This window comes from Sebastes umbrosus, chromosome 11, assembly GCF_015220745.1.
Source record: "Sebastes umbrosus isolate fSebUmb1 chromosome 11, fSebUmb1.pri, whole genome shotgun sequence".
Classification (NCBI taxonomy): Eukaryota; Metazoa; Chordata; class Actinopteri; order Perciformes; family Sebastidae; genus Sebastes; species Sebastes umbrosus.
This window is the reverse complement of record NC_051279.1, coordinates 25,748,244-25,820,332: the sequence shown is the minus strand read 5'-3', so window position 1 is coordinate 25,820,332 and position 72,089 is coordinate 25,748,244. Positions and strand designations below refer to the sequence as shown.

Below are 72,089 nucleotides of genomic sequence, written 5' to 3'. Positions count from 1 at the left end.
GATTAAAAATTTCATAAAAACAAATACATAAATAAATAAAAGTGGACATTAAACAGAAGAGTAAATAAATAAGGGAATTAATACAATGATAGATAATTAATAAAGCTAATTAAACAGAAATAGAAATTTATTTTGATTTATTTATCGAGTCATTTATTAATTTATTTTTTAATTTTGTCAGGTTCTATCCTCCATAATCCCCTGCAGTTGGCTTGTCAAAAGCGCAGTATAGCAATATTGCGGTTATTGTGACAGCCCTAGCTGTAATAGGTTTTGTGAATTGGACCTTGACATGGGGCAGATAGCGGTTGCATGGGTAAGTGAGGATGAGGAAGAGGAAGCAGTTGAGATGCTGCAGGATGAAGCACTTCTGTGTGTGTGTGTGTGTGTGTGTGTGTGTGTGTGTGTGTGTACCTCTGTGTAAAGTGTAGTTGGTCTCTTCTCGCAGCGTGGCGTTACAGTTTCCTGTCTGCGGGTCACATGGACACTGGTTGTCACACTGACACTCGTGAACACAAGATGGACCGAAGAAACCCAGAGGACACACTAACACAGAGACACATATTTAACATTTGAAAAGGAAGTGAAGCAACGTTTTTTTTATAATTAAATATAAACAAAAAAACCTTCCCTATTCAGAGGATGAATTATTAAATTTTTCAACGGGCTAATTTAAATTTAAACTCATTTGACTAAAGAGACGAGGTGTAACTGGTCATGCTATAGTAAAACGTAGATCTACCCAGTTCACAAATGTTGCCGTAGAAACCAGAGAGACAGGCACAGCGTCCGTGAACGGTGTCGCAGGAACCGCCGTTAACACAGACGCAGGTTTGATTGCAGCCGTCACCATAGAAACCCGGGAGGCACTCTGTAAATAAGAGGAGAAATCAACGGTGGCAGGCGCACTATTATCCTGGTTATGATCAGGTCTTTGGAGTATATTATGTGTTCCATGTAAACATCACATCCCAAATAAAAACCAGGATACAAATGTAAACAAACTCACAATGACAGTGACAATGCTAACATGTTGCTGTTTAGCAGGCATAATGTTTACCGTGTTATCATTCAGTATGTTAGCATGTGTGGACAAATACATCTTCTAGCAAAAGAGGCAACACAAAATAAAACAAAAGAACAAAAATATGGTATTTTGACACCACTGATGAAAATCCAGCTTTTCAAACATGCCTAATTTTTAATATGAATAATGATACGTTCATTCTAGGGCTGTCCAAGTTAACGCGATAATAACGCGTTAACGCAAATTCGTTTTCTTTTTTTACTAATTTCTTTAATGCATTAACGCAACTTCTGATTTTTAGGTTGTAGCGGGCTCAGTTTTAAAGCTAGAGTGAAGATACTGGTGTCATATGAACCTAGAATATCATATATCACATGTCTTCAGGTCAGAGATCAAGGGACCCTTTTGAAAATGGCCAAGACATTTTCCTCACCAAAATGTAGCGTAAGTTTGGAGCGTTATTTAACCTCGTTCTTGACGCGCTACGATGGCATGGTTCTAGAGTATCTCCACTCTAGCTTTAAAACTGAGCCCGCTACAACTTAAAAATCACTAGTTGCGTTAATGCGTTAGAGAAATGATTGTCGTTAAAACAAATTTACGTTAATGCGCTATTATCGCGCTAACTTGACAGCCCTAAAATAAAAAAAAACATATTACAACGATGTAATCCACCAAATCACACTTCAGGATATTCTCTATTCTCTAAAAAATTATTTAATAAATGCAAAAAATGCAGAAGTAGCCGACTAGGCTGCTGCAAATGTAAAGAAGATATCGACCGATTTCCTGCTCCATACTACCGTTATTATATCAGCCTTAAAAAAATGCTAACGGTCAACCTCTACTCCGTTCCCTCGGGTTTAAAACAACTAGCTACTAGTCGGCGGTGCAAATTTGTGCGCCAAAGTTGAACTTGTGTTAAATTTCTGCAGATTTCAGTGATTCTATATAAATTAATTGATTTTGCAGCAAAATGTTGCTGTTTTAAATGCTTGTGTGACCCTTTAGGTTTAGGGGCTAGTGTGTGTGTGTGTGTGTGTGTGTGTGTGTGCGCGTGTGTGTTATTACCTTGGCTGCAGTTCTTTCCTCTCCACCCAGCATCACAGACACAACCATCTGCAACAGAGAGGACACGGCGATGACATGAAACAGTGCAGATTCACATTGAGACAACAACAAGCGGGTGAAGTACTCAGATCTTTTACTTAAGTAAAATAAAATAAAAATGAATCCTGGTTCTCCTCCACCTGCTGCAGCTGTGCTCCACCTTCACACTTACTGGCGGTGCAGACACCATGAGGGCCGCAGGCTGGCGGCTGACACACCAGTGAGTCACAGGCGGCGCCCTGCCAGCCCTGCTGACACCGACAGCGTCCGTCCACACAGTCTCCGTGTCCGCTGCAGTCTGCTGGCTGGCAGCGCCGCTGGTGAACGCACAAGACGGTGGAGATGGCCCGAGCACAGCGCCACCTGCTGTCTGGAATGCTGTGAGGGGAGGATGAATGTTGGAGAGCATCAGATGAAAGATCCAGATTAGGTATATATGGTAGAGAATAAGTTGTTCCTCATGTATGAAGGGTTAATTAGCTCACCAGTGATCAGAAGGGTAGCTGGCCAATGAGCCATCAGCCACATAGGTGGAAGACCCGCCTCCATCCAAGTTGATGGCGTTGATGACTCCGTAGCTCTTCAGAGACTCAGCCAGCTCCCACAGATTCATACTGTACAGAGACACAATATAACAAGAGTTGTTTACTGTTGTACAGATGTTTGGTACAGTTTGCCAGCAACATGTAAAACATTGAAATAATAAAATCTGGAGATTAGACCAGACTGTATGGAGTCAAAGGAGTGCCATATATACATAAAGAATTAAATGAAAAATAAGTGGGAAAATAAATGAAAATATTTTTCTTTATATTTCCACATTTTTAATTTAATTATTTATTCATCTATTTACTTCTCTTCATATTTCCATTTTTTTTTATTTACGTAGTTATTCATTTATTTATTTCTCTTTATATTTCCAGATTTATTTTCGTATTCTTAATGTTTCATTACAGAAACATGTTTAGCATTTTTAGGACAGTAGTCTGTTATTCATTGGATATAGAGAGTCAGTCTGTGAGCGGGAGTTCGTTGTTTGGCCCGAGCTGACTTCTACATGCTTTATTGAGCGGGTGGAGGCCTGATATTGAGTGGAGATGTACAGAGCGCAGTGGACATGTTTGAGACAGCTTGTTGTGCTTTTCAAGGCCAGATCATTAACAGCAACACATTGATCTCCAGGGTTGAGAGAGAGTCAGATCAATACAATCGATCGGTGGGGAGATCTTAGTGGGTTGAGGCAACTTGAGCCTGTTAGTTCATCTCACAAATGAACCCCGTCAGACGTTAAAACGCCTTTTACTGCACCCCCATTTATCACTTTTACCATCCGGTTGTTTTTTATTCTCTACCCTCCATCTTTGGCTTTTTCTCCTTCACCTCCACCAGCATCTCTGTCCCACACTTGTTATGTATTAAAGATATTTACAACACCGTTACTATCGCTGGCTGTTTCTTGGAAGCTGTTGTGTTTTGTACGTAGGAAGATATTTTGTCTGTGGTAATTAAACTCTTTTACCCGACGGACCCAGTACCGGGTTCGGCTGAGCTGTGTGTTAAAACACTGCCTTTAAAAACCTCATAAAATGCTGTGGTGGTCTTTTTTTCTGAATTGTTTCTAAAAGACGAGGCCTTAACGTGACTAAAACAACACTCCAAGTGTATTTTTCAAAACAATGTTTGTTTGGCAATGATTTCAATATTTTAGTTACAAAATCAACACATGTGAAATTGTATTTTTACTTTATAATATTTTTGACCATTTTTATATTGAATGTACATACATGACTTTGGATTCTTTTTTGATATTTTATTTACATTGTTATTGATCTTATTTGTTATTATCTAAGTTTGACTTGATCATATTTCATCATTATAATAAAACTACTCCATTTGGAGTCAAAATTACACAATTGAGTTGCTTTTTATTGATTTCATACTGTGCACAATGGTAGAATGTGATGATGCACAGGGTAAATGTCATGGCCAAAGGATCCATCGTGTGCACATAGTCTCCTGTAGTGGATATCAGTAGTATTTTATAGCCAGATTCCCTTTCAAGAGGTAGAAAACCAAAGTGGCCAAATGGAGAGTCAGCCTGGTCCTATCCTGACTTAAACCTTTGTAGAATCTATGTGCTTTGTGTTATTTATATCTGTTTTTGCACATTTGTAGTCAAGGAGTTGCTGAATGAATTCAGTGGCATCTCTGTGCATGTCATCATTGCTATAAAGGTGTTATCCAATGTCTAATCTAGAAAACATTTTAGGCATGGATAAAAATGTAAATTTTTCCTTTGGTTCATCACAGTTAACTCAGGCATAGTAACAGTCTCAATGTTACAATGTTACTGACACTGTGGATGAATTGTCTGAGGTCTTACCTATCCATAGAGACCAAGATCATGCATATAGACCTGGTAGTTGTGGAGCTATTCTTGATTTATTTTGGGTATGTCTGTCTAGGAGAACCACACCTTCCAGGGCTAAAGAGGTTAAATGTCTTTGTGGACACATTTCACTCATCTCACAGACAGTTTTACTGTTATTACTGCTGCTGCGATAAAAGAAAATCTAAAGTGCATACAGCTTGTTCTTTGCCGCTACGTTTGGCTCGGAAACCCTGTTTATTTAATTCCCACTTCGGGGCACTTTATATTGACTCAAAGGCCTTGAGTCACTTTATGTTAATGGTATATATCATCGTATGTTTTCTCTCATCTACATTCATGTCTGCTCTCTTACCTCCACATACTGGGGGCGTAGATGTTTAGAAGAGAACTTTTCTTACCCCCTTACTTCGGTCTGCCCATCGATCTGAAACAGAATCAGTTTGCCCTCGGCGTCGTGGCCCACCGCCGTCCTGGCTGACACCACGTCGACAAAAGTGCGGATATTCCCTGAAAGTACAAGAAACAAGCTGGAATTAACAGCTGCAACGTGCGGCTTTAGTAAAGCTCTTTCTTCATACTTCACAATAGAAACAGAAGGTTAGTCTAGGGTTAGCACTACTGGAATATCAACTGAACATAATCCCAGTTTAAACCTCTAGTCTAGGGTTAGCACAGAAAATAAAGGTAAACATTGTAATCTCCATTTAGACTTGGATACAATGTTGTTTGTTGACTGACTGTCAGAAGTGGGTGGATGTCTCTACACAGTTTTATAATGCGGCCATGACCTGAAAAAAAAGAGGTCAAGTTTCATCATTATGTAAAAATGGCAGATCAGATCTGGCAAAACTCATCCTTGTTTATTTGACAACATGATTTGTGTAACAATAAAGGGCGTGTGCAGTTAAGTAACTTAATGTGAACTTTGGTTTCACTCTGGTTCCTGTAATTGTTGTGTTTTGGTGGCGTGATGGAGTCACGCCAGGTCACAGACGAGTTTCTGTGTTATGCAAACACGGAAAGGTGGCGCTCTGAGATAAAGTTACACTTAACCACTGCTGAAGTGAAGCTGATCTGGTTGCTGGACTGAGGTCAGGTGAATTGATCCTGGACGAAGGGGAGGGGGGTCTAGATTGAGTTATTGTATGTCAGTCTGTTGAACTGAAACTCAGGTGAAACCGTCATCATCTCTGGAAAGCTGCTGTTCCATAAACCAGGTTTATGGGATGGCAGCTTATGCCCTGAAACGAACCTCTTAAACAGTAGGTCAACTTGATTTGAAAAGGGATAGTTTGGATGTTTTGAAGTGTGGTTGTATAAGGTATTTATCCATAGTGAGTGTATTATCCACAGTAGATGGCTGTCGGCACGCCTCCAGTTTGGAGAAACATCAAAGCCACCAGACTCCTTTGACAAAGACAGGAATTTTACCTCGCAGAACACAAGAGTTGCTGGTCTACTGCTGCCTCGATCGGTTAGTTATTTAGTGTTATTGTGTGACTTTGGTGAATCTGAACTAACCCTTTAAAATACCAAAGCCACACAATAACACAAACAAACTAACCGATCGAAGCAGCGGTACACCAGCAACTCCCGTGTTCCGAGAGGTAAAATTACTGTTTTTGTCAAAGGAGTCTGGTGGCTGAGGTTGTCAAAATTAGATTTGCTCACTAAAATCACAATAACACACTTACTGGATAATTTATACAAAAGTGTGTATCTAAAACTATTTAAAAATATATATATATTTTGTTACTAATGTAATATTCTGCTTCAAAACATATTTGTTGCTGTTTAGCCATTCAAAAACAACATTTTCACTGCGGTCAAAAAATTGTTTGCCTGCTTTAACCCCATCTTTAATTTTTCTGATTAATTCTTCCCTCTCTTTGTTAAAGATGATCGGCTCTTGTAGCGTTTAATTGGCCAGAAAACTTGTCAACTCTTCCAGACTAAAAACCCTGCAGGCTGACAGAAAGCTGTTTTATTGTTTACCCTGTAAATGTGAAAGTACAGTACGTACCCGTCTCCTGTGTCTTGTCACACTCAGCCTTCAGGCTCTGGTTGATGTAGATCTCGCCGTTCCTTACCAGCCACACCACACCGCTGACCAGCTGGACGAACGGGTTGGACTGGTCCTTGACGTCTTCCTGTGACAGATACCTGGAGGGATGGAGGGGGGGAAATCAGGTCGTCACAGTTTCTGATTGCTTATCAGCATTTTATGTTTCTACAACTACTAACGGTGCAATTCAGTAATGAGCTAGCACTGTGGCTCTAAGGACAGAAATATTAGTCCACAACTTAAAGAGAGCAGCTAACTGAATGAACAGTAATACCCGTTACTCAGCAGACAATCACTTTCAAATTCTAATAAAAAAACACAGTAATAAAAACTGTATTCCTTCAGTCAGTTTGAATACAACTTTGTGTTTATCATTCTGACAACTTTAACCTAAATCCAGCTGTTTAAAATGACAGCTGGCGTGATGCCACAGGTGCAGTTTCACAACGCTGACCTCTGTAACCTCTCTGGTTATTCTTACTACTATAATGTTACCTCAACTCAGGGTGACTCAACTCAGCTCACCTTACCTTATATTACCTAACCTTAAATTACCAGCTGGATCACACAGCCAAACATGTTTCTATTTCAAAACAACTACAGTATATATCTGGTGAAATAGTGAAACTAGCTGGTAAACTGGTATTGATGGTATTTTATGTATATGTTTTATCAGTGACGTGTTTACAACCTGAAGTGAGTTAAAATGAGTGTCCTGGTCTGACATATAGACCTTTGCCCAACAACTTTGGGTTGTTCCAGGAAGCTCCGTTTTTATCTCGTTATCAACCGAACTGACACTAAACTTAAGGTAACCAGCTTTCTCACAGCAGCCATTATGAATCATCGTACCAGGAAGAGCACAGGTGGAGCCAATAACACTAACGGCGCTTTTTGCTCCACTGTAGTGTCCATGTAAGTCGTGTCAGCGAGCCAACATGGAGAGTTTCAGCAAAGAACGTATATTGCTAAGAAGTGAAAGTCAATTGTTCGTTCCATTGCAACATCAGCGCCCAGCAGCAGAGCTATTGTCATACTTAATGTCTCTACTGAAATGTCCCGTGTTGAACAATAACAATATTATAAATATGCATACTATTATAACTATTTACTTACTTACTTATTTATTTATTCAACTTTTTGCCCGGCTGCTTCCCAGAGGAACATAAAGTGAGCGATGGACAAAAAATGGAAGTTTAAAGAATCCAGCACACAGAATTTGAGAGAAATCGCAAACTATTTCATGTCAAGGATCCAAAATGTAGTCCAATAGACCACAGACCATGGATGTAGAGGAGGGTCCAATAGACCACAGACCATGGATGTAGAGGAGGGTCCAGTAGACCACAGACCATGGATGTAGAGGAGGGTCCAACAGACCAAAGACCATGGATGTAGAAGAGGTTGTGTCCTGTGCTTTTGCTCTGCGTGTTAGTAAATAGCCTACAACTCTATTAAATTCTGTTGATGTCATGCTACTAGCACCACTAGCTACTGGCCGATAGCCGGTTGTTTGGGAACAGAGACGTTAATACATCCACCACGGTACAGGCTTGCAGCATACAGCCCATGGGTGTATTATAAGATAATAAAAGTGATGAATTAAAGCCAATAGATCCATTATTACAGCCGCATACAGCTAGCAGGAAGCTGGCAGAACCGGATATGTCATATGAGCGTGCAGGGCGGTGCAGTCCCGTGGGTCTGATGCACGTTCATTATGGCGAGGAAAATAACTCTGGATTCAGATGTTAGTTCATTTTAGAACTTTTAGGACATAATGATTTAAATGAGGGATATGTAAGTGTTCCTTCTGGGAAGTTGCTTTACCTAAAAAAAAATTATCCTCTGGTTTAGACGTCTCCTTATCATCCATGGCCACAGACTCATTGGTCGTTTTCAATACAAAATGGTGGCAGCACTACCGCAGCGCCATCTAGGGGCTAAAAAAGCACCAGAGTTTTGTGTCTTTGCTTCTATACTCTTTAGTTTCAGGGTCCTGACACACCTAAATGGAGCGCAGCTATTAATCATGTTATTATATTATAATATTATTTATTACACTTGTGTTTTTCTATCAAATTCAATGTCAATTAGAGTCTCTTCAATTTGTAACAAACGCATGTCAGTAGCTAAAATTTACTCAGAGATGTTTGCTCGTCTGAAGAAGTCTGTCACCAAATTCATTCTTATTTTTGTCTTATTTTCTATTTTTATTATCATGTATTTTTTTCTTTCTTTATTAAATTGAAATGATATGACTGTTTATACATTCTCATAACTACTTAATAATAAAAAACAAAAAAAAAACATCACCTTATTTATGTTTTGCAGCGGACTGTGCTCTTTGATAAAGCCCATAAAAACACACTCAGATATTGATGCAGTAGCTAACTGCTAACTGTTTGTATGGTGAAAAACTCAACTGATTGTTTGCCTGCTGAGTAGATTTTCTGACTCTGGACAGGATTCATCTCAGCAGATCAAAGCTGCAGCGGGTTGTGCCGTTTATTTGTGACGAGCTCTACGTAAAAGGACATTAACGAACACATTTTTTCCACAAAGAGACACTGCTGCTGAGTTAAAGTCAAGCTGTGGGTTTAGATAACAATATCATATCTGACCTGCGCCACATGTGAATGGCTCACTGTTACCAGGAGGTGTAAATAAGCTGTTGCGTTACACGTTGGCATTATGTGGATGAAGCAATATTATCTATTTTAAATGAGAGGTTTAGGTTTGTTATTAGCCTGACTGACGGGTTCAGGACAACAAATGACTGGTTGTGTCAAGTTTTTGGTTTGCTGTGTGTGTGTGAGGTGTATAAATGTTTATTTTATCTTATTTGAGCTTCAGACTGTTGCATCATGCAAGAAATCTGGAGATTACTGACCTCAGGTTAAATTTACTTTTTCATGGTTTATAGATAAATGTGAGTGCATGTGTGTTTGTTTGCGTGGTGGGTAAGTGTTGACCTTGCAGTGGCATTATAAACATCCAGTTCTATCCTTGGGAAGGATTCAAGGAATTACTTGTGTTTCATCAGTCAATATGCAAGCAGGTAAATATCTTTGGACTGGTGCAAAAGTCATGTTGCCACGAAAACACATATCGTTATCTGTGGATTGTTTTTCATTGTACTGAACCACACGTTATAAGTCAAAGGGCCATGACAAACAGGAAGTCACTAAATTGCAAATTTGGTTGAACGAGAGGAGAGATGATATTTGAGAAACTTGAGATCAGGTGCAGAGAAGCAGAGAGACAGGAAGGAAAATAGTTTGAGTTTATGCAAAACGTAGTTTCTGACTGTTTAACAGACGCGTTCCAACACTCTCATGAAGAATGGCGGCCTGTGCCTTATCAAAATAAAAGCTATTGGTATGCCGAATGTTGTTATCTGGCAGTTTCTGTGCAAAACTCCTTGCATTCCTGGGAATTATTTGTGCCTAATATGTGTAAACTAACTTTGTGAAATGATCTTTTAGAAAAAATTATCTGTCAGCATCTTAGACCAAACTGTATCTGTCTACTGAATATTACTGATCTAATGAATTAAAGCTGCAGTGGGTTTAATTGGAGCAAATATGATTAAAAAATATATATTTGTATAAAACGGTCACTATATCCTGACAGTAGTGAATGAGACAGGTAATCGGGGAAAAAATCATGTTCCTCTGTGTCCTCCGGTGCTTCTAACGGCATCTGCAGGATTTTACAGAACGGAGGAAAACAACCAATCAGAGCCGAGCTGGAGCCTTGCCGTCTCTGAGCAGCTGTCAATCACTCACGAACTCCGATCAAACGGTCAAACTAGGCAGCGCTCAAATGTTTCTCAGAAACATCTTGTAGTGTACTGTTTAGCTGTAAAATGAGAAAGTTTGTGACCCTGCAGCCATGTTGAGATCACTTGAGGAAATACCAAGCACCGCCCACCAGCCGGAGCACAGCCAATAGGAACGCTCTCTCTGAAATGACCTGTGATTGGTCAAAGTCTAGATTTTTTAAAGCCTAAAAACAGAGCCATGAGGAGGTGGAGAAGTTTAGTTATCTCTCAGAACGCTTGAATTACAATATGCTGAAAGGTTATCGATGCCAAAAATATTCTGCCTACTGAAGCTTTAACATATTTTCTTACTTACCTCTAGTGGTATTGAATCATGCAGATAGTTTTTGGTAATTTAGGGGCTGTGTCTGCCAAAGCATTTTTATCCTGAGGCCAGCATATATTTTTTTTAATTCTTTGCAATGGGAGTGCTGTGTATTTACGTTATGCTACAAACAGCAGCAGCGTGACGAGGTGCTGAGCGTCTATTCTGCGCTGAGCGCTACACGTTTGGCGTTTTTCTTCTGGTCGCCGAGTTATAAAATGTTCAACTTTGGGTAAAACGCTGCGCTCATCAGTTTCACTTGTTACCCAGCCGTCCAATCACAGTGGAGGAGGGGCGGGACAAATACCACAAAGACCAACGGTCACATCCTACATGTAGCTACAAGTGCTGAAGAACAATGGAGGGTAAATTGAAAATGTAATTTAATCTCATGAACCCACAGACTGGCAGGTCCGTCCTCTCTCCTCTCCTTCAGCCGACAGTTTTACTTCTGCGGATATTCCGTATCATAGCAACTAGACGCAACCAAGAGATCTCAGCTGAAAAAACGCTGAACCTCCAAAGTGCTCTCAAGCTGGTCGTTTACAGAAGGGAGTCTGGCGTTTTCAGCTGGGAAAAAAACGCTATGGTGCATACGGCCCCTAAGACAACATGTTTTCTATAATCTGGGTGAACTGACCCTTTGGGACTAACTTTGGGACCATGGCTGGAGTTGGAGCTGGGGTCCAATTATTTGAGCTTCAAAAATCCCTGTCAGAGATTTGTCAGTGTCATAGCTGGATCTCTTACCCGAACACCAGGGTGCCGTCCCTCCTGATGCCAAACTGTGCGTTCTGCAACCCGCCGCTGTCCTGCACCGCCCTGCCGTCGCTCACCACGTTGCCCAGACACTGGCCTGATTTCGTGTTGAAGAAGCCGGCGTTCTGGGCGTACAGACACCCGGCGGCCTTGGCTGTTTCCTCCACCAAGGCCCTCTGATTCATCTCGCAGCCGCCCGGCCCACCCGGCTCCAGTACCGACACCGTCCTCAGCGGGTCGTGGACCACCGTCATGTGACCTGGAGACAACGAGATGAGATGAAATAGATTCTACTACTGTATCAGCATCTTCTGAGTTACTGTTGTGCATTGTCACTTAACGACATGACTTCTCCTCCGCTACTTTCAACCCAGACGATGCACCATCGTTTCTTGTAAACACTTTTTCTGTCAGTTTGGTTAAATGGATAAAAGGTCAGGGAGTAAATAAATAAATAGAGAGATCAATAAACCAGAGGTTCATCAAACAAAGATCCAGATTCAGCACAGAGATCAAATCAGTTTAAACTCCATGCACTTGGCCAATAAAGTTATTTTATGTCCCTGTAACTTGTGACTCCATCACTGACCGTAAACCCATCTGGAGCCTCCCGGCACGTTCGAAACAAACAGCGTGGACTCTGCCACCGGCAGCCCGCTGTGGTTGCTGGCAGGCCGGCTCTCGTAGGTGATGTTGCCATGAATGACGGGCTGACAGTCTCTGACATGCCGGTGAGAGTGGGAGGGGCCGTGGCCGTGGGCGTACGGCAGCAGGAGGTCATCGTCCATAGAGACTCTACGAGGAGAGAAAATTAAGTAAAACATGTTCAAGAGATAAACTAAAACTGAAAATGCATGTCGGTTGGTTTGTCCTCAGTTCTGAGTTGCACCCGGTAACTTGTGACACCAGTATACTTGTGAAAGTCTACTCCACTTATTGCTTTGACAGTCTGGGATAAGACGACAGAGAGAGTCTGGCTACAATTAAAAGACCAGTGTGTAACATTTAGGGGGGTCTATTGGCAGAAATAGAATATAATATCATAACTGTGTTTTCATTAGTGTATAATCATTTGAAAATAAGAATCGTTGTGTTTTTGTTAGCTTAGAATGAGCCCTTCATATCTTCATAAGGAGCGGGTCCTCTTCATGGAGTCCTCCATGTTGCTCCTCCATGTTTCTACAGTAGCCCAGAACAGATAAACTAAACACTGGCACTACATAGGAACATTCACGTTTTTTACATTACCTGAATGCCACCATAGTTCACCTACACCCTTGGCACACAAGAGAAGTTTGAGGTGGTCGTAATCGGCAACCTCACCACTAGATGCCACCACATTCTACACACTGCATCTTTAAAGGGACTGTTTGTAACTTTTTAAGCGTATAAAAATGTACCGGGTCGGGATCCCATACGCGCTCGCATATGCGCGCTCGCGTGTGGCCGGAGTCACTGCTCCGCTGCCTGCTTGCCTTTACTCACACAGCGCGCGTTCTCACTGTCTCGCTCCACCTCTAGACGAGCATGCGCGCTCACTCCACAATGCAAGAGTTAGTTTAGCTCTGAGAATATCTAGTAAATATACAGTGAACGTTTGTACAGAAATAAATGGTGCAGCTCCTCCAGACCAACAGAGGTTTTCCATGTCTTATGAAGTGACGGGGCAGAAACGTTATCGTGTCCGACCAGGTGCCGGTGTCTCCCTGCGGGCGCAGTCGGGAGACGATAACGTTTCTCTTCCTGCTTCAGCCCCGGCACCGACCCGCTTTTGCTGAAGCAGGAAAAGCCAACACTAGGATCAGCAGTGATTCATGGAGAGACCTTCGTCTGGTCAGCTAACATTACTGCCAAGCAGGTGAAATATAGAGTGATATTGTGGTTTTAGCTGACATGTGTCGCCTCACTGTTTTGAGTGATGCTCGTTCAGGTATATTTAGAGCGAGCAAGCGCGAGCCCGATGCTGACTTTCGTTGACTTAACGGCCACAGGTGTTGCTGTTAACAAGCATTTCTGAAAGTTACAAATAGTCCCTTTAAGGCTGATCAGTCTTTGAAAATCAGGGCTGTCAAATTTAACATGATAATAACGGGTTAAAGCAAATTTGTTTTAACACAACTAATTTATGTTACACATTAACGCAATTTACGATGTTTAGGTTGTCGTGGGCTCAGTGTTAAAGCTAGAGTGAAGATACTGGCATCATATGATATTAGAAAAAAAACTAATTAATTCATCGGTACCAACCATGTCATACTAGCTTGTAGAGAATGAAGCTAAATAACGCTCCAAATTTACACTAAATTTTGGCGAGGAAAAACTGTCATGGCCATTTTCAAAGGGGTCCCTTGACCTCCAGATATGTGAATGAAAATGGGTTCTCTGGATACCCACGAGTCTCCCCTTTACAGACATGCACATTTTGTGATAATCACATGCAGTTTGAGGCAAGTCATAGTCAAGTCAGCACACTGACAGCTGTTGTTGCCTGTTGAGCTGCAGTTTGCCATGTTATGATTTGAGGATATTTTTTATGCTAAATGCAGTACCTGTGAAAATTTTATCTCATCTTAGAATAAAATTTCCCATCTTTGATTTTTTTTTCTGTTTTTAATGAATTGTTGTCTATTGATTGGTTACTCTTTCTGCTTAATTTGTGTGCTTCTATTGTCTTTTTTGTATTTGCTTTTAATTAGGTTATTAAGCTTAATTTTCTTTTCTTTTTTGTTTTTCTCCTTATGCTGAAGGGAGGTGTGTTGTATTGTATTTACCTCTCCTGTTACATTTCTTATTTTTATCTGGATTTTATGAAGTTTTATGTGTGTGCAAATAAATATACATAAACATTATTTGGGCTTTCAGGCTTTGTTAGAGTAACTCTGATCCAACAGCGTCATATTGTGGCCAAAGTGTCCAACTGCAGCCACATTTTCACAGTTTCCTTTTTTTAAACTGTCAGTTTCCTTGAGAAATGAAACTAAAAGGTGATGACAGGTCTTGTGACTAAAAGCTGTTATCTGCTGTGGCGATAAAATCATCACGGCACAGATCAAATTTTACTGAAAGCTAGAATAGAATAGAAACCTTTATTGTCATTGTATTAAATACAACCAGATTTACAATTGCCACTTCTGGTCAGTGCTTTAAAACAAATACTTGACAAGACTGAACGAGGCAGATAAAACTTATAACAGGTAAAACACACACACAGTTATAAAGCAAATAAAACAGGTAAAGTAGATGTAATAAATAAATATAAACAGAAGTGTTACACTAAAATATAAAAATAGATGTAATGTAAACAGAGGAAATTGCACTTGTAAAATAGGTATAGATGTAATAAATAAAATGTAAACAAAGGTAGTTGCACTTGAGGTGTATATTGCTCAAGGATATATTGCACAGATCAATGTGACAGATGTAATAAAACCAGCCACAGTTGTTATATTTATATAATTTAAATACATTTCAATTAGGCCTACTTCTCTGTGTGTTTAGTGAAAAGAGGGGACTAAAGGCCTCGTCATGTTTGAAGTCAGTCTGACAATTGTGTGAACTTTGTACTCAACAACTGATAAGAACTTAAAAGTGAAATACTAAATACTGGCTGCTGTTGCACAACAGTTGGGTTAGCATGAATGTGTCTACTTGGTGTGTTAGCGTATAAGTTCATTAATGTTACCAAAATATATCCTTTTAATCCAGCTGACTCCACTGTCACTTAAAAGGAAATGAACCAAGTTGTGACAGGCTGTATCAGTCTGTAGGCTAGGCTAACAGCTAGCAGGCTAACAGCTAGCAGGCTAACATTAGCGGCTAGCTAGAAGAGGAACCGGCGGTTCTTACCGGGTGTTGTTGGTCTCGGACAGCCGGACGCAGAGCCACAACAGCAGCCACACAGAGGGATATTTGAGCCACGCTGCTGCCATATGAGGTGGGAGACTATCCTGCTGAACTCTCCTCTCCTCCTCCTGCTGGTCCCACCATCCTCCAGCTAGCACTCAGCACCAACGTAAACAAATAACACACAGCTTCCACTTCCTCTACAAAATAAAAGCCCACCAGTCTGAGCCAAATCAACAATTTTATTTAGAGATTTGTTTTAATTTCTTTTCTTTTTTTTTATACTTTATTTTTTATGTTTTTCCATTACATTTCCAAAAACAACATACACATAGAACAATAAAACAAAACAAAAAACATGAAAGGATATGTAGATTGCCCTGTCTCTACAAAGTTTTCTTATTGATATGACATATTCACTGGTTCATTTCCTCATCTTGTCGTTGACATGTAAACATTGTCCATTTCTCCCACTTCTCTCGACATTGCTCCTCTTGTGTTCTTATCCTGTGGGTTAACAGTTCCATCTCATATATTTCATTCACAATTTTCAGCCATCCATCTTGTGTAGGTGGTTCTGCCTTACACCATCTCTTCGTAATGGCCTTCTGACAGGCCGCCAACAACACTTTCAGCAGGTATCTGTCTTCTCTTAACACAGTATTTCCAGTCATATTACCGAAATATAGTACTATACATGACTTGGGTATATCATAGCCCAGAATTTTGCAAATAACCTTATGAACATTTCCCCAAAACGGTGCAACATCAGGGCAAAGCCAAAATATATGTGAATGGTCTACATTTATGGCCCCACATCTTCTCCGGCATGGTTGTGCTACAGACAAGTATTTGTTTGTAATTTGGGGTGTTATAAAAAATCTAATTACATTCTTCCAACAGTCTTCTCTCCATGTACGTGAAGATGTTGTAGACTGTTGTGTTCTCCAGATATGCAACCATTCATCTTCTGTAATAGTGACACCTAGTTCTTTTTCCCATTTCAGCTTTACATACGATGTTGTATTTCCCCTTCTCTCCATTATGCACTGATATAATGTAGATATTATCCTATATTTTTTTGAATTATAAACTCTAATTTCTTTTTCAAAGCCTTTAAATGAGCCCATTTCGGCCAGGTAATGAAAAGATATTGGTTAGTCATTATGAAAATACAAATACTGGTAACACTTTACAATAACCATCTTAATAACTTAATAGTTATTTTACTGTTAACAAACAATGCAATGATAATTTCATATTTTTTTCCATCATTTTTTAAAGGGGTGAAATGCAATGGGGAAAATCGTGCATGAATAAATAAATGAATACACAAATTTAAAAAATAAATATAAAATATTTAAATAAATAAATAAATAAAAGAAAATTAAACAGAAGGTAAATAAATAAGACAAATACAAACAAATATACACATTTAAAAATAAATATAAAATACATTTAAATAGATGAATAAATATAAAAATAAATAAATACATTTTAAAATTCATAAAAATAAATAGATAAATAAAAAGAAGGTAAATAAATAAGGGAATAAATAGAAAGATAAATAAATAAAGAAGAAAATTAAAACAGAAATATCAATCTACGTCACATTTTATCAATTAATTAATGGCTACATTTATTTTTAACATTATTTTTGCTACATTTAATGACATATTTATTTATTTATCAATTTATTTATTTATTTATTCATTTATTTTTAATTTTGGCACTTTCCTTCCTGTTCAGCTCTGTTTAAGGTTAAAAGAAATACATGTGGATTCATTCAATATATAACAAGTGAAAGGGCATTCTACAGTGAAATCAGAGATGAAACATATATATATTTAGATTTTTTTTCAATCACAGATTTTTCTTTCAACGTTTTACTTTTATTTTGAAAGAAATATAAGCATTTTCCGGTATTTTTGTCCTAATATAGTAACTTGACACAGTGAGGTCACATGACTGTCATCAACTCCTGACTGTTGTGTGGCTGTGTTTTGTAACCTCTGTATATACTGTAAGTCTATCTGACATTTGAATAAACAGTATCAGGAAAGAACACATTTCCACTAAACTTTGGTTTTACTGTTTTATTTTATACAAAGTATAAATGCAAAATAATACATACAGTTATAATCAAACACATGTACTAATACCACACCATAAAAATACTCCATTACAAGTCATGCATTTCAAATCTCACTAAAAGAAAAGTATTGCAGTAAAATATCCCCTATTACTCATGCTTTAATGTAAAAGCAGGACTTTACCGTTGTGGTTGGTTGAGCTCATTTTGAACTATTAACTAATGATTATTTTTGGATTAATCTGCTAATTATTTTTTCCATTTATCGATTGATTGTTTGGTTTGTAAAAACAGTGAAAATAGTGAGAAATGGCGTCACAATGACCCAAAGCCCTAGGTGACACCTTCACAATGTTTGTTTAGTGCAAATCTCAACATTATTACCATTAAATTATTATCACATTACATCATTAACATTATTACTAATACATTAATATTATTAACATTATTAAATCTGGAACCATCAAATGGGTTTGCAGTAAAATCAAAATTGGTTCACATTCATTTTTATGGAGGACAGAACCTGCCATCAATCATAAATAACTCAATGAATAAATAAACATGTCATCAAATGTCGCAAAATAATATTAAAAATAAATTTTGCCATTAATCAATTGATAAAATGTGACATAAATTGATATTTCTGTTTTAATTTGCTTTTTTATTTATCTATCTTTCTATTAATCCCCTTACTAATTTTCTCTTTTATTTATTTCTGTATTTATTTTATGAATTTTAAATGTATTTATTTATCTTTGCATTTCTTTTTATTTATTTGTTTATTTTTGATTTGTACTATTTTTTTGCATTTATTTTGATTTATTTAATATTTATATTTAAATTTATATATTTATTTATTTATTTATTTATGCACCAATAAAAATAATTTATATTATAATTAATACAAATATAAATACATAAAGAAGCAAATTAAAACAGAAATATCAATTTATGTCACATTTTATCAGTTAATTAAGGGCTACATTTATTTTTAACATTAGCTTTGCTACATTTAATGACATTTATTTATCGGTCATTTATTTATTTATTTCTGATTTTGGCAGGCTCTCTCCTCCATACATTTTCTGTCAATTGATTAATTGATTAATGGTTTCAGCTGTACATGTATAAACCTTTGGGGAGTTAAATTTATAACAAAGCATCATTTTTTATAATCTGTAATATGATTTTATGAATCTGTAAAGTAACTAAGGTGTCAGATAAATGTAGTGAAGTAAAAAGTATAATATTTCCCTCTGAATTGTAGTATAAAGACATTAAAACATTAAAAAGTGATTGTATTTAAATACTTGAGTAAATGTACTATAGTTAGATTCCTCCACATAGCAACAAGATGAAAATCCTACCAGTGTGGTACTGGTGGTGACACTGGGATGAAGACAGATTTCCTTTCATCACTAGATTCAAAGTAAAGGCTGTAAACACAGACGACTGTCGCGTTAAAGTTATAATCTGTGAAATTATTTTACTATTGAAACATCTTTGTATAATCCTGCCCACTATCTCCAACTTCTGACTGCAATTTCCCCAAAAGATCTGATCCAAAAAATATTTAAAAATATCTGTTAAATATCAGAGCTCGGTTAAAAAGAGGGATATCCTGATCGTAGTTATTTTGTAATAATACTAATCAGTCTTTTAATATGTCAGCACTAAACTCTCTTTTCGCTGCTTCTCTCTATATGCCCTGCTTGTTTGCAATCTCATGTTATATGTATAAATGTCACTACTGCTTCTAGTGCTTTTAACCACCGTCATTTTCCAACATTTAAACTGCATGCCCTGTGTTTGTTTTGATGTATTTCAGGGAGTGTTTTGTAACACCTTGGCCAAATAAACTAAACAAATATTGAGCATCTGCTAACCAAACATTACAGCTTGATGAGCCATTTCATTAGAATACAGTAACATTAGTACACAATTTAAATACGTTTGATAGCAGCTTTGCTTTAAAGGCCTCATGCGCCATTATGCACGTAGAAGATCGACGCCGAGGCACTTCTGCAAGGAAATATTACCTGCATATCAGACTTTCTTTGATGGTGTCCTATAATATTTCAGCCCAGTTGAACAACAGTTTGTGAAATATTGTCACATAACTTCTGTACTTAAGTTACAGCACTTCCAGAGTTATTTAAACCCAAACCGCGATCTTTTCCTAAAGCTAACTAGGTAGTTTTTGTCTCGTAATTTCCACGCTTAAGTTACGTCACATCCTGAATTATTTTAACCCAAACTGCGATCCTTTCCTAAAGCTAACTAAGTAGTTTTTGTCTGGTAACTTATGTAATTAAGTTACGGCACTTCCAGAGTTATTTTAACCCAAATCGAGATCTTTTCCTAAAGCTAACTAAGTCGTTTTTGTCACGTAACTTCCGTACTTAAGTTACAGCACTTCCGGTGTTATTTAAACCCAAACCGCAATCTTTTCCTAAAGCTAACTAAGTAGTTTGTTGCCTAAGCCTAACCAACTCGATATTTTCCTAAGCCCAACTACGTATTTTTGTTTTGAAAAGACTGGAGTGGAAATTAACACGTGCGTCACATGTTGCTGGACATAGGAGGAAGTGGGAAAAAGCACAAAAATATGTTGTTGAAATTCATGCTGAGCGTCACGAAAAAATGGGAAATTTGTGTCTATGTACACGGATCAAATAGATAACATTTCGGGACTATTTCACTAACTGCCATGAGACTGTGTTGAGTATTTTGTAGTGTTGCTGTAGTATTTAGTATAATATCTCTTGATCTGCAGCCTCTCTTCATGTCCAGTGTCAACAAAATACTGAAGTTCAAGTGCAGTTTTTGCTGTTGTGTCTTGTTCAGTCCGTCTTGTTCCCGTACAGGATGTCTCATGATCTGTCAATGCTCTAAAGTCATCGCATTCAAATCCTGAATCCCAGTCATGTGCTTCCAGTCCACATCTTTGCTCCTACCGTTTCTACTCAAAAGTTTTGTCACTCAGCATTTCATCTAATGCATGAGCACATAAAATATTCACTTCCCCCTTTTCATTTGTTGGGTACTCCTCCCAGATATTTTTGTATATTTGTGTTTCCTATTTAGCATAGAAGGAGGACATCCTTTTATGGTATCAGTCAAGTTGAATCAAGGTGCCGTTGAGCTGCTTGTATGGAGAAAATCGAAGAAACAAAAGAAGCCGTCTCCGACTCGCCCGCATGAGGTGATGCAGCTGCCGGATCAACAGCAGAGTGGCCAGAGTGATGGTGATTGTCAGCCATGTTCGTCTGTGGAGAGAGGGGGAAGTTTAATATTTTTTGCTTTTTATTTATGACAAATTTCACTTTACAAGAACAGTGGGAAAAAAGCAAATATGAAACAAAAAACAAAACAAACAGGGGGTCATGGGATGATCAGTAAATTAAGGCAAATTTAAAAATAAAAAAAATTTAAATAAAATATTGCACACAGAACATACAATAATTATAAAAGATCTGTCTCATTGGCTAAATAAACACACAATTTTTCTCATATGGAGTAGGTCATCTGTTCTAGAAGATGCAGGTGTTTAACAATATTGACAGAGACAAAAAACATGATTCTGACATACAGTATATACTGTATATAAACTACAACATGGTTGCTATAAATAATCAGACTGAGGGAATACTGTAGTTTAATTTGCTTTGGCTAATTACTAAACATAATTAAGTAATCAAGGTTGAAATTGGATTATTATCCAAAAGAAAAGAAAGAAGTTACAATAATCTCAATTTTGCCTTAATGTGTCAGTCATAAGTCATTAAAAAGATTGTAACAGTGCTTTGCTATAAAAAAAAAAAATTTGGATCCACATTTTGGACTAATTTACTAATTTATTACTGGTTATTATGTTGATGAACTAACGTCACCCATTGGTTTGTGGACTGCCATTTTAAAGCCTTGAATTTGGTATTTTGGCCATCTTGTTTTTTTGGAACCAGATGGCTGAATAAGACATTTTTTTTTTTTTTTTAAAGTTATTTTTTGGGGGCATTTTTAAGCATTTATTGATAGGACAGTGGATAGTGTTGGAAAGGGGGAGAGAGAGAAATGACATGCGGAAAGGACCACAGGCCGGATTCGAACCCGGGTCCACCGCTGCTAGGACTGAGCCTTGGCGATACATGGGCGCTCGCTCTACCGACTGAGCTAACCAGCCGCCCTAATAAAACATTTTTAGGCAACCAAAATGTTATAATTAACTTTGATGAACTGAAAACACAATGTGAAAGGGTTAAAGTTGTGATACGAAAACATGGACAACTCCCAGACTGGACAACGCTGTGGTAGCGACCTGTCAATCACAAGGTAGCCCCGCCCTAAAGCATACCTTTCTGCCATTTTTCCTTCAGCGCAATGCATGATGATAAAGACCCTTTTTGATTGGATGTCATGATGACGTCACGGTGTTAACTGGAGGCTAAACAAAGGAAAGACTGGAGGCTAACACTAGCAGTGGGCTAAAGTTACACATCTAAAATGTCATCTTGCTGTGTAGTTGGGTGCCAGAATCCAGATATCACATACATTTGAGATGACAAACTGTGAATCGAGGCTCTAGCGAGCTACAATATCAGAGAAACGTTTCAGAGATGGAGAGTAAATGTTGCTAATATTTAGCCTTCTGCTAACCGCAGCCGTGAGCCATTGGCTGCTGTTAGCAGAAGACTAAACTATTAGCAACCCTTTCTCTCCATCTCTGAAACGCTTTGTCGATATTGTACGACTCTCTTTTTGACTGACTTTACTGAAGGATAGTTAACTATAGGCATCCAAAGATTTATACGCCCTCAATCTATCTTTACAGCGCTGCCGTTGGCCACCAGCCCGCTGGTTGGACTGCTGGCTACTAAGCTAGGTTAGCTTGCTAATTCCACCATGCTGTCATGAAACACAGAAAATGAGGCGTACAAAGTGTCCCTCATCTGGCGATAGCTCTGTGCTTTCCTACGCTGTGACAAGAGTGTGTGGATGACTAGCTAGTTAGCTAGCTAGCTTGCTAATTCCACCATGCTATAGAAAATGAGCCCAACAGCGGACAGCGCTGGGTCACGGTCCCTCTGCCTCACTCCTCACCGCTAGGAGACTACTTCACCGAGAGGAGAGCAGGCGTTAGCTAGCTAGTTTGTCAGTCTGCAGACAAGCTAGCTAGCTAACTAGCCAGTTCCAGAGACAGACAATTTAGCTAGCTAACTAACGTTAGCCAGCCATTATTTGAAACTAACACAAACAACTAGAAATGTGAAAAGGTTATGAGGTGTGTCAGTCAGTCAGTCAGTGTTGCTGTTCTGTGTGTAGAATAGCGAGTGGAGTGTTGTGTGGTAAAAGGAGAAGACAAGGATGGGGAGCGTGGAGTGTAGGGAGCAGATGTTCCCCTTACTCTCTCCCACATGGAACAGGTGAGGTGGGCCCAATAGGGCTGGGAACACCGGACCCAAGTGTTCCCAATAGCCTAAACGACGACCCGACCACACCTACTGGCATCTGCAACACAAAAGACAAAAAGACAAGCAGCCAGCACAGCAGCCAAAAGAGCCGGCACACCCTCCGTCACAGTATAAATGAGGTCCTGCACGCAGAAAACATATACTCTGCCAGCAGGACTGTCTCATTTTTGTACAAACTAAAACTTGTGCCAGCATTTCAATGATGTTATCACATTAAAATAGTAACTCTGATCAGTCAGTATTGTCTGCCCCATGATACAAGCTCTGTGATATATTTACAAGGATCTATTGATCCGTAATATACCATGGTCTAGGTGAATGCTCCATTCTGATTGGCTGCAGGGTGTCCATTAATTCCTGATAATGGACACCTGCAAACTGTCTGTTCGCCGTTCTAAATAAATGCACTACATCCAAATTACAAAATCTCCAAAATAATCTACATCAAAATTTTAAAATCTCCAAAATAATCCACATCCAAATTACAAAATCTCCCCAAAAAACAACATCCAAATTACAAAATCTCCAAAAGAATGTGCATCCAAATACAAAAAAATACAAAATCTACATCCACATTTCAATATCTCCCAAAATAATCTAAATCTGAATTTCAAATTCTCAAAAAAAACACCTACCTAAATGCCTACATTTTGGGGGCAGACATGGTGGACTGAAGACATTTGATTCATTGAATAGAGCGACAAGCATATGAATTTGACGGGACCTCTGACACTTACTCTGTTAGATATGGTTCGTCTCTGCACACCTCCTCAGGTCGCCATGATTTAAACATCCGTTTAGCCAAACATAGACCCGCTGTGGAGGAAAGAAGAATGGCACCATAAATAAAATAATCTCAAAAGTACCTATAGACGTGGCGTAGTAAAAAGTTCAGTACCGCTGTGTAATATGTCGTTGCTGACAGAGGCACAGCTTCCTGTCACTGGGTCACATGGACACTGCTCTTCACATTGACACATCTCAACACAGGACTGACCGTAAAAACCTGGAGGACACACTGATGGAGACACAAAGATTTTTTTAAATGCAAAAACTCTTTCATAAAAAAAGCCCTGATAATGAAACAGTAAATAACTATATTACTCTAGATCACTTCGTTAAGAAAGAAATCAAAATATTTGTATTATTTTCTGCCTGGTGTCGTGCTTTCCTACCTTGTTCGCAGAAGTTGCCGTAGAAACCCGGGGGACACGAGCAGCATCCGTTGATGTGGTTACAGGAAGCTCCATTAAAGCATATGCAGGTGTGTCTGCAGCTGTCGCCGTAGTAACCTGGCAAGCATGCTTTATCAAGGAGAAACAACAACTGAACAACGTTGGATTAGACATAATTAGATGTATGCTTGGTGTCTTCGCCATTAAAATGGGATATTATTGTGGAGATTTAACAGATTATCAGATAAATCCTTTCAGAGTTGGCTAAAAGTAGTGACAAGAAATTACAATTGTAAAATGGTAATTGTAATACTGATTAAAAATGATTTAAGGCATGGTCGAATGCTCGAATGCAAGCGAGTAACCATCGCCTGCCGAGGTGATATTTGCAAAAAATATATATATTCCTCTAAATTTCAACATCTCCCAAAAAATCTACATCCAAATTTAAAAATCTATCTCCCAAAACAAATCGACATCCAAATGACAAAAATCTCCAACATAAACTTCATCCAAATTTCAAATTCTCCCCCCCCCAAAAAATCTACATCAAAATGACAAAATCTCCAAAATAATCTACGTTCAATTACAAAATCTCCCAAAAATTCTACATCCAAATTAGAAAGTCTACATCCAAAATACAAAATCTCCAAAATAATCTACATCAATATTTCAAAATTTCCCAAAGAGTTCTAAATCCAAATTTCAAAATGGATATGACTTGAAGATTTGATCAGTTTATTTATGATGTGGAAACCACTCTGGCCAAAATAGTAAAATTGTGTGTGTGTGTGTGTGATTGACCAGATGATGCTCCTGATTACCTTTATTGCAGTACTTTCCTCTCCATCCAGCAGCACAGAGACAGCCATCTGCAACCAGAGGACATGCATTTTATGTTGTAGAACAAAACGTTAAAATCTCTTTCAGCTTGTGTTAACAGATCTTATTTCAGGCATCTAACTAAAAACCCATTGACTTCCAGACGAGGGAACAGGAAGTCCTAAAATGCTCAACTCATTTCCAGGTTTTCAGACTCATTCCTGTAGCACTCTATTGCAATATTTATATTGACTTTTATTATGGAGTAGTCACATGAAATGCAATGTGTTTGCAGTGAGCTTGATACTGACCGCTGTCATTCACCAATAATGCATCTACAAAACAAGACAACGGTCATTTTGGTCATTTTCTGACAGCGTATCAGTTTGAAATATGTCAGGGAGTAATGGAAGAAGAAGGAGCAGCCACAGTGAGCTGTTAGATGAAGACTTTAGATGTTACATGGGACTTTTCTCTGTTTTTTCTCTTGGGTTGAAAGTTGTGCTCCCCATCGTCCGGACCTGTTAGAGGCCCACAAACCTCCGGTATCGGCTTTCCGTTAATTTAATCAGGAGGAGGAGACAGTCAAGAAGAGAGCGAGAGAGAGAGACAATCACTGTGTTGTGTTAATTCTGACGGTGTGATTTTGTCTAATTCATTGTGTTGATTTCACCGTACACACAAATGCCATGGTGAAAATAAACAACACACTAAACTAAGGTGGAGGAAACTAAAAAATTAAATGAAAACCCTCAGTTAGCTAATGCAACAAGTTGGGCTAGTTAAGTACACCTAACTAGCTAACTAACTAGAAAGAGAAACTGACAGCTAAACAGATTTATCAGTTTTCTGTTCAGACTCAAACAAGTGCACCTGCAGCTTGGAGGATGACCTTTGACCGCAGCTTCTATAATAGTAAGATGTCATATTCCCATTTTAAAAAGAACCTTCTTTTCTTTTTTTACTTTGAGCACAAAATTAAGTGGCTAATCAACTAAGTCAGGAAATGACTCAAATAAATATGAAATATCATAAACATGCCAAAATACACGAGAGGGGTCTTTAAAAAGACAATAATTCAGATTTTGGTTGATGTATTTTCAGGAGACTGAACTAACTTGTGCCAGGTGCTGACACTGCTGACTTTCCATTTTTGCCTTTACAAGATTCAAGACATTCCCATCCTTGAGGGAACAAAGCACTTGACATAGAGATACTTGTTTTAACCTGCTGCAGCTGAGCTCCACCTTCACACTTACTGGCGGTGCAGACACCATGAGGGGCGCAGGCTGGCGGCTGACACACCAGAGAGTCACAGGCGGCGCCCTGCCAGCCCTCCTGACACCGACAGCGTCCGTTCTCACAGTCTCCATGTCCATTGCAGTCTGCTGGCTGGCAGCGCCGCTGGTGAACACACAAGATGGTGGAGACGGCCCGAGCACAGCGCCACCTGCTGTCTGATGAACTGGGACCAGAGAACGAGGGCCGGAGAGTATGGGGAGACAAAATGAAGATATTACTATAAACATTAGCCTACTTACTAGCCTGCAATTATTTTTTTTTATTTATTTCAATGTACAAGTTTGTACAAGTTTACAAAATACTCTCCAGGATAATAAACTTTATTCAATAGCATCTGAATGGAGATTTAAAGAGGACCCATTATGCTTTTGTGCTTCTTCTCTTTCCTTTAGTGTGTTATATCTTTTTTTTGTGTAGATAAAAGGTCTGCAAAGCCCAAAGTCCAGGACAAAGGGAGTTACTCTCCCCAACAGAAACACTGCACCTGAAACACCTCAATTGAAATCCTGTCTTTTCTTCTGTAACGTTGCGATGTCACCAAATACATTGGCATAACGGCTAGTTTGGCACACTTTCAAACAGTTAGAGCGGTGCTGGAGCGGAGTCTGAAGAGTTTGTATTTGTTGACCTAGCAAATGCTGTTGATTCTGTAGACCATGGCATCTTGCTTGACAGGCTCAAGGACATCGGATTCACAGAGGAATATCTGGCATGGCTCTAAAGCTACTTCTCTGGTCGGGTACAATCTGTGAGGGCTGAGGGTTTCCTGTCTGACCTGCTGTCCCTGTCCAAAGGTGTTCCTCAGGGGTCCATTTTAAAATACTACAAGTTACTGAAAAATAAAATGCTGAGCCTTCACCCTGGAAAAAAACAATACAATTCAACTTTAATTAGCTCACCATATGTCAGGTGGGTAACTGGCCAATGTGCCGTTGATCAAGAAGGTGGAAGATCCGCCTCCGTCCAGATTGATAGCATTGATCACCCCGTTATTCTTCAGGAACTCTGCCACCTCCCAAAGATTCATACTGCTCAAATATGAACAAACACACAAGTGCCATGAATTTCATTCTGGGCTGTAATGCTTCTGCTGAGTACATGTTTACTAGACCCTTTTTGTGTGGACGTCATGATGACATCACGGTGTTAGCTGAAGGCTAAACAAAGCAAAGACTGGAGGCTAACACTAGCAGTAGACTTAAGATACACATCTAAAATGTCATCTTGCTGTGTTGTTGGGCATCAGAATCCAGATATCACATACATTTGAGATGGCAAACTTTGATTTGAGGCTCTAGCGAGCTACAATATCGTAGAAACGTTTCAAAGATGGAGAGTAAATGTTGTTAATATTTAGCCTTCTCTTAACCGCAGCCCTGAGCCATTGGCTGCTGTTAGCAGAAGGCTAAACGATTAGCAACCCTTTCGATATTGTACGACTCTCTTTTTGACAGACTTTATTGAAGGATAGTTAACTATAGGCATCCAAAGATTTATATGCCCTAAATTTATCTTTACAGCGCTGCCGTTGGCCACCAGCCCGCTGGTCAGACGGCTTGCTACTTAGCTAGCTTAGCTTGCTAATTCCACCATGCTGTCATGAAACACAGAAAATGAGGTGAACAAAGTATCACTCATCTGGTGATAGCATTGTGCTTTCCTACACTGTGACAAGAGTGTGTGGATGAAGCATTAAGTTGTTAAATTTGACTCATTTAGTGACTGTCTAGTTAGCTAGCTACCATAATTCCACCATGCTACAGAAAATGAGCCCAACAGCGCACAGCGCTGGGTCACGATCCCTCTGCCTCACTCCTCGCCGCTAGGAGACTACTTCACCGAGAGGAGAGCAGGCGTTAGCTAGCTAGCTCTTCAGTCTCCGGACAAGCTAGCTAGCTAACTAGCCAGTTCCAGAGACAGACAATCTAGCTAGTTAACTAACGTTAGCCAGCCGTCTACTCCTCCTGAAGGAGTCTCCAGCGGTGTAGAGGTCGGCTAATCTGGTCTCATTGGTTAATGTTAACGTTCTTAACTAACACTTGTGATCCTGGAGAGTGAGTGACAGAACATATTGAGAGAAACTAGTATTTTCTTCAGTTAGTGTTAAAAAAAACAAGCCAACAACACTTGCTAGCCAGCGTTAACTAACGTGTTCAGAGAATTATTCTGCCTCCACTTAATGCTCCGCCCGCTAATCACCTCATCATGGTTACTAACAGGAAAGGGAGTTATTCACTTGTCAACACCAAGCATGTTTTACATGCTGCTCCAGTTTAGTAAAATAACTACTAGTCTACAGCCATGCTAGCAGCCCCGTGAGGCTCATTATAAATAAATGTTACCCTCTTTTAAGGGTCTGTCCGTCCACATGAAACAGGACCACGTTGCCACTGGCGTCGTGACCCACTACCGTCCTTGCTGCCAGCACGTCCACAAAATCGCGGAACACCTCTGTCAGAATATAAAAGAAATGTTTTTATCAACACTAAAACAAAGGAAAGACAAATATTCCAAAAATTATCCTCAAAAATCTTCACATTCAATTTCTTTCTAATTATAGTAGGGTTATACGGAGACCCTTAAGAGACACAGCAATAATTTTTTTGAGGACTACTTTTGCATTCTCTGGCAATAAATATTGTGTTCCCCGCAAAACTTTTCTTCTTCCATTCCTTCTGAGCGATACAGTCTAATCGGCTGCCTACATGTTGCCCACTTTTTAACATGAGACTTTACACACAAACTACAAAAACCTTTTTGGACCATGCACATTTTGTCGGCTGCTTTACCCGTGTCGACTGTCTTATCGCACTCGGCCTTCAGGCTCTGATTGATGTAGTTCTCGCCATTCCTCAACAGCCACACCGCACCACTGACCAGCTGGACGAATGGGTTGGACTGGTCCAAGACGTCTTCCTGTGACAGATACCTGGAGGGACGGTAAAAGGATAGTTTTGAAGTGCCGACCAGCATCGACTGTAGGTACACTGACTTTGGATAAGTAAGGTTTTATTATGTTAACCTCTTAAGCCCTAGGGTGCTGGAAGGTGTGGTTTGCCTAGACAAACATACCCAAAATAAATCAAGAATAGATCCACAACTACCAGGTCTATATGCATGATCTTGGTCTCTATGGATAGGTAAGACCTCAGAGAATTCATCCCCGGTGTCAGTAATATTGTGACTGTTACTATGCCTGAGTAAATTGTGATGAACCAAAGGAAAAATGTACATTTTATCCTCGCCAAAATGTTTCCTAGATTAGACTGTGGATAACACCTTTATAGCAATGATGCCATGCACAGAGATGCCACTGAATTCATTCAGCAACTCCTTGACTACGAATATGCAAAAGCAGATATAAATAATACAAAGCACATAGATTCTACAAAGGTTTAAGTCAGGATAGGACCAGGCTGACTCTCCATTTGGACACTTTGGTTTTCTTCCTCTTGAAAGGGAATCTGGCTATAAAATACTACTGATATCCACTACAGGAGGCCATGTGCACACGATGGAGACTTTGGCCATGACATTTACCCTGTGCATCATCACATTCTACCATTGTGCACACTATAAAATCTATAAAAAACAAGTAAATTGTATAATTTTGACTCCAAATGGAGTAGTTTTATTATGATAATGAAATATGATTAAGTAAAACCTAGATAATAACAAATAAGATAAATAACAATGTAAATAAGATAAAAAATAAAAAATCCAAAGTCAAGTATGTACATTCAATATAAAAAAGGTCAAAAATATTATACAGTAAAAATACAATTTCTCATGCGTTGATTTTGTAACTAAAATATTGAAATCTTTGCCAAACAAACATTATTTGGACCAAATACACTTGGAGTGTTACTTTAGTCGCGTTAAGGCCTCTTTTTTTAGAAACTATTCAGAAAAAAGTTTTTGTGCAGCTTTTTTGTCAATACTTCCCTTACCCAAACACCAGGCTGCCATCCTTCCTGATGCCAAACTGGGCGTTTTGCACTCCATTGCTGTCCTGCACCATCCTGCCGTCGCTCACCAAGTTGCCTAGACACCGATCCGAGGTGGTGTTGAAGAAGCCGGCATTCTGGGCGTACAGACACCCGGCAGGCATGGCCGTCTCCTCCACTGTCACCCTGGGTCTCTTCTCACAGCCGCCTGGGCCGCCCGGCTCCAACACCGACAACGTCCTCAGCGGGTCGTGAACCACCGTCAGGTGACCTAGAGACAATGATGCTTCAAGATGAGATGGCACTCAAACACTTGATCCACTTATACCAGCAGGGAAAACACACCATTACTGCTGACACCATCACTGACCGTAGAGCCAGCGGGACGCGCCCACGCTGCCTGGCGTCTCTGATATGAAGACGGTCGACTCGGCCACTGGGAGTGCGTCGTGGCTACTGGAAGGCCAGATCTCATACGTGGTGCTGCCGTGGGTTTCAGACTGGTAGTCCCTAACTTGGCGATGAGAGTGGGATGGACCGTGTTCTTTGGTGTACGGCTGCAGAATGTCGTCTTCCATAGAGATACTGTGAAGGAGATAAATTTATATCAAATGTAAATGCAAACAGGTCTCTGGACTGATTCAGCACACAACAACTTATTTGGATAATAATTTGATTTTTACAAAAATGCAAATATATTCTGGTTCCAGCTTTTCCAATGTGAATATTTGCTGCTTTTCTAGTTTTTAGAGCTGTAAAAGATAACGTGATAATAACGCGTTTACGCAAATTTGTTTTAACGCCACTAATTTCTTTAACAGAGGTTTAACAGAGGTTGTAGAGGGCTCAGTTTTAAAGTTAAATGATGATACTGGTATTGTATGAAACTAGAAAACCTAGAGGATCCATTGGTACCAACCATGTCATACTAGCTTGTCATGAAGGAGGTCAAATAACGCTCCAAACTAATGCTATATTTTTGACGAGGAAAAACTGGCATGGCCATTTTCAAAGGGGTCCCTTGACCTCTGACCTCCAGATATGTGAATGAAAATGGGTTCTATGGGTACCTACGAGTCTCCCCTTTACAGACATGCCCACTTTATGATAATCACATGCAGTTTGGGGCAAGTCATAGTCAAGTCAGCACACTGACAGCTGGTGTTGCCTGTTGGGCTGCAGTTTGCCATGTTATGATTTGAGCATATGTTTTATGCTAAATGCAGTACCTGTGAGGGTTTCTGGACAATAGCTGTCATTGTTTTGTGTTTTTAATTGATTTCCAATAATAAATATATACATACATTTGCATAAAGCAGCATATTTGTCCACTCCCATGTTAATAAGAGTATTAAATATTGGACAAATCTCCCTTTAAGGTACATTTTGAACAGATAAAAAATGTGAGATTAATTTGTGATTAAATATTTTGATCAATTGACAGCCCTAATAATAATTTCCGTTTACATCACAATTTTAAGCAAAAATGCTAATATTTTCTGGTTCCAGCTCCTCCAATGTGAATATTTGCTGCTTTAGTTTTATATCTTTGCAAACCCAATCTCTGTGGAGTTTTGGACTGTTGGTCGGACAAAACATTGGAAGACACCACCTTAGACGAGGAAATTGTCATTTTTCATTATTGCCTGACATAAGAAACAATAATATATTTATCCAGAGGAAGAATATATCCTTAGTAGGGCTGTCATTGAAATAGTTAATCGCGATTAATCACACATTTCTTATCTGTTCAAAATGTACCTTAAAGGGAGATTTGTCAAGTATTTAATACTGTATCAACATGGTAGTGGACAAATATGCTGCTTTATGCAAATATATGTATATATTAAAGGGACTGTTTATAACTTTTTACAGGTATAAATCTACCGGGTCGGTTTCCCATGCGCACGTAAGCACCAAAACCTCAAAGTTATATCTAGTGAAGCCCGTCTTGCAAAACAGTGTTGGCGGCGGTCGTAGTACGCGGGGAAGACCGTAGCTTTGGTCTCCAGGGCCGGAGTCTCTGCTGTACTCTGCTCCCTCTGCTGCTTCGCTGCTTGCCTTTAGTCACACACCGCGCTCGTTCTCGCTCCACCTCTAAATGTTCATGCGCGCACACTACACACTGCAGAAGAGTTAGTTTAGCTCTGACAATATCTAGTGAATATACAGTGGACGCTTGTGCAGAAATAAATGCTGCAGCTCCTCCAGACCAACAGAGGTTTCCCGTGTCATGTGAAGTGACTGGGCTCCGCAGCAAGAAGCTTTATCCTCTCCGACCGGGTGCCGGTGTCTCCCTGCGGGCGCAGTCGGAGACGATAACGTTTTTCTAGGATCAGCAGTGATTCATGGAGAGACCTTAAGTGGTGGACACACTGCCCGCTTGAGGCTCGCGTGAGTCTCGCATGGCGTGTTGTTTTTTATTTCGGCGTCCATGTTAACAGGTCAGAGTGGACACACTGCCCGCATGAGACGCGCGTCTGAAAAATGATGACGGAACAGTTTACTCATTATTCTACAAAAAGAATGTGAACATTGTTTTGATAAATTACAGCCTCCAGATAGTTCTTACTTGCATGCGATTTATGAGGTGTGGCGCAAAAACACTGGCACTGCCTGTTATAGCTGCTGCTTCTCCAAAAATCTGGTCATTGTCTCTCGGAATCCTTTCATTTTCTGGTTCTCTTACCCTGGCTTTTATTTTGTTGAGGCCCCAATCAGGGCTTTCCACAAGGATATGGAGTATCCAGCCAGGGGGAAACAGTAGCCATCCCGGGTGTCCGGGGGCATGAGGCCCCCACGGAGAATTTTTTTTTATAAAAGCCCAAATTTGGTGACCTCTGGTACATTCTAATGCTACTATTCCATCACATACACTTATCTTAATTATTATGTATTTTAATGAGTTTGCCTGCCTGATTGTAAACATGTAGTGAATTATTGTAAAGGAGAATCAGGCTTCTAGTGTGTTATAGCCCAGTCTGTAAATAGTTATTAATATTTAAAACAAACCACGCCTATTCCTGACAGATCAGAACTTTTCTAATTTAGAGTCATAGACCGTATTTATTATTTAATTATTGACACCTTCACTGTGTTTATCAAGACATGCCACAATGATGGTTAATGTATAAATTCTCTCTTATTCAATGGAAATAAACACGGTTACTTTAAGGATCCCAGGTCTTATTTAGCCCGTGTATTGATTTTAAATTAAACTATTGATAAAATAAACCTATGGCAAAAAGAACTCTGAAATAACAAATCATGTGAATCACTTAACTCAAATCATGTGAATCACTTAACTCAAATCATGTGAGTATAGTAAATCAACTCAACTTCTGTCATCTTCACTATCATCATACTTTATCATAAAGGACCTACAGCAGGAAGTTCATTACATCATATTTATATTTATTATTTGAGACATCTGAATCTGTGTATCAGTCCGACCCTCTGGAGATGACGTCATCTCTCATTGATCAGCTGGAGGTGACGTCATCTCTCATTGATCAGCTGGAGGGACGCGGATCAAGCTCCAGTGTTTCCAGTTAATTACGCCCGCCACAGTTACATAATGAACCGACAATAGTTTTACATTTCTCCACGGGTCGGTCGGCCACCCGCTCAGTCTGCCCGGAGGATTCAACTCAGCGGGTGAATGACGGGGCTCGCAGGTGTGGAAAGATCCCGGTCTGACCCGGTTGGATCCTCTGCTGGTGCCTTGGTCCCCCTGGCCACGGGCCCGGGGACAGCTGTACCCCTCGCCCCCGTACAGCCTCTCGGCCCACTTGGAGCACTTTTACGCGCTATCACCCCTCTATTCTCCGTCTACCTCTCTAGGTAACTTAATTAAACCTGCTGACGTCTCACCTCGCTGCCTCGCTCTCCAACAGCCAGATCCTGAGACACATCACCACGAGCCCCACACACTGGATGCTTGTTGCCATGGATATTGGTGTCGGTTTGCTGGACGGTGTGTCCTCGTGTCCTCTCCGTGTAGACAGGTACATGAATGAAGCTGCACCGGTGGATTCTCGTTGATCCGGTTTCCTTCCACATTCCTCAACCATGATTGAAGAGATATGCAAATCATCCCACAGCGGTCACATTTACTGTCTAATCTTGCCTGAGGCAGGTTATTAATCAACGTTTTAATATGTATTAAAGCAGCAGTGGGCAGAAATGGAGGATTTTTTTTTATAAAATGGTCACTATGTCCTGACAGTAATGCATGACAGGTAATCTGGAAAACAAATCATGAGGTGCTCCTAATGGCATCACAAGTCTCCACCCACCTGCAAGCATGGTATAGAATGACACTGCTGATTAAACCACTCCCCCTAGATTATCAGAGTCTGCCCTCCAGGCCTGAACCCTCCCTTTTCCGCCCAAACAATCCCAGGCAGAACAAAGAAGGGTGATGTGAGTTTAATATGGCTTTTGTACCTTTATAATTTATGTGGTTGAAATGAAATATAAACTGAAAAAAAAAGTTTAGAAACTTGTGTTTGGTCAATTATTTCTCTGTTGTTACAATGCTAATTGGCATTGTATTTTACATCGTTAGAAAGCCTGTTTATTAAAAAAATTAATAAAAAATGCACCAATTCAGATCCGTGTGAGTTGCCAGTAGATTATTTGCTGCTCTTATTTTGGCGGCAGCGTCCTTCAATTTCCGGTTACGTCACGTCCAACGACCATGTCCCGGAACTGATGTTTTTTGTGCGATTATAACATCATATCTAACAAATATACGGTTGTTGTCATTTTGTATGATAGTTTTCGGGCATATTTATGACAATTGATGATTTAAAATTCATCGGCAGATATTTCAGCAGCTCTTTTAATAATAATAATAATATAAAAAGCAGAATTTAAACCCCGCCGGTGTCGGCTGGCTGGCCGGGGGAATGTTTTAAATGTGACACAAGGTTGAGAGTTGAAGGGGAACATGGCAGCAGGTATCAGTGCTAAACATGCTAAACATGGACTATTAAGCAGTAAAACGTCGCTGTATCACGCTCTTCACAGACAGGTTTCACCCAGCAGTGTTAGTATCCAGAGAGCGGCTGATATTCAGAGTGTGAGAGCGGCGACCAGCGCGACAGGAGACTCACAACTCAATGAGAAGTACTGTCTGGATCTGGTCAGGTGGGTCTGACTGCACTCACTGCAACAACACCAGCCAGCTAAATACAAGTTACTCTACATTTACACAGCACATATGGGAGATTAAATCACAAATATGTCCCGTAATTACCTAGTTCAAGGTATAAATGTATACAACACAAAAATTCATGACACTAAAAATATATATTTGAAAACTAAGTATACTATTAAGATATTTTGCCCTCAGTGTTCATTTTGGCACAATCCAGTTAACTAAAAAGCATATATATTTATGTATATATGTGTATATATATGTATATATGTGTGTATATATATATATATGTGTATATACATGTATGTATGTATGTATATATATGTATACACGTGTGTATATATATATATATGTGTGTATATATAAATATGTGTATATATGTGTATATACGTGTATATATGTGAATATATACATATATATATATATATATATATATATATATATATAAACTGGAAAAACAAAGTTCGGAAACTTGTTTTTGGTCGATTATTTCTCTGTTGTTACAATGCTAATGGTCATTGTATTTTACATCGTTGGAAAGCCTGTTTATTTACCTTCGCAATGATGTCCAACTTGTAAGGATCATAGATTTGTGGGATGAGCAGCACAGCTGATTATGTGGGGAGCGCCCAAGAAAAATTTGCCAAAATGCTCTGCCAATGGTAAACAGTGTATTCTCCTGTTGGTATTGACTCTTGTTTTGAGTTGTTTGGTGGATGATTGAACTCTCTATCAGTAACAAGGAACAAACAAGACATATTGGCTATTTTACACTTTATTCATTTAATACACCGTCAGGAGCCTCAGTAGCGGTGGAAGATCCATACGCAGCCACAACAGCCTGGCACCTCCTCCTCATGCTGGTCACCAACCTGGTCACACGTTGCTGTGGGATGGCGTTCCATTCCTCAACCAGGATTCACTGCAGGTCAGCCAACGAGGTTGTGTTGGTCACTCTAACACGTACAGCACTCCCAAGCTGATCCCACAAGGATTGAATTGGGTTGAGGTGTGGACTCTTGGCAGGCCGTTCCATTCTCTCTACTCCCACATTGTGGAGGTAGTCTGTGATAACCCTGGCTCTGTGGGGGCGAGCGTTGTCATCTTGGAGGATGAAGTTAGGTCCCAGATTGTGGAGATATGGGTTCGCCACTGGCTGCAGAATCTCATCCTGATATCTCACTGCATTGAGATGGTCTTCAATGATGACAAGCCTTGTTTTGCCAGTGAGGGAGATGTCGCCCCACACCATGACACTGCCCCCACCAAAAGCTCTTACTTCATCGGTGCAACAATCAGCATAGCATTCTCCGCGTCGTCTCCATACTTTGACCCTGCCATCCAACTTTCGCAGACAGAACCTGGTCTCATCACTGAACATGACATTCCCCCACATGTTCAGGTTCCATTGTCTGTGTTGTCGACACCAGCGCAAACGGGCCTGACGGTGAAGGGTAGTCATTGCAGGCTTCCTGGTAGCCTTATGAGAATACACTGTTTACCATTGGCAGAGCATTTTGGCAAATTGTTCTTGGGCTCTCCCCACATAATCAGCTGTGCTGCTCATCCCACAAATGCATGATCCTTAAAAGTTGGACATCATTGCGAAGGTAAATAAACAGGCTTTCCAACAATGTAAAATACAATGACCATTAGCATTGTAACAACAGAGAAATAATCCACCAAACACAAGTTTCTGAACTTTGTTTTTCCAGTATATATACATATATATATATATATATATATATATATATATATATAGCAATTCTTTATTGCAAATATAGTGCGCATACAAACAAAACACATACAACAAATGAGCCATTAATACAGACAAACAATGTCAGAGTCAGGGGGAATATTTTAAATAAAAATATTAAGCAAAGAGTACAAATAAATTGTTTTCACAGCTTTCTTATTTGTTTTAGTTGAAATGATTCTAATGTACTGTTTGGTTTATTTTTAAAATCTTATAAATAACAGTTTAGAGTGGCTTAATTTGGATTAATGAATATACAATTTTGTTAAAATTATCAGATTTATTATATATAATTCTTTACATTAGTTTTTAATCATTATTATTGTAGAAACCAAACAGTACATTATGCCAGTACAACAAAAAATCAGAGTCAATATAAACAGTAGCATAATAAGACACATCTTTCCAAAAATTTGTTGGTGTCTGGACGTTTCGAGAGACATTTCACAAAAAGAGCAGTCAACACAAATGTCTTTTTTTAAATTTAAGAAGATAATGACTTGTAAGATAATATCTATGTAACATTTTAAAAGAAACTTCCATTATTTTATTGGTAAGAAGATATTTGTATGAAAGATTCCAAATATTTCCCCAGTTTAAGTTATCAACAAAATTAGACCAATAGGATACAGCAGAGGGGAGCTAGAAATGTCTTTACTAAGAAGCATGTATTTGTAGTCTAACGTTACCTCCCACTTTTCAGTCATTATTCAATAGACAAATATATTCACCTCGCTTCGTAAGTTGGTGAATTCTTAAAAATCCATTATGAAATTTGTTTTCCAGCTCTTGAAATATGTTTTAGTTTATTTAGTTTATTAACTTATATGTGTAAAACCTATATATAGGTTTGATTTATGACCGCTGTTCTGCAAAAACTGCTGCAAGTATGGAGGATGGAACCTGCCAAAATAAAAATATAAATGAATAAATAATTAAATGACTCAATAAATAAATTAATATGTCATCAGATAAAGCAAAAATAATATTAAAAATAAATGTAGCCATTAATTAATTGATCAAATATGACATAAATTGATATTTCTGTTTTAATTTGCTTTTTTATTTATTTATCTCTGTCTTATCTCCCTTATTTATTTACTCTTCTATTTAATTTTCCCTTTTATTTCTTTGTGTATTTCTTTTTATTATTTTTTAAATTTATTTATTTGTTTTATTTTACATTTATTTTTAAATGTATATATTTATTTATTTATGCACAATTTTCCCTTTTCATTTCACCCCTTATTTAATAAATGAATAAATAAAATAATAATACATGTACATAAAAATAAATAAATAAATGTAAAAATAAATAAATAAATAGAAAAATTTACAAAATTGAAAATTACACAGAAGAGTAAATAAATAAGGGAATTAATACAAAGATAAATAAATAAAGAACAACTCAAATTAAAACAGAAATATCAATTTATATTTCTTTTTAATATTACTTTTGCTGCAATTAATGACATATATATTTATTTATTGAGTAATTTATTTATTCATTTATTTTTAATTTTGGAAGATTCTGTCCTCCATATGCAAGAATCAAACAAATGTAAATTTCTCTACCTTTTTTTTGTTTGAAAAATATTGTACTTGCCCACTAACTTACACTCACTGCCTCTGAAGTAATAGCAAAACTGGCAAAGTAATGACGATGATATGAAGTTATGGAAAAGGCTTTAAAATAAAGAATTAAGTTGAACTTTAGAAGAATGTTATCAACTGCATCTCCTCAGTGTGACCTCCGTGTCCTCTTCCTCAGGTCCAGAGACTATGACGGCTTTGTGTCCTCCCTCCTCCTCCCAGAGGAGGCGCGACGCTCCTCTTTGGCTCTGAGAGCCTTTAATGTGGAGCTGGCACAGGCAGGTAGTCCTACAGCCAGGCTGGATGACGAATGATTACTGATAATACTGCTGTTATTACTCTACTACTACTACTACTACTGTTACTGCTGCTACTATTACTACGGTTACTGCTATAAGAAAAGTCTGGGATTAAAAACATATAGATATAGTGTTTAATTTCTGTCCTATATTTGTTCCTTCAAAAGGTGAAGGACTCCGTTTCCCAGAAGACCATTGGTTTGATGCGAATGCAGTTCTGGAAGACGGCCATAGAGGAAATCTACAGAGACGACCCGCCTAACCAGCCAATCAGCGCCGAACTGTGGAGGGTAAATATCAAATATCAATATCAGTCATTCTGCAGACAGCAGAACATTCAATCTAATCAAAGTTAATTAAATATTTACTTTCAAAGGTAATCTGGCGGAACTGACAAAAACCTACTTATGGAGGACGGAACCTGCCAAAATAAGAAATAAATTAGTAAATAAATAAATGACTCAATGAGTAAAAAAATATGCCATTAAATGTAGCAAAAATAAATGTAGCCATTAATTAATTGATAAAATTTGACATAAATTGATATTTCTGTTTTAATTTGCTTCTTTATTTGTCTTTGTATTAATTCCCTTATTTATTTTATCTTGTTTAATCTTCCCTTTTATTTATTTATGTAATTGTTATATATATAATACATATTATATATATATATTTTTTTATAAATTTGTATATGTATTTATTTATTTTTGCATTTATTTATTTAATATTTATTTTTATATGTATTTATTTATGTATTTATGCATTTATTTATTTCTGTATGATTTTCCCTTTTTCATTTCACCTCTTATTTAATGAATAAATACATAAATAAATAACAATCAAAATAATAAAAATAAAATAATAATTTAATAACTACAAATAATAAAATAGATAAATACATTTTAAAATAAATATATAAATAAATAAAGGAAAGGGAAAAATAAACAGAAGAGTAAATAAATAAGGAAAATTAATTCAAAGAAATGAATAAAGAAGCAAATTAATACAGAAATATCAATTTATGTCACATTTGATCAATTGATTAATGGCTACATTTATTTTTAATACTATTTTTGCTACATTTAATGACAATTGTATTTATATATTGAGTCATTTATTTATTTATTTATTTATTTATTCATTCATTTTTTGATTAAGACAGGTTCTATCCTCTATATCTACTAACACAAGCAAAGATTGTTAGGATGTTGTCATTACTGAGTAGTATTTTAAGCAGCTAACTAATAGTGTGGATGATGTTTTTCAGGTGGTGAGGAAACATTACCTGACAAAGAGATGGCTGCTGAGGATCATAACAGAGAGAGTAAGACAGAAATCATCACATTTAGATGATCAGCTTCTTGCTGCTACATTTAGTAATCCTGACAAGAGCTGACACATGTTTGTAAAAATCAGCACCTTTGCTTGCATATATTTTACATTATTTATTTTTTTTCATTGCTGGGTTACTGATGACTGTGCTCCTAAAATATTTTCTCATGAAATACTGGATTGTTTCACTGGACGTCTTCCCCCATTAGTTTATGGAAGACGGAACCTGCCAAAATAAAAAAATAAATGAATAAATAAATAAATTACTCAATAAATAAATGTCAGTAAATGTAGCAAAGATAATATAAAAAAATAAATATTGCCATTAATCAATTGATATAATTTGACATAAATTGATGTTAATTTGCTTCTTTATTTATTTATCTTTGTATTAATTCCTTTATTTATTTACTCTTCTGTTTAATTTTCCCTGTTATTTATTTATGTATTCATTTTATTATTTTTTTTGCATTTATTTATTTATTTTATTTGTATTTTTAATTTATTTATTTCTGCATGATTTTCCCTTTGCATTTCACCCCTTATTTGATTGATAAATCAATCAATAAATACATAAAAAATAAATAAATATGTCATTAAATGTAGCAAAAATGATATTACAAATAAAAGTAGCCATTAATTAATTAATAAAATTTGACATAAATTGATATTTCTGTTTAATTAGATTTTTTATTTCTTGGTCTTTGTATTAATTCCCTTGTTTATTTACTATTCTGTTTATTTTTCCCTTTTATTTATTTAGGTATTGATTTTTATTATTGTTTAAATTTATTTATTTATTTTTGCATTTATTTTGTATTTATTCTATATTTATTTTTAAATGTATGTATGTATTTATTTATTTATTTATGCAAGATTTTCACTTTGCATTTCACCCCTTATTTATTACATAAATAGATAAATTAAATATATAATTAAAATACAAAACTAAAATAATGATAAATACAGATAAATAAATTCAAAAATAAATAAATACATTTTAAAAATAAATAAATAAAAGGGAAAATTAACCCGATGAGTAAATAAATAAGGGAAATAATACAAAGATAAATAAATAAAGAACAACTCAAATTAAAACAGAAATATCAATTTATGTCACAATTTATCAATTAATTAATGGCTACATTTATCTTTAATATAATTTTTGCTACATTTAATGACATATTTATTTATTTATTGAGTGATTTTATTTTTTTATTCATTTATTTTTAATTTCGTCTTCCATGTTAGTCGAGCTGTTCACAGTTCATAGACACATGCAACCTGTGGCGATCACAAGTAGGCAGTGTCTCGTTTAAAGTGGACAATGCCTTTCTTTCTATGAAGACTAGCTCTGTAAACTAACAAGTTACCATTTTTTAGCGTAAAAATCGTCAAAACTGTGTGTTTCACCAGGAAAAGGATCTGGATGATCGAGCCTATAGAAACCTGCAGGAGCTGGAGAAGTATTCAGAGAACACACAGTCCTCCTTACTGTACCTGCTGCTGGAGTGTTTAGGTAAGGTCAGGTCAGGTGAGGCTGCTGCTAGCAGGAACCTCTCTGTGGTTAGGTTGGCCATTTACTGCACCCTTAATATTGATAGTTGGTTAGTAGGTTAGGATAAAGTTCAGGGTTTGGTCTTCAGTCTTCAGAGACTTAATGAGAAAGTGTTATTATTTTATAACCAGGTTCCATCAGAATAATTCAGTCAGTTAAAATAAGTCTTTAAAAATGTTTTTTTTGTTTGCAGGGTTGAAAAACGTCCATGCCGACCACGCAGCGAGTCACATCGGTAAAGCTCAGGGAATCGTGACGTGTTTGAGAGCGACTCCTTATCACAGCAGCAGACGGAAAGTCTACCTACCCATGGACATCTGCATGCTGGTGAGTCAACGCTTCATAGTGATGTCAATTATTCTTTGAAACTGTTCAGTATGGAGGATGGAACCTGCCAAAATCAGAGGCAGCGGTACACCAGCAACTCCTGTGTTCTGAGAGTTAAAATTACTGTTTTTGTCAATGGAGTCTGGTGGCTTTGAAGAGAGCATAGATAACAGCTTCAGTTCCCCGTCAGAAAGGACTGTCTGACAGCGAAGTAAAGCGGTGAAAATATTCTAAATATAGCGTACACTTAAACTGATATAGATATTTTTAGGTGTCTAAACCTGCCAAAAATAAATAAATGACTCGATAAATAAATAAATATCTCATTAAATGTAGCAAAAACAATATTAAGAAATAAATGTAGCCATTAATGAATTTGATAAATAAATAAAATAAAATAGAATTGTTAATTGTTAATTTAGCTTTGTATTAATCCCCTTATTTCTTTACTCTTCTGTTTCAATTTCCCTTTTATTTATTTATTTTGCATTTATTTATTTTATTTACTATTATTATTTTATTAATTAAATAAAGGGTGAAATGCAACGGGTAAATCATGCAAAAATAAATACCTGAATAAATAAATACATTTAAAAATAAGAAAAATAAATAAATAAATAAATAAAAGGGAAAATTAAACAGAAGCTAATTAAAACAGAAATATCAATCTATGTCACATTTTATCATTTAATTAATGGCTACATTTCATTTTGATATTATTTTAGCTACATTTAATGACAATTATGTATTTAGTCTGTATTTATTCATTAATTTTTTAATTTGGCATGTTCCGTCCTCCACAGTACTTCTGTCTGTTTCTCTAAACTCCATCTACTGTAGGTAATACACTGACTATGGAGAAGTACCTCATGCAACCACACTTAAAAACATCTGAACTATTCCTCTGACGCCATTCAGCTGGTTTAAAGCCTGAATTTGGTTCCCAAAGATGCCAAAAAGCTTCCCACACACTCATGCCTCCATACGTTGGGCTGACTCATGTTTCGGCTTTGGCATGATGCCCGATGATATTCTTGTCGGAGCGGTAATGAAAACAAACCAAGGGATTGTTACACAACAACCATATGGAGAAACGCAGCGAGCCTCAGATTTAAACCCTCCTGCGTGCAGATGCATACATGATGCAGATAAACAAATAATGCCGCTAACAATTTGCAACCTTTGTGTGGGCCATCTGTCCCACATAGAGAACCACAAACTGCTGCTGCTGGAGGACCTGAGGGGCAGGATGTGTGTATTTTGGTTGAAGCACGCAGGCTCTGCCCTTAAAATCTTCAGCCGGAGGATGACGCTTTTGACCCGAGGTCTGCTGAGTACACTTACCTCACATCACCTTCACTCTGCGGCCTGAAGAGGGCGCTGTTGATACACTTGAAATACCCTGCTGTCATCCATATGAACCATTTAGCTCATGTTCTCTAGGCAGGGTGACTTACTCATTGCTGAAGAAGTAAATCAAGATTAAATGTAATGTTTCCTTGATTAACCCTCTGAGACCCACAATAGACCCGTTTTTATCTTTTTTAGGGCGTCTTTAGGGGGAGATAGCAGGTCAACAGTAGATGTCACATAGAAGTGGTGTACATCATCTGAAAGCTGGAAACCTGAACATTAATTTGAGATGCTCAGCACTGTGTGTCAAGTTGTTCTAGTCATGAATCAGAAATAAACATGAATTAATAAATTCATTGTTTAAAATAAACAGTGAAAGTGTATAAGGGTTTAGAAAATGATGATAGAAGTATATGATGGTCATCCCCATGCTCTATTATGTCTCATAAGTTGCTGCAGCAATTTTTGGGTTGATACCATTTGTTACACAGATTTGGTGCTAAATTTAAAAAAAATTGATAAAAATGATAAATAATCCCTCCAAAATACCACATTAAGACACCAAGACCTTGAGGAACACCATAGAAAAAGCCATGCTGTGATTTGATATCAAAAACCTTTGACATTTGGAGATTTCTGCAAGACTTGCATTTTTCAGCAATTGGATGGCGTGAAAAAAACCTTATTGTCAATCTAGGTAGGAAAGCCATCCATCCTCTGAATGCTCTAAGTCTCTAGTTTGTGGTTATAAAGTTTCATGAGGCTGTGATTATCCTAGAGGTCACCACAGGTCATTTTATACAGTGAGGAAGTTTCAAAAAATGGTCTCACTACAATGAAATGGCTACTATGAGGACATCATCACACATGAATACAGTTGGGCTCATTGGATCCACAAGAATCTCAGCTTTACAGTGATACCCAATCTATGTAATTCCAGACTGTTTAAGGACCCCAGTATGCAGAAATATTCAAATATACCATTTTAGAATAGGAAAAAATAACACATTTATTGACTTGACTATGACTTGCCCCAAACTGCATGTGATTATCATAAAGTGGGCATGTCTGTAAAGGGGAGACTCCTGGGTACCCATAGAACCCATTTTCATTCATATATCTGGAGGTCAGAGGTCAAGGGACCCCTTTGAAAATGGACATGACAGTTTTTCCTCGCCAAAATTAAATGCAGGTTTGGAGTGTTATTTAACCTCTTAGTAATATTTGTATCTTCATTCTAGCTTTAAAACTGAGCCTGCTTCAACTTAAAAATATAAACTTGTGTTAATGCGTAAAAGAAATTAACGAATTTGCGCTAACGCGTTAATTATCATGTTAACTTTGTCAACCCTATTTCATATGTCTTGTGTCGATGTATTTAGGTCCGAGGACTTATTGAACTTCAAATGATGATGATGATTAGTATTTTATTATTTTTTTATTTTTTTTATTTAATTAATTAATTAATTATTTTTTTGTATATATATATATATATGCATATTACACTATATACATATATATACACACATTGCACTCCATGCATATTACACTATATACATATATACACATTACACTATACATATATATATGCATATTACACTATGTACATATATATATGCACATGAAACCACATTTTGACTAATGCTATATATATATATATTTTAAATATATATAGCATTAGTCAAAATGTGGTTTCATTTAGGGACGGCGTCCTGTTCCCTTCTGCTTTCTTCTCTTATTTGGCCGGTTGCTACTTTTTTTTTTTTCTGAAGGACTTCATCCAAGTTTTCCAATTTGTTCTGGGGAGACTCTGTTGGGTCTGGCTTTTCTGCTGCTCGGCCGTAAGCATCTTCACGTTCACGTCGTGAAAGTCGTTGAGGTCCTCCGGTTCAGTTTGGAGGCCCTGATTGACCTCTTCCTCAACTTGGACCTTTTTTAGGCTGGTTTTGTGAGTCACTTTGAGATCCGTCACTTCATCCTGCAGGGTGCGGTTTTCCTTCTGAAGGATGTGGTTTTCGTTCTGCAGGGTGTTATTTTGCTCCTGAAGCAGCGTAGTTTTCTCCACTTGTTTCTGGAGGGTCCCCGATTGGACGAGCACATCATCCTGCAGGGCGCGATTTTTCTCCTGCAAGCTGCGGATTGCCTCCTGCAGGGTGCTTCTCATTTCCTCCTGAACAAGTGCAGTTTTCTTCATTTGTTTCTGGATGAACCCCGTTTTAACGAGCACATCATCCTTCAGGGTGCTATTTTCCTCCTGTAGGGTGCTATTTTCCTCCTGTAGGGTGCTGTCTTTCTCCTCCAGGAGTTTATTCAAGTTGTCCACTTGTTTCTGGATGAACCCCGTTTTAACGAGTACATCATCCTTCAGGGTGCGGTTTTCGTCCTGCAGGGTCTTATTTTCATCCTGAAGCAGCGCAGTTTTCTCCACTTCTTTTTGGAGGGACCCCGTTTGGACGAGCACATCATCCTGCAGGGTGCGGTTTTTCTCCTGCAAGGTGCGGATTGCCTCCTGCAGGGTGCTTCTCAATTCCTCCTGAACAAGTGCAGTTTTCTTCACTTGTTTCTGGATGAACCCCGTTTTAACGAGCACATCATCCTTCAGGGTGCGGTTTTTCTCCTGCAGGGTGCTATTTTCCTCCTGTAGGGTGCTGTCTTTCTCCTCCAGGAGTTTATTCAAGTTGTCCACTTGTTTCTGGAGCGCCTCGGTTTGGATCTTGCTTTCCTCCAGCTCGGTGGTAAGCTTCTTCAGCTCCACAGCGTGAAAGTCGCGGACAACCTCGAGTTCAGTTCGGAGGCCCTGATTGACCGCCTGCTCAGCTTGGAGCTCTTTTAGGCTGTTTTTGTGGGCCACTTTGAGATCCCTCACTTCATCTTGCAGGTCGCTGTCTTTCTTCTGAAGGATGCGGTATTTGTCCGCAAAGAAGAGGTTTTCCCCCTGCAGGGTGCTATTTTTCTCCTGAAGCAGCGTAGTTTTCTCCACTTGTCTCTGGAGGGACCCCGTTTGGACGAGCAGTTCATCCTGCAGTTTGCAGTTTTCTTCCCGCAGGGTGCTATTTTCCTCCTGCAGGTTGCTGTCTTCCTCCTCCAGGAGCTTATTCAAGTGGTCCACTTGTTTCTGGAGAGACTTGCCTTTCTCCAGCTCGGTGGTAAGCATCTTCAGCTTCACGTCCTGAAAGTCGCTGAGGTCCTCGAGGAGGACCTCCTGCTTAGCTTGGAGCTTTTCTTGGCTGGTTTTGTGAGCCACTTTGAGAGCCATCACCTCATCCTGCAGGGCGCGTTTTTTCTCCTGCGGGGTGCTGTCTTTCTCGTCCAGGAGCTTATTCAAGTTGTCCACTTGTTTCTGGAGGGACCCGTTTTGGAAGATCTTGCTGACCACTTCATTGATAAGGTGCTTCACCTTCTCCTCCTGACAGCTCAGGTCGATCTCATGTGAAGCTTTCAGCTTCTCTAGTTGCAGCTGAAGAGAATCATTTTTATCTTTTTCAGCCTGGAGCTCTGCAGAGAGCTGTTGACAGCTGATCACTGTGAGGTCCTCGTAGATTTGTTGCTGGGACATTGTTCTTGTGTAGATGCAGTCTGTCACTGATGAACAGTTCCGTCTCTATCTGTGGTTTGCCTCAATTGAAAATTCTCTCACTCTATCACAAAGGTGTGATCTCAAGTTTGAGTCATCAAATCACTTGGAGCATCAGATGATGTCATCAAATCACTTGGAGCATCAGATGATGTCATCAAATCACTTGGAGCATCAGATGATGTCATCAAATCACTTGGAGCATTCGATGATGTCATCAAATCACTTGGAGCATTCGATGATGTCATTATAAATATATATTTTATAAACTTTCTTTATTGTACACATGTTCATATACAGAAGTACAAACATACATAGACTATAAAAAAAAGATAGAAAAAAAATAATAATTACGTGTTCATTTCATAATGCCAGAGTTATATGCATCATATTTCATTAATCACTAAAAGGTCTTACTGGCTTTTTTGTTTTTAACATTAGGTTAGATGGTGCTATGCTGTTTGAATTAATTAATAAAGTGCAGGAAAGTTTGTTCGTGACCAGTTTTTTGATGAATATGGAATTTCCACAAAAAAATAAATAGTTGTCTGACATGCAGCATGTTATTTTCAATCTTATATTGACTAAAATATGACATCATCATTTGTTTCAGGCGATCTCCACACAATAAGTCAGGATTTCATTTAGGGTTAAATACAGATGTTTTTAGGATTCGCCACCATTGGTTGTTTGTGCATACTCCTAAAATACGTCCATGTATGTGAATTTAGAAGAGTAGGAATTTTCCCAACTCCCCCCTACTTTTGCCGCTGACAGGCTCAGATTGTTATATATTTATTTATTAATTTATTTGACAGAGACAATACATATAGGCATTGTTACACTTCATTAAAGTGCTACCGATGCAATGTATATAGGACTTCTAGCCGTAGCTAGTTTGCAGACCTTGTCTCTGGTTAGGCTTTTAATAAAAAAAAAAAAAAAAAAAATACATAATACAACATCATAAATAAAATCGCATATTACAACATCGTCACATTACAATCAATTTACATATGTCACATGTTACATATGTTATTATAGCCTAAGTGTCTGACAGCATTATGGAAAGGACCCTTCAGAGAAATACAGCGTCTTTCATTACCTTTTGCTTGATCCGATCTGTTTGTTATTGTGTTCGAGTCCTGCTCAAGGAGCCCAAGCCTCGTTGGGAAATCGGAATATCCGTATACTCAAATAAATACGGGCGGCCATCGAATTCAAAGTTAGCTGACAAAGTTGATCCCTGTAGCCCTTTTAGTAACTTTATTTATCCCTTAGAAATAGTATAGTAAAAAGTGTGTAGACACCCTGCAGCACCACGTCACACTTGGGAACACTGCTGCACTGGAGAGATCGGCGTTGTTGTTGAAGTATTTCTGTTTCTGTGTTTCTGCAGCATGGAGCGTCTCAAGAGGACTTCATTCGCGGAAGCCGGGAGCAGAACGTCCGGGATGTCACGTACGACATCGCCAGTCAGGCTCACGTACATCTACAACACGTGCGTACCACACTTGCATGACACGACTAAACACATGAGTGATTGTTGAAGCTCCAGATTTCCATCAGACCAAAACCAACAATGTGTTTCTGACTTCCTGTCTGTGGCTCTCAGCTCCCAGCTCAGTGGTTCCTACTGTAGATATAAAAACAGCTCGCAAAGATATCCTTTCTCTTTTTAAGGCTCAGTAATCTCCTAAAACAGCTGCTCACTGTTGTTTTTATCAAACAAACAGGAGGAATTAGTGGCTTTGTTGGGGACTATTTTCAGCGGTGGATTAATCCACAAGTGGTGCTCTAGTGAGTATTAGTGGCAGCAGGACGGTGTATGTGGAATTGAGTCAACATAAACTGCAGTGTGTATGTGTGTGTTCATGTGGATGATGATGGTGTCACCCAGTGACGCAGTGAGGCTCATTGATGAGTTTTTAATGGAGCACAGAGGAAGAAGAGTTTGAGTTTTTCGCAAAAACTGGAAAACCTGGAGTTCTTTAATGCATACCAGTGCAGCGCCCGTTCGATACTGATACCAGTATCGGAAATGCGTCCGATACTGCCCAAAATTCGGGATCTTGATTTGCCGGAAATCAACTCTTCTTCGCCGCTCCAAAAGTAGCCTTCATTGTGCTTAATGAACGTACATCAGACCCACGGGACTGCAGCGCCCTGCACGCTCATATGACATATCTTCTTCGGTTCTGCCAGCTTCCTGCTAGCTGTATGCGGCTGTAATAATGGATCTATTGGCTGTAATTCATCACTTTTATTATCTTCTAATACACCCGTGGGCTGTATGCTGTAAGCCTGTACCGTGGTGGATGTATTAACGTCTCTGTGCCCAAACAACCGTCTATCGGCCAGTAACTAGTGGTGCTAGTAGCATGACATCAACAGAATTTAGTGGAGTTGTAGGCTATTTACTAACATGCAGGGTAAAAGCACAGGACACAACCTCTTCTACATCCATGGTCTGTGGTCTATTGGACTCTATTTTGGATCCTTGACATGAAAAAGTTTGAGATTGACCTCAAAATCAGTGTGCTGGATTTTTCTAACTTCCATTTATGTCCATCGCTCACTTTATGCTCCTCTGGGAAGCAAAAACGTTTAATAAATAAGTAAGTAAATAGTTATAATAGTATGCATATTTATTATATTTTTATTGTTCAACACAGGACATTTCAGTAGAGACATTAAATATGACAATAGAATAGAAATAATTTAGTTTTACTTTTGTACGGCACTTTGCAGGCGGACGTTTTACTGGCGTCTGGTAGTCGCATTCAGTCCAAAATGGCGGCGGAGTAGCTCTGCTGCTGGGCGCTGATGTTGCAATGGAACGAACAATTGACTTTCACTTTGTATCAATATACGTTCTTTCTCATCATCCTGGAAACATTTTTATTATACAACAGGAAGCTAACACGTATATTTCTGTCTGAATCCTCCGCAGCCGCTACGCTCAGAGACGAGGAAACGTTAAATTCACATCCGCGGTGTTGTAACAACACTAGCGAGAGTTCAAAGAGTGGGAACAAAACAGCATGCTATCTGTGAAAGTCAGCTTCGGTTGATGCTTTGACATGCAGTATTTTTCAGCACCTACAGTGTGGTGGGTAATTAAGTGTGTCTTACGTTACTCATGCAGCTCTGATGAGGTTGGAGCTAATTGGTTTGAGATTTATTCGCCTCCACTAATACGCCTCATTGATTACTTTCTGGGGCTTTTTTCATTAAGCTGCCTGCTTCCCAAACAATCATCAGCCGTTCTGCTTTATTTGAACCTTGTTTATACCAATTAAGAACGTCCCTCACTGATAAAGCGCATGTGGTCATACTGAGTGAAACCAATAAGAATGGAAATGCTTTTATTGTGGTGACTGTCTTTTATGTCTTCCTCCTGACTGAGTCTATTAGAAAAATGCTAATTAATTTAGAAAGGCTTATTAATACCAGTCATGAGAACATTTAATGGCTTCTGTGCATTTAAATCCATAATGATAATAATACATACAGTATAAACAAACACAACTGGAAATAATAATAATAAAAATAATAATAAACTTTATTTATAGAGCACATTACTGGTGGCCGGTGAGTGTATATATGTATATGGTGTAATATGCATATATATGTATAGAGTGCAATGTGTATATATATGTATATATATATACACAAAAACATTTTTATTAAATAAATAAATACTGACCATCATCATCATTTGAAGTTCAATAAATCCTCGGAGCTAAATACATCGACACAAGACGTATGAAATAGGTTTGTCAAAGTTAACATGATAACTAACGCCTTAGCGCAAATTCTTTAATTTCTTTTACGCATTAACGCAAGTTTTGATTTTTAGGTTGAGGCAGCCTCAGTTTTAAAGTTAGAATGAAGATACAAATACTACTAAGAGGTTAAATAACGCTCCAAACTTGCGCTACATTTTGATGAGAAAAAACTGTCATGGCCATTTTCAAAGGGGTCCCTTGACCTCTGACCTCCAGATATATGAATGTAAATGGGTTCTATGGGTACCCACGAGTCTCCCCTTTACAGACATGCCCACTTTGCACTTTGCACTTTGCCATGTTATGATTTGAGCATATTGTTTATGCTAAATGCAGTACTTGTGAGGGTTTCTGGACAATATTTGTCATTGTTTTGTGTTGTTAATTGATTTCCAATAATAAATATATACATACATTTGCATAAAGCAGCATATTTGTCCACTCTCATGTTGATAAGAGTATTAAATACTTGACAAATCTCCCTTTAAGGTATATTTTGAACTGATAAAAAAATGTGTGATTAATTTGCGATTAATTGCGATTAAATATTTGAATCGATTGACAGCCCTAGATCAGACTTAAAAAAAAAATGAATCACCAGAATTTTTTTTCTCACTTGCCTCTCAGATCTTCCGTGCATTCATGAGCTGCAATCATATCAAAATGTTTTAGTTGTTCTGTTGTGTGACCAAAAACAAAACAGACAAATATGAAAATTATGTTTCTGAGAGGAGAGGACAGAACAAAACAGCCTGAAAATGCACCCACGTCGGTCATTTTCACACATAAATGGTGTTATAGAAATTTGCCAGCTCAGTGTGGACGCAGTCAGTCTGTTCCCTGTTTGTTTGATTTGTGTTTGTTCTGCTCTCTTTCTCTTTCAGGCACGATCATTTAGCAGCAACGTCCCAGCGGCCGCCAATCTGGCCTTCCTGCAGACGGTGAGTCTTAAAACATCAAATAAGATAAGTGGTAAGACAAAGTGAGGGACATTTCTCTATGCGGCTTAAATTCGTTTATTAAAATAAAGGTCTTTGTAAGTAGCACACACACATCACAAGTTAAAGTTACTTCGAGGAACTTTTATTTTATGTTGATTTTGGCAGTCCCGCACCAGACTCCCTTTAGAAAACCTCTCATTTTACTGCAGCAGGGTCCGACAGTCTGCCCTGCTCAGTCCTGGTTCTGGTTCTCCTGTGCCTCCCATCCCTCCAGACTATAGGACTATGTGTGAAAACACATAATGTACCTGGTGTGGACTAGTCATTACTTTTCTCTCTTTAGATGCCAGAATCTGGGTAAGGTCTCATTCAGAGGTTTAAAATGTGTTTGCAGTGTTGCATGTTAACTAAACGTTAATGCACGTCAGGTACGGAGGACGGAACCTGCCAAAATCAAAGAGTAAATAAATAAATAAATGACTCAATAAATAAATATGTCGTTAAATGTAGAAAAAATTATATTAAAAATAAATGTAGCCATTAATTAATTGATAAAATGTGATGTTTTAATTGGCGTTGTTCTTTATTTACCTTTGTATTAATTTCCTTATTTATGTACTCTTCTGTTTAATTTTCCCTTTTATATATATTTATGTATTTATTTTTATTAATTTTTAAATGTATTTATTAATTTGTTGTTCTTTTATCTTTTTATTTATTTTTATTTTTTATTATTTCATTGTTATCTATTTTATTTAATAAGTAGGGGGTGAAAGGCAAAGGGAAAACTGTGCAGAAATAAATAAATACATAAATACATACATTTAAAAATAACTATAAAACAAATGCAAAAATAAACAAAAGGGACAAGTAAACAGAGGAGTAAATAAATAAGGGAATTGATACAAAGTTGAATAAATAATAATAATAAATCATTTATTTTTGCACTTATTTTTTATTTTTTCAATATTTATTTTTAAATATATGTATTTCTTTATTTATCTATGAACGATTTTCCCTTTGCATTTCAACCTTTATTTATCTCCCCAAACTTATTTATTTATATCTTCTTTTCTTTATACATTTCTTTTTTCAATTTTCAAAGATGAATAAATAAAGAAGCAAATTAAAACAAATATAAAGTTAAGTCACATTTTATCAATTAATTAATGGCTACATTTATTTTTAATAATATATTTGCTTAATTTAATGACATATTTATATATTTATTGAGTCATACATTTATTATTCATTTATTTTTTATTTTGTCAGTTTCCGTCCTCCATAGTCAGGCTTGTTTTCTAGCAGCAGGAGTTTCGTGCTACTGAGAGAGCTGATTATTCTGTGCAGTGATGATGTAAGTTGAAGGCAATCATTAAAAACAGTGGTGGCAGAAAACCAAATTTAGATTTGGATGTTTGTGTTTACATCTAGTTTCCCCTCCGGGATCAGTTCATCCATCTGTCACATGAAACATCTCAGAAAACACGGCTTTATTTTGGCAGAAAATATAAAACTCACGGAATGATTTTTTACTGTGTTCTGGGATTTTTAGATAAGAAGCACCTCAGGGAACTGGCTTTAGAAAAACCCACACACTCTGCTTGATGTAGACATTTTAATGTGGCCTCCTACAGGCAACAAAATTGTGATTTGATGTGATTTCAATACTGTTTGTCTGTGTAAACATTTAAGTAACACTTACACCAATGAAATTATCATACGAAGCACAAACTGGATGCATCATACAGATAGTAGCAGTAGCTGAGATGTTCCAAATCAGGGAGCAAATGTAATTAAAGCGCTGTTTTTCTGGAAAGTTGGGAGTTGAGTTGGTGCTGCTACTTAGGAGGACGGAACCTGCCAAAATAAATTAATGAATAAATAAATGACTCAATAAATAAATAAATGAATAAATATGTCATTAAATGAAGCAAAAATAATATTAAAAATAAATGTATCCATTAATTATTTGATAAAATATGACATAACTTAATAAACATAATAAAAGTTTTGGGAGATAAATAAAGGGTGAAATGCAAAGGGAAAATCATAAATAAATAAATAAATACATACATATATTTCAAAATAAATATGAAATAAATAAAAAATAAGTGCAAAAATAAATTATTTATTTATCTTTGTATTAATTCCCTTATTTATTTACTCTACTGTTTAATTTTCCCTTTTATTTATTTATGCATGTATTTATCTTTTATTATTTTAAAACGTATGTATTTATTTTTTGCATTTATTTATTTACTTGTTTTATAATTATTATTAATCGTCTGTATTTATGTATGTATTCATGCATTTATTTATTTATACACAATTTTCCCTTTGCATTTCACCCCCTATTTGATAAATAAATAGATAAAAATTAAATGCAAAAGTAAAATCGTACATAAATAAATAATAATAAAAAAATATATATATATACATTTAAAAATAAATGAATAAATAAAAAATTAATGCAAAAAATATTAATGAATTTGGATGGCTATTATAAAGTTGCAACTGATGATTATAATAACTTGTTAAATGGTTAATAAATACTTTGTAAAGTGTTTATAAACATTATTTAGATCGACAGTTAATACTTTGTCAATGGTTAATAATTGGTTTCTGGTCCATCTATCTATGTAATGTTTATAGATGTTTTACAATAAATTTCTTAAAGGTTTACAAATCATTTGGTAATCATTAACAAATACTTAATATAGTATGAAAAATGTTATATGTGTAACAATAAACTGATAATAAATACTTAAATAACAGATAATAAATACTACTAATGTAATCAGAGTGTAATTGTTATCGTCTCTTATCAGCTATGATACAATATATAATAAACAATTATTTCATATAACTAATAATAGAATAACAGAAATTACAGTATTACTAATAATTACATTATTAGTTATCATTTCATTGTTTAACAGTTATAATTATATATTAATATAATTAAGTGTAATTAACTATCAATTTACCAATTATGCAGTAAATGAGTTTCCTTTCAGTAAATGTTCATAAACGTGATGCTGAGAAACACTCTAGGTCTCCTGCAGTCTGCACACAGCAAAAACCAGTCTGCCCTCGTGAATGATTTTCACGCTGCAGTGGACGTTTAGCGCTGCAGCTGTGTGCACATGTGATGCTCTTCCAGCTCAGTGTGCTCCTCCACGTGAAACCGTCGACGCTGCCTCTCGTGCTTTCTCACCGCGCTGAAAATTTAATTCAGATGAATTGCAGGTCGAGTGTCGTGTGAAACAGCAGGAAACGCAGAGCGGAGCTGGTGAAGCCAGAGGGACATTAAACACACCGTTGTTAGCTCTCTGACTTTAACACATGGATCTTTATTTAAACCTTACTGAGCCAGTAGAGTAGTGGACAAACATTAAGGGTCACTTCGATGTAATTTAAAAAAAAAAAATACAGGTTTAAGTGGTAACATCCTCCTAGACAAACTGAGGGTCATTTCTTTATTGCAGGATTTATAAAACCCCTGATATCTATTTAAGAAAAAAATACCTGAAAGTCATTTTTAAATATTAAAAAAACACAGATGATCTGAAAAATAATGTCTCATGATGACTGAAAGCATTCATCAAAAGCTTTACGTAAATGATAAATACATTTATTCAAATAAATGTCTCTTTGTTTGTCAGTAGCACACACACATCATCGATTGATCACTTCTTATCACAAGTTAAAGCTACTACGAGGAATTAAATTTTTTTTGTTGATTTTGGTGGTCGCTGTGGACAAAGGGCGGTTGTGTTTCTGAGCACCAGAGTCCATTTAAGCCCCATTTCCACCGCAGGAACTTTCCCCCGGAACTAAGAACCTTTTGAGAACCTCATTGCGTTTCCACTGCAGGGACCAGGGTCTAAATTAAGTTTTGGGGAAATTGTGTGGAGCCTTTTCACCCCCCAAAAAGGCCCTGGTAGTGTGGTAGTACCTTCTGAAAGTACAGGAACTTGGGGCGCTGCTGTAGCTTTCCTCGTAAAGCATGCGCCCCATGTACTAAGGCTCAGTCCTTACTGCAGCAGCCCAGGGTTCAAATCCGACCTGTGGCCCTTTGCCGCGTGTCATCCCCTCTCTCACCCCCTTTCATAACTTACTCTCTCTCTATCAATAAAGGCATTAAAAAGCCCCAAAAAATTATCTTAAAAAAAAAAGCACAGGAACTTTTGGGGTGGAGATCGCAGGGATGACCATCACTGATTGGTCAAACACACACAGCGCTGCTGCTTCAACTCGTGTACCGCTTCATTCATAAACAAGGAAGTACTCTTGTATCTATTTAGGACCATTTTAGGAGGAGCGTAAAACATTTCTATTTGTGTGATATAATTGAAAGTAAAGTTAGGCTCTGCTGTCGGCTTCCTGATTAATAAGAAAAAAAAGACAGATAGAAAGAGAGACACATTGCGACAGCGAGCGGTAATGTTAGAAGAGAGAGACGTAAGTGTGAGAGAAAGAAAAGTTATTTTCTGATTGTTTCACGGCGGTTACGTTCTAAAACACCATTAAATAACCACCAAACACTCAACAGATGATTCACTGTGGAGACAGACGCTCTTCGTTTCATTTTCCTAAAGTAAATCGTCGTAAATACGTTTTCTAATGTGTTTTTATAGAGTAAACAGGCGGGCACACTGAACTGCAGGCTGCACTGTTTTGTGAGATCCACAAACACACCAACAAGAAGTTCGCCAACATGAACAAAGACGTTCAGTGTGATTATCTGGTTATTCTTAATCGTCTGGGACTTCATCAGAGTTCTTTCACACAACTCTTCTTCTGTGGTGTTGTGTGCTGCAGGTGGTGTTGGAGGACTACCTGCAGCGAGTGAGGAGGGCAAATTTTGATGTTTTCCATCCGAGTCTGAAGAACAGAAACCCCCTCCTCCCCATCCAGCTGTACCTACGCTCCTGGAAGAAGACCTACTGACATCAGTCCTTCATCTCTTCCTCCTCCTCTTCTTCCTCCTCCTCCTGCAGCTGATCTGCCTCCTCTGAAGGCTGCAGGACTGAGACTTCACCTCTCTGGGGGGGGGGGGATTCTGCCTTGAAACAGGTCCACAAAGAAATCCAGACTTGTTTTGAACCACACCAGTGAAATCTGCCTCTGTAATAACAACCACAAACCACAGCAGAGACACCGACCGTCGTTTCTCAACCTCCAGCCTTGGTCCTTATAGAGTTCCCTAGAGACGAGTGTTGCCTCAACAATTCAAGTATTGAATTATATTTATATTTCATTCCTGAATGTATGAGTGTAATTTGACCAGAGGCCTGCACTACAAAGCGAGTTCAACATACCCAGGGTATCTTCTCGTTATCTGGCTTAACTAACCCCAACAACCGCGATACTTTCATATCTTATAATCACCCACAGCATACATAAAAGTACCGGTAGCAAAGTAACTCAAGGCCGTTCATACAGTCTGCTGGACTGTAAACGCACCATTCTGATGTATTTCTAATTTATTTTTTATTTGCTCCCCAGTTTCACACCGTCGGGGTTGCAGCTGAAACAATAAAGCTAAAATACTGTCATACACGCTATAAGAATACACCAATGCAGCACATTAATTTAATGGAATACACACATGTAATTCTAGTCAGATCTATCGTGTTCTTAAAATATTTAATCGCAAATAAAAATGCATAATTTCAATGACCAGATACGTTTGAACATCACCACGCCAATTACAACACATCAAAGACAATCATGTTTTGCCACGGTTAGCTAGGTAACGTTCACTCGGATGCAATGACACAAAATGGAACGGATTGGGAAGAAGCCCGCAAAGAGACGAAACTCCGGTGCTTTTTTGACAACAGCCGCTATATGCCGCCATTTTGGACTGAAAACGCCAATGAGTCTGTGGCCGAATCCAGAGTTATTTTCCTCGTCATAATGAACGTGCATCAGACCCACGGGACTGCACCGCCCTGCGCGCTCATATATGATATATCGGGTTCTGCCAACTTCCTGCTGGCTGTATGCGGCTGTAATAATGGATCTATTTGCTGTAATTCCTCACTTTTATTTGCACCGATCACACACTGAGACACTGCAATAACCTGAAATGAAACACAGCTACACGTCATGTCTGTTGTTTACAGAAGGATAAAATAATGTCTTTAAATAAAATACGACTTTGTTTGTGCGACGTGTCTGTGATACATCTTCTTTTCATCTGATAAAATCAGTTTTGAGGTACTTGTGCTTTAGCATTTCCATTTTCTGCTACTTTATACTTCTATTCCACTACAACTCAGAGGGAAATATTGTGTTTTTTAATACATTTATCTGACCCTTTCAAATCAAGATTTGACATTAAAAAACATACAAGCTTATAAACTACAAAAAAGCAGCATCTTGTCCCAGGTTAAACTTCTCACACAGGGTTCCCACGTGTCCTGGAGAACAGACATACTGTGCAGTGCATTTTGTTATGTTGCAGCCTTATGCTAAAATGATTTAAATTAATTTCCCCCTTCATCAATCTACAGTCAACACCCCACAATGACCCACTGATTTTTAGTCATTTATTAAACTAAAATAGGACTTTGACAGAAGTGTTCAGACCCTTCACTATGACACTCCTATTTCTCTTGATCAACATTGAGATGTGTCTACACCTTAATTGGAGTCCACCTGTGGTCACTTTAATTAATTGGACATGATGTTTAAAGGCACACACCTGTATATGGTCTCACAGCTCATGATGCAACCATGATGACCACCTCCTTCAAACTACAATATATTATATATCACAATGACAGTCAGGTTTATTGTCAAGTAAATTTTCACACACAAGCATACATCATCATGGTTATTAACAGAAAAGGGGCTATACGTTAGAAAATTGCAGCGTAATATTCTCAATGCTCAGTGCAAATTGTTCCTTTTTTAAGGATAGATGGTGTGTTGATGTTTACACTCAGCTACATTAGGAGGTTTAATGGTCTCCATGGGGAGAAAACATGTTTGTCGTGGCATTCAGGGGAGATTCTGCTGCTTTGAGGCGTATCGTGTGCATGCTGATGTTGCTGCTTTTGCTGTCATTTGGGCATCCTGCTGTTCTGTTTGTGTTTCTTTATCTGTCACTTTAGTGGGTTTGTGTTGCCAGAGGACTGCAGGTGAAAATAACCAGCTGGATAACCAACACTTGTTGGTTGAAATGTTGATTCTTGCCTGTCTTATAAATAAAAAAACATGAAGACAAAGAAATGAGCTTGTAGATTAAGCCAGGTTCATGTTTTTGTAATGTTTCAGGAAGGAAACCTTTTTTATGGCAGATTTTATCTGTAGAGGTGACGGAGATGAAGGACAAAGTTATTTGTTTAAAGTGTAAACTTATTTGAACTTTATGTCTGACAAATGTTTGACCACTGCAACTTTATTTTTGGCGTCTTACAAGTCCATGTTGGCTGTATCCGCATGACCAGCCCGGTCGCACAGCAGTTCGTGAAATAATCATGACATTTTATGTATTGATTGTTCGTAGTGTTCGTAGACACAAATTTCAAATTGTTTTCATGATGGTCAGCATGAAATCAATTTGTATGTAATCCACATAATTGTTATAGAGAGCGGCAAACGCCTCGTAGAGGGGGGGTCAGGGAGAATGGGTGGGTAAAATAACACTGGAATTTCACCCAGAAGGGCGCTGTTCATGGTCCGTGTGAAACCAGAAGTCAAAGTTGATTTATTTGTCACAGAACCTCCGTACTTAAGTTACGGCACTTCCGGTGTTATTTTAACCCAAACCACGATCTTTTCCTGAAGCTAACTAAGTCATTTTGTTTCCTAAACCTAACCAAGTCGATATTTCCTAAACCTATGTAGCTTTCTTTTGAAAAGACTGGAGCAGAAATTGACACATGCGTCACATGTTGCTGGACATTTGTAGGAAAACGCACAAAAAATACGTTGTTGAAAGTCGTGCTGAGCGTCACAAAAAAAAAGGAAAGTTGTTTCTATGTACAAGAATCAAATAAATTAAATTTCGTGAATATTTCACGAACTGCTGTAAGACTGTGTTTATAAGACACAATAAATGACCTAACATAACATATACACAAACACATACATAACCTTTTGTGACATAATGGATGTATTTTTTGTATTTGTGCACATGCATTGATGTTCCCGCTGCCAGGATAGGAACAGAAGTTCTCCCTTTTGTGTTTTGCTAAAGAGCTTCTTCAGACACCAACAAGCCAAAAGTAATAAAGATGATAAACTACAAACACAAGATGGGTAAATGTGCTGATGAGATGAATTCTACATGGGTCATGAATCTAAACGGTCTCATTCAGGCCGTCGGGTCTTTCCTCCGGCTGTTTACCGTGACGTGACAGGTGCCTCGTTAGGCTTTAATTAAGCCTTGAGCTGCCACTGTAAGCACAGAGACCTGTAATTACCACCTCCGACACAGAGAGCCTTGCTGTTTACATCAGCAGACACACCAGCTTTAAAATGTGGAGGGAACAGAGAGCATTAATTAGACCATACCTGCCCCGTCAGGAGTAATTACAGCCAGAGTCACTGAGAGTAAGTTTAAAGCTGCATTCTTCAAGTTCTTGGCCACCAGGGGGCAGAAGAAGTCCACAACAAGCTGACTGACATACTGCCCTGACACATACATATATCAATTTACAACTTCCTTTACTATTTGCCTTTAAGCTAATATAAACTAACAGGGAAATATTGTACTTTTTACTCCACTGCAGGACTTTTACTCATAAAACACTAACTAACTAACTAACTAAAAGAATTTCTGTTGTGGGTCTTTTAGACTTTTATAGTTTTATTGGAATGTCTCATATTGTCATAATACAAAGTCACTTTAAAGTTTTTCATCATTCACAGACGTCTGTTTTGTAAAGATTGTGTATGGGACAAAGACTTTTTGGTCCAGTTGGCATCACATGACCTGCAGTTCCAACTGTGGCCAAGTCCCGATACCGATAAAGATACCTGGTCTTTGGGTATCGGCCAATACCGAATACCGATCCGATACCAGTGTTTAATTAATAAGCTGTATGCCTCGCTGTGAGGAAGTCACTGTTCTTTTATGTGTCATGCAACATCAGGCTTGACTTGAACATTGTTTTCTTAAATTTGTAAAACAAAATGTAACAAATAAATACACTTTTTTATTTTATTTATACAAATTGAGTATTTATTTATTATTAAATAATAAATCGTACATCAGCAACTTGGTAAAAAATCTTCAACATTAACAGGAATTACAATTCAAGTGTAAACCTTTTTAATGCAGCAACACATTGGTCAAAATGTATGTATAATGTATAAAGTACATAAACATAGAATAGAATTGAATAGATCGGATCCATTTTTACTGAAACCCAATCCAGCTATTTAAGTCAGTATCGGCCCGATATCTGATCCGGTATCGGTGCATCCTTAACCAAAATCACCTAAAAGCCCAAACAACAACAAGGGCACTAGCTGTTCCCTGACACCGACCAGATCAATTCTGCTTGTTGGCGACTCAAACATGGCCCGATTGTCACCAATTATGGATGATCGCGTACAGGTGGATTACTATCCAGGCGCTAACATAACGCAGGCTGCCCACCTCTTACGGAACAAGACCCCGACATTTGTGATGTGTTTTCCGTACTTCTGTTACGTTGTTTACGTATGTATTTTACTTAATTTACGTACTTATTTTAAGCCCAACATGATGTTTTTTCTAAACCTAACTAAGTAGTTTTGTTGCCTAAACCTACTTGCGGCCGCTACAGTCGTTTTATTGCGTAGAGTACAAATGACACAAGGAAAGGCTAAAATGCGTTCTCATGACACGCGGAATGTCCCTATTGTTGTGCTATTTATACGCCTTACTGTGAGATCGGGTTGACGTAACAGACATACTTATTTTAACCCAAACTACAATCTTTTCCTAAACCTAACCAAGTTGTTTCCTGTGAAGACGGAAGATTATTAGGAAAAGATTGCGGTTTGGGTTAAATAACAAGTGCCGTAACCTAAGTACAGAAGTTACATTTTAACCCAAACCACAATCTTTCCCATCCACCCCGACCTCATCCCTACGCGGTGTTCGCCGCTATTTATACTTCCACAATTACGTGGATTGCATACGAATCGATTTCGTGCTGACCATTACGAAAAAAAATTGAAATTCGTGCCTATGTACACAAATTAATACATTCAATTTTGTGACTATTTCATGAGCTGCTGTGCGACTGGGCTGGAGGATCAGTGCAGCTTAAGTTTAACTCAACCTGTTATATTTGTGTTTGTGGATCTGCAGACACAGGAGGGAAGCTCTTGTTCAAATGTTTCCATGGCAGTGTATATACTGTATGTGTTCATTGTAATGCAGCTGCAGCATCAAGAAAACCTATTTCTTATATATCCTTTCAGTTCCAGTTGATTCTGGGACGTGCTTAAACAAAAACAGTCCTTAGATGTATTACAGATGACACATCCTTTTAGGAAAGAGCTTGATTCAAATCAAGAACACTTAAGACGACAATGTGGCTTCTGTAATTACGACAGATGTGTTGCAGGTTAAAAACAAAAAGCTGAAATTGCAAAGAACAATTGAAAAATGGAAATTAGGGGATTCATTAATAACTCCGACTGATTGATAAGTTAATTTATGCAATCTTGACACAAGAAAGAGATAAAAGGTTTGTCGCATCAAAAGAAGGAAAAACGTGAACTAGACTCTTTTATCCTGCAACAAATTAGAGTAACAAAACCAAAATGACAAAAAAAAAAAAAAAAAAAGGTAGAAAGAGCACTTTAAACATTTTAATTTGAACAGAGTAACCTTTGATTTCTGTTTACACTTTCAGACATTTAGCTGAGGCTTTTACTCTGGCTGATGCGGCAGAGAAAGCATCAGCTGCTGCCTTATAAATGATAATATCAGGGGAAATAGAGGAGATGTGATGAAGGTAAAGTGCAGGAAATAAGAGCTGAGGAACCACAATAACAGGATGTTTATTGTAGTTTTCTTGCGTCACACTGCAGCGATCGAGACATAAAATTAGCATTCAAGTCTGTGTTATAAATGTAAACATTGTAAAGGAACCGTGATGCATGGCTTGTAGGAATGTATTGAAATTCAAGACTTCTGCAGTAAAATTCGGACAAATTTGGATAAAACTTTTGGTGTCTCTATCAAGTCAAGCATATTGCAACCTGGTTTCACTGTATAAATTCTGGTTTAACGTCCTGCGTTTGTTGGACCCATCCACCATCAGCAGTCTCTCACGTTTTATTCAACACGCTCTCACAGGAAGGCGTATAAATACCACGACATTACACAGACATTCAGCGTGCCATGAGTACGCATTTTAGCCTTTTTAGGCGTGTCATTTGTACGCCGCGCAAACCTACGCAGTTAGTTTACCACTTAGGGTATAAGGAAAAACGTCATGGTTGAGCTTAAAATAAGTGCGTAAACTAAGTAAAACACGTACGGAAACAATGTAAAACAAGTAGAGAAAACACGTGACAAACGTCACTAACATAACTTACAAAACAAAACGCCGGTCTCCTGGTTGAAAGTCCTGTGTTTGTTGGACCCATCCACCTCCCCAGTCATGGAAAAAAAGTTGTTGACGAACATATTTCGTCATAGTTTTCGCTAACGAAATGAACACTGTCGCCACGTATCCATGTTGTTCTCGTCGTTCACCTCCAGTGTGTCTGAAAACATTCCTGCTGCCGTCGCAGCGTTTGTTTATGAGCTACGGCGACCTGTGATAATTGCATCGCAACTGTGCGCTCCCATTTGCAACCGAATAGCTTCGCCCCGCCCCAGTTGTTAGCGACCCCGGTCTGACCAACCTCTGGACCTGGGTCGCGAAGCCGAGTCGGTCAACGTGGGTTAACCCTGGTTGAGCCCTCTTTGTGAAAGGGCTAGACCCTATTTGTTTGGAGCATTTGGCGAGACATTACACATTTCACCTTTAAGCTTTCAAAACTAAAAACGTTTAATGGTCTCCATGGGGAGAAAACATGTTTGTTGTGGCGTTCAGGGGAGGTTCTGCTGCTTTGAGTCGTATCATGTGCGTGCTGATGTTGCTGCTTTTGTTGTCATTTGGGCATCCTGCTGTTCTGTTTGTATTTCTTTATCTGTCACTCCATTGGGTTTCTGTTGCCAGAGGACTGCAGGTGAAAATAACCAGCAGGATAACAACACTGCAACATTGGATAAAAAAACATGAAGACAAAGAAATGAGATTGAAGTCTATTTCAAGTTTTTGTGTGCTGTTTCAGGAAGGGAAATTGGCAAAGCCGAAAGTAATAAAGATTATAAACTACAAACCGAAGACGGGTAAATGTGCAGGTGAGATGAATCCTACAGGGGTCCCGAATCTAAACTGTTCTCAGTTTTCAGGTGAGCGCCGGTTGTTCCTCCGGCTGTTTACCGAGACATGACCGGTGCCTCGTTAGGTCTTAATTAAGCCTTGAGCTGCCACTGTCTCACTGTAGTTAAAGCAATGCTCGCAGTTTAACCTCTTAAGCCCTAGGATACTGGAAGGTGTGGTTTGCCTAGACAGACATACCCAAAATAAATCTGTAATAGCTCCATAACTACCAGGTCTATATACATGATCTTGGTCTCTATGGATAAGTAAGATTAAATAGGATAAGTAGATTAGACAGTGGATAACACCATTATAGCAATGATGCCATGCACAGAGATGCCACTGAATTCATTCAGCAACTCCTTGACTACAACTGTGCCAAAAGAGATATAAATAACACAAAGCACATTTATTCTACAAAGGTTTTAGTGAGGATAGGACCAGGCGGACTCTCCATTTGGCCACTTGGATACCCAAAGTGTGCCAAATGGGTTTTCTTCCTCTTGAAAGGGAATCTGGCTATAAAATACTGCTGATATCCACTACAGGAGGCTATGTGCACACAATGGAGCCTTTGGCCATGACATTTACCCTGTGCATCATCACATTCTACCATTGTGCACACTATAAAATCTATAAAAATAACTAAATTGTATAATTTTGACTCCAAATGCAGTAGTTTTATTATAATAATGAAATATGATCAAGTAAAACTTAGATAATAACAAATAAGATCAATAACAATCTAAATAAGATAACGAAAAAGTCAAGTGTGTACATTCAATATAAAAACGCTCAAAAATATTATAAAGTAAAAATACAATTTCTCGTGCGTTGATTTTGTAACTGAAATATTGAAATCATTGCCAAACAAACATTGTTTGGATAAAATACACTTGGAGTGTTGTTTTAGTAGCGTTAAGGCCTCGTCTTTTAGAAACAATTCAGAAAATAAGACCACCACCGCATTTTATAAAGTTTTTAAAGGCAGAGCTTTAACACACAGCTCAGCCGAACCCGGTACCGGGTCCATCAGGTAAAAGAGGTTAAAGAGTTTGGAGGGTGGCGTCTTTATCAGTTTAACATGTTTCTTGCTAAAGTTGCAAAATTTACCTGAAACAGCAAAACAAAATCATCTATAATGCTCTCTTCACCTGCTGTCACAGCTGCCAGCTGGACTGAATCATCTCTGATTCGTTCAGTGTGTTTTCCTGTGGTCAGTAAACAAGTACGCAGAATATCTGTGATCGCCTCACGTACAAGGTCGCTCTTTTACCTCCATCCCACTGATGAGTCACCGCCGCCTTCAGCCTCCCGTATCACGTCTCTAGAGACACTCTGATGCTGATGTGGACAATGAGAGTGTGGACAACCGATGACGGAGTCACGTGGGACAGAACGATAGCCAATAGAGAACCAAGCTGAATGAAGGACAACCACTGCCATCATGGCGGACGTAACTTCGCATTATATGCTTGTCTGAAGGGTCCTAGTCCTGAAAGTTGGAATTTGTACATTAAAACAAAATCATATTAATATTACTTTCTATATTTAGACTTTATGGACTCTTTCCTCTCTGACCAGAGCTGATGAAGCACAATAAGATCATTATATAACAGTGAGGTTTAAGCTCCTTTAGCTCCTCATCTTCTTATTCTTCTGTCTTAAGACTTCATGACTGTTACACATTAAATCCTCTTTATGGTTTCATCCTTTAAGGTCTGTCATGTTCTGGCTGATAATAAGGAGCTTACATAGGCAGATATTTTAACTAGAGCCTGTGAAACACTCACCTGATGATTTCATGGGTTTAGTCGACACACACTTCAACATAATTGGTTAGATAAGGTGCTGCTTCCTGCAGGCCTTTGATTCCGCAGCTTCTCTGACACTCACAATTATTTTCCCTCTTTGTATTTATCAAAACATTTATACATAATAACTCACCGCACAAGACAGCTGTAAAGCTTCAATATGAGTATACATAAAACTGAATGCAGGGAAGATATTCAGACAGAGTGGACTCAATAACACCACAAACAAGCACCTGATACCTGATATTGTGGAATCACTTGTGAATTTACCCGGGAAATGTCTGCAAACTACAAGAAAATGTGGCACAGATGAATTGTATTTCACATGTTGTGTCCGCCTCCAGTAATTACATAATTACAACACGTAACTCTTGTATTTAAGTTACAGCACTTCCGGTGTTATTTTAACCTAAACCGCGATCTTTTCCTAAACCTAACTAAGTAGTTTGTTGCCTAAGACTAACCAAGTCGATCTTTTCCTAACTAAGTAGTTTTATTTTGAAAAGACTGGAGCGGAAATTGACACATGCATCACGCGTTGCTGGCCATTCATAGGAAAAAGCACAAAAAATACGTTGTTGAAAATCACGAAGTCATGAAAAAAAAGGGAAAGTCGTGTCTATGTACACGAATCAAATAGTTTTTTTAATTTCATGACTGTGTTGTCTCATACGATGGTTTATATGATATCTTATGAAAAGTTATTCCTCATTTTTTGTGTGTTTTCCTACGAATGTCCAGTGTCAATTTCCGCAAAATAAACTTCCGTCTTCACAGGAAACAACTTTGTTAGGTTTAGGCAACAAAGCTACATAGTTAAGATTACGAAAAGATCGATTGTTAAGTTTTCTCCAAACCAGAAGTGGTTAACCCGCACTGGAAGTGACATAAATTAAGTATGGAAGTTTCGTGACATATACATCTACTAAATAATCTTTAAAAATAAAAAAAAAACGTGACCGCCACTTCACTGCTGCATGTACTCTGTGGATTAGAAAAACAAACCAGAGAACCAGAAGAGGTAGAGCAGCAAAATTACCTGTTTACCAATTACCAATTTTAGCTGTGAATTTATTTTTAAACCCGGAGGAAACTGACGGTGATGTTGCTCCAAAAGTACAAATACGGTTGCCATCCTGAATACTCAACATCTGCATGACCCACTTCCACAATTTATGAAGCCATGTGGAAAATATTGGAGAAACAACAACAACTCTCTTGTTATATAACTTTAATTAAAATGATCTCTGTGGCTGATGTGAATGTCGGTCACACAGAGCAGGTTTTTATCTGCGAGTCGACCACCTGAAGGGAAAAGTGGCTCCAGTCTGACTCGACTTGTTTAAACTCCAGATAACAACGAAAATTCAAAGAGCGACCTTCTCTGAAAGTGCACCTGTACCCTTTGGCCTCGAGTCTGTATTCACATATTTACATATTCTCCAGACCGGTAAAGAATAATTAGACTGTGATATGAACAGGTTTAGAAATGAATCAGTGAGGTGCATCAGAGCGGGGCAAAGGAGCCAGAAGATAAATGGTTTGCTGAATGTTATCGAGCAAACGTCTGAGTCTTCAGAGACTCTTTCCTGATAAATGATTGTTCCTCCTTACAGAGTCTCATTCAGAGGCTCACTGATCAATACTGCCTCTCAGATAAAGATCGCTACACTTTGGGAGAAAGATGCAATGATTTCTTGTTCTTTTTTTGTGCTTGTAACTGTACAACTGAAGGACTCTGACAGTTTGTGGAGATCAGATTAACTTTATTCAGAGAAACACAATGAGAAAGTTTACTTAGTGCTGAGTCACCTTCACTTTACTGCACCTGATTTAATTCATTTGAATATATTTAGTCATGCTAACTTGCTAACGGCAGGAAAGTAAATCCATGTGGAGCTTTAGCGTTGATTTTACCTGGTAAACTGAGGAGTAGCAGATGCAACACAGTCTCATGGCAGTTTGTGAAATAGTCACGAAATTTAATCTATTTGAGTCGTGTACATAGACACGAATCTCCCTTTTTTCGTGACGCTCAGCACGACTTTCAACACCATATCTTTTTGTGTTTTCCTACAAATGTCAAGCAAACTGTGAGGCACATGTCAATATCCGCTCCAGTCTTTTAAAAATAAAACTACTTAGTTAGGTTTAGGAATAGATCGACTAAGATCATGGTTTGGGTTAAAATAACACCATCAGTGGCATAAATTAAGTACGGAAGTTACGTGAGGAAAATGACTTAGTAGCTTTAGGACAAGATCGCGGTTTGGGTTAAAATAACATCGGAAGTATCGTAACTTAAGTACAGAAGTTACGTGAAAAAAAAACCGACTTACTTCTGTTTAATAAAAGATCGTGGTTTGAGTTAAAATAACATCGGAAGTGCCCCCCCGACCTCCTCCCTACGTGGCGTTCGCCACTCTCTATACTTCCCTGTTCACAATTATGTGGATAACATACTAACTGATTTTGTGCTGACCATCACAAAAAAAAGTGAAATTTGTGTCTATGTACACGAATCAATAAATTACATTTTGTGACTTTTTCATGAACTGCTGTGTGATTGGGCTGAACAATGATATCGTATATATTAATGTAGTAGTCTCGGGTGACATTTTTCTGCAGAACGAATACTTTTACTTTTGATACTTTAGTACTTAAGTTTGTGCAAAATAAAAGACATTTAGGATAAGAATACAAAGTTATTCTTGCATGAGGCCTAATCTGTGTATTTTAAATGATTTTCCATTATTAGAGCAATTCTACATGCAGAATATACAGACGTAGGCAAAGTTGTTGGTAACGTTCCGTTAAAGAGAGAAAAACCCACAATGGTCACTGAAATAACTTGAAACTGACAAAAGTAATAATAAATAAAAATTCACTGAAAATTAACTAATGAAAATCAGATATTGTTTTTGAATTATGGTTCAGCAGAATCATTTAAAAAAACAAACTAATGAAACTGGCCTAGACAAAAATGATGGTACCCTTAACTTAATATTTTGTTGCACAACCTTTTGAGGCAATCACTGCAATCAAGTGATTTCTGTAACTCTCAATGAGACTTCTGCACCTGTCGACAGGTATGTTGGCCCACTCCTCGTGAGCAAACTGATCCAGCTGTCTCAGGTTTGAAGGGTGCCTTCTCCAGACTGCATGTTTCAGCTCCTTCCACAGATGTTCAATAGGATTTAGATCAGGGCTCATAGAAGGCCACTTCAGAATAGTCCAATGTTTAGTTCTTAGCCATTCTTGGGTGTTTTTAGCTGTGTTTTGGGTCATTATCCTGTTGGAGGACCCATGACCTGCGACGGAGACCAAGCTTTCTGACACTGGGCAGCACATTTCGCTCCAGAATGCCTTGATAGTCTTGAGATTTCATTGCACCAGATGCAACAAAGCAGCCCCAGAACATAACCGAGCCTCCTCCATGTTTCACATTAGGTACAGTGTTCTTTTCTTTGGATGCTTCATCTCTTCGTCTGTGAACATAGAGCTGATGTGACTTGCCAAAAAGCTCCAGTTTTGTCTCATCTGTCCAAAGGACATTCTCCCAGAAGCTTTGTGGCTTGTCAATATGCATTTTGGAAAATTCCAGTCTCGCTTTTTTATGATTTGGTGTCCTCCTCGGTTGTCTTCCATTAAGTCCACTTTGGCTCAAACAGTGACGGATGGTGCGATCTGACACTGATGTACCTTGACCTTGGAGTTCACCTCTAATCTCTTTGGAAGTTGTTCTGGGCTCTTTGGTTACCATTCGTATTATCCGTCTCTTCAATATATCATCAAGGCTACAGTCCCATGGACCTTAAACTTCTGAATAATATGTGCAGCTGTAGTCACAGGAACATCAAGCTACTTGGAGATGGTCTTATAGCCTTTACCGTTAACATGAAGGTCTATAATGTTCTTTCTAATCTCCTGAGACAACTCTCTCCTTAGCTTTCTGTGGTCCATGTTCAGTGTGGTACACACCATGATACCAAACAGCACAGTGACTACTTTTCACCCTTTAAATAGGCAGACTGACTGATTACAAGTTTGAAGATACCTGTGATGCTAATTACAGGACACACCTTAGTTTAACATGTCCCTATGGTCACATTATTTTACATCTTTTCTAGGGGTACCATCATTTTTGTCCTGGCCAGTTTCATTAGTTTGTTTTTTAAAATGATTCTGTTGAACCACAATTCAAAAACAATATCTGATTTTCATTAGTTAATTTTCAGTAAATTTTTATTTATTATTACTTTTGTCAGTTTCAAGTTATTTCAGTGACCATTGTGGGTTTTTCTCTCTTTAACGGAACGTTACCAACAACTTTGCCTACGTCTGTATGTCAGATTAAAGTCATTTTTTAGTTAAGCCAGGTTTGTCAGACTGACTGTAATCAGGCTTTTACAAGGAACAGCTTACAGACTTCTCGAGCAAATACCTTCACCAACAGCTTTACCTTTAACACATGACTGACCTAAAAACCAGAGACATTTCTTTGACATTTCCAAAATAAAGAGAACATTTGGGTGCATGTCCTGCAGCCAGAGAGGAAGAGCTGTTTGCTGAAGCTTGAGAGCAGAAAGTGTGTGTTGAACGCCGCGTTAGATGCGAGAGGCAGCAGTTAAATCTGTTATCTGTGAACGGGCAGCTTCAACGCTGTGACACTGAATCCATATTGACACGAGCGTCTAAAGCTCCTCAACGAAGCTCCTGCTGCACTGGTTACTCTGCTGCACACACATCTGTCAGTTAGAGACAAAATCCTTTTTACCCAACCTCAAACCTGAAGAAGTTCTTTTAGTTGAAACCCTCTAAAGGTAAATAAGTCCTGACTGGTGTTGGTTTCAGAGGCTCGTACGTCTCAATTAGACCGACCGACTGACTGACTGATTGGTTGTCTGATGAGATTATTAAACAGCCTCCAGAGGGTTAAATCCATCCACAGAGGCACAGAGCAGAGGGGAATATAGACTGCAGCCCTGTTTATCAGTCAATCTATAGTTCATCTTTAATGCAATCTGCTACAAACTTAACTCACATGAACATCTCACACCACTTTTCAAACTTCTTATCTACTTTTTATGTCCTAAATAGTTTTTAATATAAGTCTGTGAAGCTGAACTGCTGATACCCAGACCTTCGCTGTCGAGACACCGTCAGGCCGACATTTTTATCTTCTATTACATTACCAAAATAACATCAGTTTGCATAGAGAAAAAAAGAGTTAAATATAAAAATGTAATAAAAATCTTTGATTTTCAATAAAAGCAAAGCTCCAGACTCCTCAAAACCAAGATTAGATATAAGGAAGATATTTAACCACAAGCACATTGATGAAGAAAAGTATCAAATAGAAAAAAATTAAAAATATACAGCAAAATGTTTTTATCACATTTAGGAACAACATACGCCATCAATTGCGTTAATGCGTTAAAGAAATTAGTTACGGTAAAACAAAGTTGCACTAACGAGTTATTATCGCGTTATCTTTGACAGCCCTAATATATTTTAAGTTTCGCTTTCACTTTTCCAGCGTAGTAGGCCCCTACTGACCCACATCTATGAGGCTTATAGCGTCTGATAACACACATTTAATGGCCTGATAATAGTCAAATCGTGTGCTAGAGGGATGGAGGGATGAGGGGAAGGAATCAGGGTTGTGGGCGGATGGATGGTCGAGACTCTTTGTGAGCTTTGTTTTTTACAGAGTAAACTTCAGGAGGAAAGGTGTGTGTGTTGGCGTTTCTGATGTCATTCAGATGAAACAGAAGACAAGCAGCCGAGAACATTAATGATGTGCTCAGGGATTCCTGCCTTGAAATACTCGGGAGGAAGTAAAATAGGATTCAGTGCATCGCCTCTTTGGCTTTGCTTTATTTATATTGAAACAGGACACACCATTTAGTCTACACCAAGCCTTTCTAGTGGTCTGTTGAGGCTGTAGTGTTCATTAATCACCAGAAAATAAAAGCATCTCTCGCCCTCCGGTCTTAAAATCAGTTGAGATTCAGTCAATGAGCTTCATTG

General features: G+C 38.1%; 3 protein-coding genes and 1 long non-coding RNA gene across 7 annotated transcripts in view; 2 read left to right on the top strand and 2 right to left on the bottom strand.

Moving 5' to 3' along the window:
- Positions 1–15,523, bottom strand: part of LOC119496356 (N-acetylglucosamine-1-phosphodiester alpha-N-acetylglucosaminidase-like) — a 20,015-nt gene extending 4,492 nt beyond the window's left edge. The window contains exons 1-10 of the mRNA XM_037783598.1: positions 15,351–15,523; positions 12,094–12,299; positions 11,496–11,763; positions 6,553–6,692; positions 4,928–5,036; positions 2,623–2,751; positions 2,310–2,515; positions 2,099–2,146; positions 743–871; positions 415–546 (exon numbers count right to left, since the gene is read on the bottom strand). Coding sequence (XP_037639526.1) covers positions 415–546; positions 743–871; positions 2,099–2,146; positions 2,310–2,515; positions 2,623–2,751; positions 4,928–5,036; positions 6,553–6,692; positions 11,496–11,763; positions 12,094–12,299; positions 15,351–15,433 — 1,450 coding nt within the window. The 5' untranslated portion in view covers positions 15,434–15,523. The remainder of the gene's footprint in view (positions 1–414; positions 547–742; positions 872–2,098; positions 2,147–2,309; positions 2,516–2,622; positions 2,752–4,927; positions 5,037–6,552; positions 6,693–11,495; positions 11,764–12,093; positions 12,300–15,350) is intronic.
- Positions 15,524–20,001: 4,478 nt separating this feature from the next.
- LOC119496354 (N-acetylglucosamine-1-phosphodiester alpha-N-acetylglucosaminidase-like) lies at positions 20,002–34,373 on the bottom strand. 3 transcript variants are annotated; one of them, XR_005208694.1, is made up of 13 exons: positions 34,030–34,373; positions 30,527–30,741; positions 30,160–30,427; positions 28,999–29,138; positions 28,552–28,660; positions 27,109–27,237; positions 26,167–26,372; positions 24,910–24,957; positions 24,086–24,214; positions 23,809–23,928; positions 23,648–23,726; positions 22,844–22,947; positions 20,573–20,708 (listed from the first exon to the last, which is right to left on the bottom strand). XR_005208694.1 is itself a non-coding variant. In XM_037783595.1 (12 exons), exons 1-12 carry the CDS (start codon positions 34,227–34,229, stop codon positions 20,555–20,557), a joined length of 1,797 nt encoding a protein of 598 aa, XP_037639523.1. In that variant the 5' UTR covers positions 34,230–34,373; the 3' UTR covers positions 20,002–20,554. The 3 variants fall into 3 exon arrangements, 2 of the variants coding, with proteins under 2 accessions (XP_037639523.1, XP_037639524.1); XM_037783595.1 differs by lacking the exon at positions 22,844–22,947 and having other exon boundaries at positions 20,002–20,708; XM_037783596.1 differs by lacking the exon at positions 20,573–20,708 and having other exon boundaries at positions 22,639–22,947.
- Positions 34,374–35,110: 737 nt separating this feature from the next.
- ndufaf6 (NADH:ubiquinone oxidoreductase complex assembly factor 6) lies at positions 35,111–58,028 on the top strand. 2 transcript variants are annotated; one of them, XM_037783648.1, is made up of 9 exons: positions 35,111–35,310; positions 38,848–38,947; positions 39,136–39,258; positions 40,236–40,292; positions 41,717–41,819; positions 42,052–42,185; positions 48,512–48,613; positions 51,788–51,844; positions 56,672–58,028. In XM_037783648.1, exons 1-9 carry the CDS (start codon positions 35,111–35,113, stop codon positions 56,798–56,800), a joined length of 1,005 nt encoding a protein of 334 aa, XP_037639576.1. In that variant the 3' UTR covers positions 56,801–58,028. The 2 variants fall into 2 exon arrangements, with proteins under 2 accessions (XP_037639576.1, XP_037639577.1); XM_037783649.1 differs by having other exon boundaries at positions 35,174–35,310; positions 38,848–38,951; positions 56,672–56,800.
- On the top strand, positions 45,704–46,918 carry LOC119496433. The gene is made up of 2 exons (XR_005208701.1): positions 45,704–45,842; positions 46,141–46,918. It is a non-coding gene; the product is annotated as an uncharacterized LOC119496433 (long non-coding RNA).
- Positions 58,029–72,089: the final 14,061 nt, after the last annotated feature.

Excerpts from the sequence above, each read along its gene's own strand:
- LOC119496354 (XM_037783595.1), bottom strand. The coding sequence starts at position 34,229 with ATGGTTGAGGAATGTGGAAGGAAACCGGATCAACGAGAATCCACCGGT. Across the intron at positions 26,373-27,108 it reads AGTTACCCACCTGACATATG|TTCATCAGACAGCAGGTGGC; the intron begins GTGAGCTAATTA and ends CTCTGGTCCCAG. Across the intron at positions 23,929-24,085 it reads CGGCAACTTCTGCGAACAAG|TGTGTCCTCCAGGTTTTTAC; the intron begins GTAGGAAAGCAC and ends TGTCTCCATCAG.
- ndufaf6 (XM_037783648.1), top strand. The coding sequence starts at position 35,111 with ATGGCAGCAGGTATCAGTGCTAAACATGCTAAACATGGACTATTAAGC. Across the intron at positions 38,948-39,135 it reads TTAATGTGGAGCTGGCACAG|GTGAAGGACTCCGTTTCCCA; the intron begins GCAGGTAGTCCT and ends TTCCTTCAAAAG. Across the intron at positions 40,293-41,716 it reads TGAGGATCATAACAGAGAGA|GAAAAGGATCTGGATGATCG; the intron begins GTAAGACAGAAA and ends GTGTTTCACCAG.